A 62,416-nucleotide genomic window follows, 5' to 3' on the forward strand; every position below is an offset into this window, starting at 1 on the left:
GTACACTATATCAGACCACCTACCTAAAACCTAAAGATACATTACTGTTTGTTATGCACTAGTATCCCCTTGACACTGTTACATATCTTATTGTCATGTTTTCTTTGTCAGGCGGTGAGCAAATACAACCCATGCATCAATGACATCAGCTTCTGGCTCCCCAAGGATCAGCAGTATGAGTCAGCAGACTTCTATGATCTTGTACGCTCAGTTGGCGGCAGTCTGGTGGAGCAGGTAGTGTTGCAGTGCTATTTTTTGCCCCATATTTAAGCTCTGTGAGCAGATAATGTTGCAGTGCTGTTTTCCCCCATTCTTTGACACTAATGCTAGTTAAGTTCAGTTGGCAGCAGTCTGGTGGAGCAAGTAATGCTGCAATGCTCTAGTTTTTTGCTGTGTTTGAAGCTGCTTGTTACATGCAAGTGTTAGGTAGCATTAAGGGATCATCATTAGAAGATTATCAGTAATTTTTGATGGTGAGATTAGATGAAAGGGAAAAATTGTTTGGATTGAAAAATCTTATGACCACATAGAGCCTCTGCATCATCTACTGTTTATCTATTTCCTTATTTTTATTGATTTTTTTCTGTCTTTCTATCTACCTATGGCTGGCAGTCTCACACAAGATGACTTAAGGGCCAAGGAACCTCACTCTCGCACACATCATTCACACTTTTTTTCTCAGTGAAGTGTATTTTTGTGTTGTACAGGTCAATTTGGTGGACAGCTTCACCCATCCCAAGAAGCAGCTCACCTCCCACTGCTACCGCATCGTGTACCGACACATGGAGCGAGTGTTGACGCAGGAGGAAGTCAATGACGTGCACAGGAAGATTGAACAAGAGGCGGCCTCCAGTTTACAGGTTTCCATCCGGTGAGAGTCAGCCTGCCATTATGCTGTCCTGCCATCCTGCTGTCCTGTCATCCTGCATGGCTCCTTAGTAAGTGTGCTGCTGTTGTTTTCCTGAATTGTCAAGTTGAATGTAGAGTGTCAGAAACTAAGCCAGTGGCCGTTTATAAGAAGCATTATTGTCCATGATGCAACATTGTATAATTCTCTGTCAATGTGAAAGTAAATAACAAATTGTATTGTAAATATAATTAACTTGTACAGAATGTGATTGTTGTTACTGTTTTTATATACAAGAACAAAACAATATCAGGTGTGTTACTTATCCTTGGTGTTATTAATTTAGATGTGTTATATATTTGTTGCCAGATAGCACTGCAGTCAGCAAACTAGTTCATAAGCTTGCTGGTGCCTCTCTTGTAATATCTGCAATGTAATGCTTAACTGAAAGATCTTGAGCTTGATGCAGGCAGGGCAATATGGGTGGGTAAGTCTCATTCCTTTGCCTCTGTTATCTAGCAATCATTAGGTACCAGGTATAAAGCAGATGTTATATCCTGCATATTGGGCAGATGGGAGGTGATTCAGTTTTAGGTCTGCCGTGGAACTCATCTGTGGCATCAAAGTGAGGAAACAGTGGCTCTAAATGGTCAGTTCCAGCACGTGCAAGGCAGGTAAACAGATACCTGGTATAAGTCAGGTGTTGTGTCCTGCATATTGGACACTGGGGATGTGATTCTCTGCTGTAGGTCTTCTGCCCTGGCACTGATCTGTGGCACCAAAGTGAGGAGAGAATTAGTTCCAGCATTACTTCAATTTTTCACTGCACTTTCACATTCACACTCATTCACACCACTCTCTTAACCCTTTGGCACCCAGCAGAGAAGATAAGGTACTCCTGCTCTCATTTTAAAAACACCTACAAGAAAGAAAACATGTTAAAAGAATGGATTTTTTTTTAATGTCTAAATACAGTAATGTCCAGATGTGACTGTTAAAACAAAAGGAAGTATCTCAGAGACATCCAAGATTAAGGAAAGGTGTGTCAGCATTAGAAGGATTACACACAGGTGGTTGTGTAGTGTCAGAACATTGAAGGCTGACCATTACCCACTCAAACCTTGTATTGGTGGTCATTTTGGTCTCATCAGTAAGGTGTTGGACTTTGCGTCTGTGAGAGTCCTGAGAGAGAGCCAGTCACTGATGAAAGCCTCTTATGGCCAGTTCACCCAGCCATCAGATCAGTTTCTTAGTCCATGTAGCTCCAGGGCAGGACATCACCCTTGGTGGTGTTTGGTTCTTCAGCTGTGAGTGTCCTGTCATATGTCTAAATTCAGAAACACCTCACTCTCTTACCATGACTGTCAATGCCACAGAGATGATCAGCTGAATTTTCAAGGGTGTTTTTCCTGTTAGTAATGTAAAAATCTTGTTAATTTGTCACTGGCATTATAAAGATACATAAAAAACCTGTGCCACTTCAACTAGAGCCTTTTGAAAATAGTGGAGGTGCAGTGGAGAAGTGTTTCAGAATATGGTTCTTAGTAGAGTGACCAGACAGAGTGATCATTTCATAATATCATGACCTTTCACCTTGCAAATTTACTGTACCTTGAAGTGAGTGAAAGGCAACAAGGAACACTTGCTTTACTTAAGTAGTGCTATACATATATTTACACAGTATAGCTCTTTGAAGCAATGACAAGGAAACACTCAAGATGCAGGCATAGAGAGGTCGTGACAGGTGTGGTGTGTGTGGAGAGGTCATGACAGATGTGTGTGTGTGTGTGTGTGTGTGTGTATGTGAGGAGAGGTCATGGCAAGTTTGGTGTGTGAGGAAAGGTCATGAGGTCGCATGTTTTGCTATTGACACCATTCAAGCCCGACATGCGAAGATCTATCATTGAGTGATATCACCGTGACTTGTTTGCCTTGCACTCATCACTACAAACCCCCAAAAATGAAGAGAAAAATGCGTTTCAACCAGAGAAAAGAGCCACATACGCGTCACGAGACACAGTGAATATTCACTCTGGTAATTAATACTGGTCATTGTTGCTGTGACCGTGAGTGAGGAGGAAAGATGCGCTTGAGATGCCAATAAGTCAATTGTCCCTGTCCGTTTTTTATGCTTGATGGAAGGCCATAAGTAAAACGCGCTCCCCGAGCAGCGTGTGCTGTCGCGACGCAAGATCGGCGTTCACTGACTGTAATAGTTGCAGAGTGAGTCCACTGTGTCGAGGGAAAAGGAGTAGATTTGAGAGCCCACATATTTCCCATACTATAATCTATTAATTGTTGCAGAATTACGCCTATAGTGTGTCGAGGAGGAAGAGAGCAGATGACGGAGCCGATGTCATCTCAATAGGTCCTGCTCTCGCCTGTTCTTGCCACCACAGAGCAGGTGTTCTTCCACTCGGACGTGCCAGTGCTCTGCGAGACGCGACGGATACTGCAGGATGAGATCACGCCCTTGACTGCTGGCTCCTGGTCCCTGTCCACTCATGAACACAAGCACTGACATCCTGCATTCCTCGCTCATTTAGTGTCTTGGCGGAAATTGAGATCTGTACTTGTCATTACAATGTGGTGTTTCTAATGTAAGACGGGTAAAGGCAAGGGAAACAAAAATTTACATATAAAAAAATCCCACCGAGGCGCCACTCCCTGAAAAAAAGTGATTATCTAAAATTGGAAGATAAGTGTCTTGAAATCTCCCTCTTGAACGAGTGTGTCATAGGAAGTCTGCAATATCTGGTTGATGTGCTGCTATAAGCTATAGTACTGTTATCTCCCTCCAGAAATTCATACTGGATATGTATTGCTTCCTGACTCCAGACGTGTGTGTGTGTGTGTGTGTGTGTGTGTGTGTGTGTTACAAGTGCCCCAGTGTGAAAGGAATAAAAAGGCAGACGTGTTTGGGAGTCTTAAACTAAAGAGAGATGGTAAGGCGGGGCACAGGACACGTATCGTAATTGTGGATATTGTTTTTAGATTGTGATTTTCAATGGGCCCTTTTTTTCAGTGTCTTTTGTTGTCCTTGCCCAGAATCACTCGTATAATTACATGAAAAGGGTACGCTAAGAATACGTGTGAGGTGCAGTTTTGTACTGACGATGCTAGGACACAGGTGAGGTTTTTTTTGATGTTTTTGATGCAATGAAGGCGTCTGAGGCACTTAAGAGAACATATTTTGTATTGACGGTGCTAGGACACGAATAAAAATTTTGTCTCTTTTTCTAGATGCAGTGAATGAGCATGGAACACCTAGAATACCATATACTGTATTACTGATGGTGCTGGAACAAGAGAGAAATTTTACGAGATCCACTCTGCTGGAAAGGAGGTGCTGTGCCGTCCTGTCCTGTGCTGTTGCTGTGCTGCGCTGTACTGTGCTGTCCCTGGGGTGGAGTAAACGGGCTGCATTGGAAGACTGGCTTTGTGCTACATGGAGTTTGGTTTTGTTTGGGCAAATAAAAGACTTAAATCTCTTTTCCTTGTTTACTTGGTGTATTAAAATGGTCTGTGGTTCACGACGAGACAGGATTGGTAAGTAGGTCATGAAGAGCATAAAAAAAAGTAAGATAATCTAAATAAATAAATGAAATGAATAAAAAAATCCGGAGTAAAAAATAATATTCGAAGTCAAAAGTCGGGAAAACTTACCACGGATTCGGGGAAGTGAGTTGATGAATCACGGCCAAGGATACGGAGAAGCCGAACGAAGTAGAAACGTAGATCAAAACAAACTCAAATATAGGTCAATGGACTCGCCCTGTGTCCTCCCCTGCTGTGAATATGGACTCGCCCACCCTAACAAGCTATTATAACTCAAGGTCAAATGACAGTGAAAGTGAAGGCGAAACAAACTCAAATGTAGGTCAAGGTCACACAATGGACTCGCCCTGTGTCCTCCCCTACTACGAAAATGGATTTGCCCACCCTAACAAGCAATTATAACTCAAGGTCGAATGACAGTGAAAGTGAAGGCGAAACAAACTCAAATGTAGGTCAAGGTCACACAATGGACTCGCCCTGTGTCCTCCCCTGCTATGGAAATGGACTCTCCCACCCTAACAAGCTATTCCCTCACCTCCTTCCTCTTTAACAAGCCCTCTCTTTCCTTCTACCCAGTCTGTTAATGGACTCGACCAGTACCACCTCCAGCATCTTTCCTCCCCCACTCTGATAATGGCTTCGCTTCGTACGATTGTTTCACTGACTACTCGTATCTTGAAACACGCTATTAATGATCCAAAGTGGTTGGATATTAGAAGCGTCCATTGCCGGAGTGTTGGGGAGGACGCCGGTGGTGATACGCGGTGTAGTAGTAAATGCCACGTTGGGTATTAAGACGCTTTATAACAGTGTGCAGTTTTATTCAGCCTCTATTTTTACCTACTGGAGTCCGGAGCTGCTTCATAAGGGTATTTGATTTCTTCTGTTTCATTTGTCAAGACAGTAGCGCGTCCTGCAATATGATCAAATACGAGTAGTGTCACCGTACGAGGTATTCTGCTGCAGAGATGTTAACAATGCGTGAAGGACTTCGGGGCATAGCAGCCTTATTCTTCTTGCTTTCTTGTGCGAGGTCACTGCCAAGGTTCGTGTTCAGCAGTATAATGAAGAAGTCAGATGGTGTCACTGTATGAAATGTGTTCTGCCGAGATATTCAATCTCTGAAGATTTCGGGTCATAACAGCCTCGTTCTATCTTTTCATACGGCTTTTCATCCTCACTTCATATCCGATACAGTCTGCGTTTGCCTGCTACTCTTACTTCCTCGCACAGCAATCAACATTCACCTCATGACAGATGCAATCTGCGTTTGCTTGCTTTTAGGGAGAATTACGTGACATTCACCCACTTCTCTTACAACGTTCATTCATTCAAACACAGGAAATCATAATTAACTAGCAAACAACGCTGATAACTCACGACTTATTGAAATATGCACATTAACTGCCCTTTCTAAACAACATTACTTCACTGTTTCTGATAAGATTCATTTAAACACAGGAACATCATACTTAATTATAAAAACTGATAATCCATGCTTTACGGACACTGACAAGTAAGCTGCACTTTCTATGCAACATTACGCTACTGTTACTGATAGACGTAAGATTCATTCAGGCAAACAAAGGAACATCATACTTGGCTAGAAATCATTGATAACTCATGATTTACGGACACTGATAAGTAAACTACACTTTCTAAGCCACATTACGTCACCACCACTGGTAAACGTTAAAGCCAAAAAGTACGCAGGAAACTAATTACCGTCACAGACAACGACGTAACTGATTTCTTACTGTACATATTTCATAAAGACGACGAGTTAAAAGAATGTCAGGTGTGAAAATGTGCTTAACACTTATTCTCCTGCATACTGACAAGCATCTCACTCACATACTGACAAGCATCTCTCTCACATATTGACAAACATCTCAAATGCACAAAGCTCACTATGTTGAGAAAACCATTCTGTTTGTTAAGCGTCTATAGCGTCTGCAGGGTTTTGTTGGAAGTTTGGATGGTCTGAGTCCGGGTTCGTTTCTAGATGCTTGGATGGTCTGGCTGCAGGCTCGTCTCTAGGCTTGGGAGGTCTGGCCCAGGTTCGTTCCTGCAGGAGAGACAGAGGAATACCGCCGCCAAGTCTTGTTAGATGCTTGTGACTTCCTCCTTGACCTCCTCCTGCTTCTGGTTGCATTAAGTTCAGGAGATTAAGGGAAGCTAGTCTTTGTTTCCATTGCTAAGAAACGCGTGTGGGCTTTGAACCTGGTGACCTGAAAAGTAAAGAATATGGGATTAGAAATTTATTGCATTGAAACTTTATCGTATTTAGTGTTTAATGTTATCGTGTTTAGTGTTTGATTTTAAGTTCTAAAAAAATAGAACAGAGAAGAAGGAACTGTCTCTCTCCACCTCCATTGTTTCCTGCTCTCTCCACCCACTGGCTCTTTCTACTTCCATCCACTATCTTTTTCCTCCATCCACCGTCACCAACCATCATCTGTTGCCTCCGTCTCCTCTACCCACTGTCTGACACCATCCTCCACTTACCTTCCCTCCTCTTCCATCTACTGCCTTCTGTCTCCTCCACCCACTGTCACTTCACCTACACCTATTGTCTCCTATCTCCTCCACCCAAGCCTCCCGTCTCCTCCACCTATCTTCCCTCACCTCCACCTACCGTCTCATGTCTCTTCCACCCATTGTTGTGAATTTTTACGTGGCAAGTAGCTGGAATGTGACGCAATAATTACGACGAATTATATCCAAAATAATAGAGATTAATCCACCCGAGTAAGACTGATATGATAGTGTAATGAGAAGTATAGTATTTTGCTCACCAGAAAAAAAAGAAAAATGAAAATAAAGGTTTCATTCGACAGAGTAAGACTGACATGGTACTGGAAATTCCCTCAACCCATGCGCTATATGATAAGTATAACATTCTACTCAGCAATGGGAAAAAAAAAGTATCAATCACCAGAGTAATCCTAACGTGATACTGGAAAAAAAAAATCCCCAACCGGTGTCCTTCCTATACGTGTAACAATTAAGTACTACATCATTTTATTCACCAGAGAAAAATTAAAAAAAAGTATAATTCGCCAGAGTAAGCCTGACGTGATACTGGAAAAGTCCCCAACAAGTACTATATAATGATACGTACAATATTTCACTCACCAGAAAATAAAAGTTTCATCCGCCCTAGAGAGACTGATTTGATACTGGAAACTTCCCCGGCCGTTATACAGTCCTGGCCAACACTAGGGAAGAGGCATCTAGAGTTCTAGACTGACCCTCCCAGCTTCGTTTCCCTTGAGCCTAAACCATAACTGTTTCGAATCCCTTGTTCCCTCGTTGGGATTACGTCATTATATTACAACTAACAGACAGACAAGAAGAAACCGATACAGACAGACAGACAGACAGACAGACAGGAATACACATACGAACTGACAAATATATACATAGATATACACAAACAACTCAGACATAGACACTGATAGACAGAGACATAAGGACACACACACACCAAAGAAAAAGAGAAGCTGTCAGCAGGAGTCACAGTGAGGGAGGTGCGGGAGGAATGAGTGACGCGCGGGTCCATTACCCCCCCCCAGTACCTCGTGACACCCGTAACGGAGAACCCACCTGAACAAAGAAACTCAATAAGCCACAACTCATTCATTCTGCATGGTGAAAATAACAAACCAGCTGTCACTCCCTGGGTCGCCTCCCACTACACCTTCTGGAGTGTTCGCTGTGCCTCTTCGCTAGGTTGCTGGTCTGTTTATACTACGCCGCTCTGCCACGTCCCTCTCAGCTGAGCGAGACACCGTATCTATGCCACAGAAAGACGACGACACTCTGAGCCTCCAAATGCAGAAATGCTTACCGGCGTCATGAACCAAGGATATTAAAAGATAAACGTGTCATTGCAAATCTTTCATCTCTTCTCCTCAAAGAATGAAAAATACAACTCGGGGCAATAAAAATGAATAGTCTATCTTAAGAAAATATTGTACTTCATGTTAATTTATACCCTGACGAAAAGTTCCGCTCTAAGTCCTAAGTGGTTCCTAGGTACTTCAATACCTTTCTATATATTTATCTATTCTTTGTTGCTTGTTTGTGTCATGTGTTCTAGGGGCCTTTCTGAATCCCCTGCCGAGTGTATAACTATTCATTTTTATTTAGTTTGTCTGCTGGCAATGGGAAAGACAATAATAATCCAACAACAACCTGATATATTTAGTTTTTGCAAATAACGGGTGACAAAATTTATAACATGTATTAATAAGATTTTTTATTTAGTGTATTTTTAAATGTTGCACTGTTAGTGAAAATGGTATACTTCATAATAACGAAGTGTACTGTTCGAATAATAATAACGTTGTTATATTTTGACAATCCGTGAAGCTTTTTTTTTTTTTATTTATTTTTTTATTATTTGGCAATCAAATTTTATCTTTTCTATGGTTCGGTTAGTTTCAGGTATTATTATTATTATTAATTGTGATCATTTACATAATTTTCTTCTCTCTGCGGCAATTGTTTCTAAATAGTCGTTGGCGTTTTCTCTGCAGTGCGACGCAATTTTATCTGAGCCACAAGTCACAACCTTCACCGCACCCGCTAGAAATAATTACAGAGCGACACGCAATACAAGGAAGCGATGCTCATTTGAGTGAAGATAAATACTTGTGTTAATCGCTCAGCTCTTCTGCATAGATCTTAAAGTTATGCGCTCATAAACAAAAGAAAAAGAAAATGAAAAAAAGAAATGCAACCTGGACTTATCTTAGTTTTGGTTTAGCTTGATACCTCACATCAGATATTTTCCATCGCACTCAGCCGAAACCAGTTAGTAAGGATAAGGAAAGATTTATTTACTTATTTATTTTCATGCAGGGAGAACTGAGGAAGGAAAAAAAAAAAAAAAAACAGGCACAATGAAGGTGTCTGTTCCTGAAGAAGTTACATTGCGAAGTGTCTTGCTACTGGTGAAAAAGGCGCAGATTCCCACACAGGGGTCTTACACTTGCATCACTGAGCACCTGCGTCCCGTCTTGGAGGTGAAGACAGGCCGCCTGCGAGACAAGTAGACGAGGATGTTGCTTCTGTGCGAGTCTGTTTCGCTCCCCGGGCGTGGCTGGTGCCTCAAACACAGCGAGTAATGCTTGGTGCCGTCACTCTCTGCAAAGGTCGTCCTCTGCTGGGCCCTCATTACGCTCCCCCTCCTCCTCCTCCTCCCCTCTCCACTCTCTTCCCTCTCCTGTTGCTACTACACTGTTATTATTCAATCTTCTCCTCTGTATCTTTCTTAAATGGGCCTGTGTGTCTGCCTGTCCGTGCCTCTGCGTCTGTAAATGCTTCTCAGTACAGTGGAATCAGTCACGCAGCGGAACAGTACTAGACTGAAAAGATATTATGTCTCCATACCTGTCAGACATCTGCCCTGCACAAGAATGACTGAGCATTACTGTGGCTCAGCAGACAGCAGTGAGGGGCAGTGTCCACCAGATATTCAAAGCTACCGCGGCAATGTAATAAGAGTAAAGGAGGTATGATAGTAAAAACAAAAAAAAAAAAAGGAGCTATGAAAAAAAGTCAGATACCTTCAAATACCTTACGTAAAGCCACTCGTGTCTCCAAACATCATTCTTGGTAGTAGCGATCAACCTCTCCCGCCCACGCTATCATATGGCCTGAGTGGCAGGGCAGCAGCAGGATCTGTATTGTAAAACACTTTGGACTCTCACAGTAGGAATTTTCAAAGGCTATCATTAATCGGGTTCACATGGAGGTTTGTACTAGTGAGGCTGCAGAACACGTGTTAAACTATCACTAGAACCATGAAAACATCACTGAAAATCTCAATAATTTTCACTAGATCCTGTTGAGAGCATTCCAAGGTTTTGGAACTTATCGATAAGTGTCCAGGTCTTTTCGTGAAGGGTGTCGTCAGAAAGCTAATGAGGTACAGCAGCGTAGCCCCTGTCATCTGGTGCGCTTACCCATTACTTGACTCACAAATTCGATGGAAACCAACAACATTAGACTGATATAGTTTTCAACATTGAGTGAGCTGTATCCTGGATTAAAGAGTGGGGTGACAGATGCTTTTCAATTGACGTGAGGGCCGGAGTGGAGGAACACTGAATCATAATGGTTAAGTGGTGGAGGATACAGAGCAAGTACTGAAATAGAGAAACATTATACATCTGGCAACGTGCCCTTCTTGGTTCAGCCTTCTCGAAACACTCGAATCCTTGGGAAACACTTGCACATGACTTAGATGTCTAGTGGGTGACTCAAGAGGAGACAGAACATGATGAGATGACAAAGGGATTATGACATTTGAGACATCAAGCCATCAACTGCATCAGCACATGTGGAGTGGGCTGTACATTTCATCGAGAGAGAGTCATTCTTACTCCAACAGCAGCTTGCAAATAAACGTGCTTAACAATACGTTCGAGTAATGAAGTGTTGCGCCGTGAGAGTATAATCTTTTGCTAAATAAGGGAAGGTTGCAAGTCTCCTAACGCAGTGGTCTGAGGTTCATAACGGTGGTCTTCTTATACTGACAAACGCTGCAGATCTTTAATGTTCCGAGAATATGTTTGTGTTCCCGTGCACGAGTGGCTATTTCAGAAGGCCAGACACTACCAGCCACACCGATACGTCTCCCAGGTCGTGAACACAGATGCTCACCAAGAAGTCAGTTAGCCACTACATATGACAATTGCCATTTCATTAACTAGTTTCCACTCGTGAGAGATTACAGAGGGAGTCTGATAGAATCTTTTATAGAATAAAGTTAGATAAGAGTTGTCCGTGTGTAGCAGAATATGATGGATCCCAGAATATTCCGAAGTTCGCTCACTTGTATACTCACCATTAAGTCTGGTAACCGCTACACGCATACCTGTCACTTTACTGAACTTGTCCCCAATCTGTCATTTAACACTCAAGGAGCCCGTCACGTTTTCCAACACCCGGGCGACACTTCTCCGATCTATAATTTTCTTTTTACGTGTAAAAGATTCCATTAGTTCCCTTATAGTGAAAGAGTCCATCACGCTTTCCAGCACACGGGTATTACTTCTAACTCTAAACTTTCTTCTATAAATTGTTCTACAAGTTCCGTAAATTGAGTCTGCCATGTTTTTCAACACTCGGTTAACACACATCTTGAACATAACTTTCTATAAATGATTTTGTTAGTCTCCGTAAAGTGACATTGTCCATCACGTATAGGGGACGATTCTATTTGTCTCCGCAATGTGATAGTCAATCATGCTTCCTATCACGAGTATACGTGTCTATCTCAAGACTACTTAGATTATTTTCTTTATTTTACATTCACTTTTACTGTTTTCAATCACTTACCATCCTGCTCACGGACACCCGGTACACTAAGGATATTCCGTATTCAGTTTAGCGTCTCCTTCCACCCTTCTCATTTGTACGCCACAGTAGGAGTGCCACAGACTAGAACAACTAGACTGATACAAACAGAGACAGACAGACAGACAGTGACAGAGGCAGGCAAACAGACAGAACACACACACACACACACACACACACACACACACACACACACACACACACACACACGGTTACTAAAAAAACTCCGAAAATAAATACATCGATGTATTTTCAAACACCGACAACATTGAATCACGAGAACACAAGATAATATTTGGTGCACACTCATCATCAGCCTCGCGTCATCTTCATCGTCACTAGCAGCGTGTCATCTCCACCATCATGACCTGTATAGAGAGAGAGAGAGAGAGAGAGAGAGAGAGAGAGAGAGAGAGAGAGAGAGAGAGATTTAACCTGCAAGAGAGAGAGAGGGATATTTAACCTGCAAGAGAGAGAGAGGGATATTTAACCTGCAAGAGAGGGATATTTAACCTGCAAAAGAGAGAGAGGGATATTTAACCTGCAAGAGAGAGAGAGGGATATTTAACCTGCAAAAGAGAGAGAGGGATATTTAACCTGCAAGAGAGAGAGAGGGATATTTAACCTGCAAAAGAGAGAGAGAGGGATATTTAACCTGCAAAAGAGAGGGAGAGGGATATTTAACCTGCAAAAGAGAGGGAGAGGGATATTTAACCTGCAAGAGAGAGAGAGGGATATTTAAACCTGCAAAAGAGAGGGAGAGGGATATTTAACCTGCAAAAGAGAGGGAGAGGGATATTTAACCTGCAAAAGAGAGGGAGAGGGATATTTAACCTGCAAAAGAGAGGGAGAGGGATATTTAACCTGCAAAAGAGAGGGAGAGGGATATTTAACCTGCAAAAGAGAGGGAGAGGGATATTTAACCTGCAAAAGAGAGGGAGAGGGATATTTAACCTGCAAAAGAGAGGGAGAGGGATATTTAACCTGCAAAAGAGAGGGAGAGGGATATTTAACCTGCAAAAGAGAGAGAGGGATATTTAACCTGCAAAAGAGAGAGAGAGGGATATTTAACCTGCAAAAGAGAGAGAGAGGGATATTTAACCTGCAAAAGAGAGGGATATTTAACCTGCAAGAGAGAGAGAGGGATATTTAACCTGCAAAAGAGAGGGAGAGGGATATTTAACCTGCAAAAGAGAGGGAGAGGGATATTTAACCTGCAAAAGAGAGGGAGAGGGATATTTAACCTGCAAAAGAGAGGGAGAGGGATATTTAACCTGCAAAAGAGAGGGAGAGGGATATTTAACCTGCAAAAGAGAGGGAGAGGAATATTTAACCTGCAAGAGAGGGAGAGGGATATTTAACCTGCAAAAGAGAGAGAGAGGGATATTTAACCTGCAAGAGAGAGAGGGATATTTAACCTGCAAGAGAGAGGGATATTTAACCTGCAAGAGAGGGATATTTAACCTGCAAAAGAGAGAGAGGGATATTTAACCTGCAAGAGAGGGATATTTAACCTGCAAGAGAGAGTAATATTCAACCTGCAAGAGAGAGAGAGCGAGTGAGTTAACCTGCAAGAGAGAGAGAGAGAGAGAGAGTGAGTTAACCTGCAAGAGAGCGAGCGAGTTAACCTGCAAGAGAGAGCGAGCGAGTTAACCTGCAAGAGAGAGAGCGAGTTAACCTGCAAGAGAGAGAGAGAGAGAGAGAGAGAGAGAGAGAGAGAGAGAGAGAGAGAGAGAGAGAGAGAGAGAGAGAGAGAGAGTTAACCTGCAAGAGAGTGAATGAGTTAACCTGCAAGAGAGAGAGAGAGAGAGAGAGAGAGAGAGAGAGAGAGTTAACCTGCAAGAGAGTGAATGAAACCTGCAAGAGAGAGAGAGAGAGAGAGAGAGAGAGAGAGAGAGAGAGAGAGAGAGAGAGAGAGAGAGTTAACCTGTAAAAAAAGGATTAAGTGAAGCAGAACCGCTTTTCCGTACCTTTGAAAATGGCTGCCATCATCAGAGCGTCTTGTCTTTATTGTTCTCTATCTTCTATTTACTGCGTCTCTTGGCTGTTCTGATCCAACACCTTTGCTACGTCTTCATTTCTTATTTCTTCTCTATTCACTCTGTTTCTATCCAAGTTTCCCTCGTCTTCCTCAGTTCCTTCCCTTTCTCTACCATCAGTCCACATCTTTCCTCCCACACGTTCTCTTTTTCAAGTTTCCCTCGTCTTCCTCAGTTCCTTCCCTTTCTCTACCATCAGTCCACGTCTTTCCTCCCACACATTCTCTTTTTCATCTCCCTTCAGTCTCTAGAACTCGTGTACGCGCACCACCTCGGTTGATACGTCTGGAGTATCACTATTTCAACTCCCACGTACCACTGTAAAATACAAGGAAGTATTGAGTGTGTAGCAGATAAGACCTAAACACCACACTACATAAAGAACAAGAGCATTGTGTAATCATTTATAGAATCATCCAGCACTTACCCAGATGAATGCAGCACTCCACCAGCCCCAGCACTGCTTCCCCAACACAACAATTAGTTACAACTAGTGGCCGCCAGCAAGGTACACTCTAGGGCTGTACTCTGGAAAAAGTCAGAATGATGAGTGTACCTGGAAGGGAAGCAAGGTTAGCAGCCTATTCTCCTATCGCCTAACGCCCTAAGAGACTGTAGCTTTACTTAACTTGCTAGAGAGGTGCTCCAATCTGTCCCTCGATGGCGATGAGCTGCACAGGGGTACTCACCTGCAGAAGAAAAGGAGAGAAACATTAATGACTTGCCTCAAATTATAAACAAATGTGATCAGTCAATTAAGCTCAGCACAATACTAGTGTCTATTTGACAGTAGGCATTACTCACCAAACAGACGAAAGCAGCTTAACCAGCCGTGGAAGTTCACACGGCTGCTATTCTGTGATTTTGCGTTCGAGCTCCGGTCAGGTTCAACTCTTATCACTGTTGTTAAACGTTACTGCCCTTGTCAGGAAGGATAAATCAGCCAGCAGGGTCTTCTTGCTGACGCAGCCATGGCTTAGGCTGACTCAGGCCTCCTGTGGGTGAGAGGGGCCCTGGACTACCCATCATGCACATGACGGGTAGTTATGGGGTTCACATTTTTCCGGTCTGAGGCTAGACACTGATCAAGTTATCGTACGCTAAGTTCCCAAGCGATGAATCACTAGTTGCCCCGCCCCTCAGCCAGCACCATCCACAGCAAGACACTGATTTATAGTTACCGCACGCTAACAAGCAGTCGGTCACAAGCGAACGCCGCACCGCTCACAAACCACACATCGCATAGGGCTAGACACTAGTCACGTTAAGTTAACAAGCAATTAGTCAGTAGTTGACGCGTCACTCACAATACACCCACCACCTTACACCTAAACACTAAGTTAACACACTAATAAACAATCAGTTACAAGTGAACGCCGCTCACAACAAACCACCTGCGGTGTAACAAGTTAACAAGCGATTAGTCACCAATTGACGCGTCGCCGCACACTGTCCCGCACCACACGCAACCTCCGGACGGATACGAACTAAACCTACAAACTGGCAAGGGCTCATATATATAGACTCAGTCTGTCTTCGAAACCATTGATGCTCCTTGAATAAACACATTCAAGTCTTATGCGCTCGTGTAAAGACATTGTGGCAATATAATTGTCAAAATTGTGTTCACTGACATACATTTGAGTGTTTAAAATCAAGAAGAGAATAATAGAAAGTGATGAAAAGGTAATAAATGAAAGTTACGTAATATCCTTCATCCTTTTCGGACAAGTTGCCGGCTTACCCCACCTGATCCTCCCAGTGACCCCCTAAGCCCCCACTCTTGCTTCCTTGCCCCTGCCTGACCCCCAACCCTCACTCCTCCCTTGCTCCTCCTTCCCTATCTGCTTCCCTCAAAACGCTCCTCCATCCCAGCCTCATCGTCTTTATTCACTAACAGGGCGAGTAATACATGTGCATCCATCCTTCTCCTGGCCCTCTCATCCCATCCAGTCGAAATGTTGCGGATAGTTACCCTTGTGTAGCCTTCAGTTCATTGTGAGTCTCACCTACCCTCACTGAGCAGCAAACCGCCATTACATCGTTATAAGTACTGACGCAGTTGTCATCTTTGTGTTTTTACGGTTACTTCTTGCGTGTAATATTAACTTGCCCTCCACAAAAAAGTCTCCGGAGTCTGATAACGCCTGAAATGACAATGTGGGTAAAGCACAACGTGAGAAGCTGTAAAGCAGTGCACGAAACAAGGAAACTTCCAATCAGGTCCTGCCCAACAAGGCTGTTACTGTACGTTACTCTTGCTGCTACTGTTGCTGCTGTTGGTGGTGGTGGTGGTGCTGGTGCTGGTGCTACTACTACTACTACTACTACTACTACTACTACTACTACTACTACTACATATATCATGAGGGAAAGGACTGATTGATTGATTGACTACTACTATTACCACCATTAGTGCAACAACATATTATGCTGCTGCTGCTGCTGCTGCTACTACTACTACTACTACTACTGCTACTACTGCTTTTACTACTACTACTACAGTTTGGATTCCAGACGACTCAGAAACAGATGCATGCCGGATTATTAGTGAATGCAATTGAGTCTCGCCAGTCTGTTTGTGTTTCTTTGACGGCAGGATACGATCGGGTGAAAGAACTTGTGGAAATTCAAACTTAAGCTATTAGTAGATGGAAGCACCACGAAAGATCTTGCTAACCTCAAAATTTTATGATACAACAGTCAGGAGAATGACACATGACAGGGACTGGTTGTGTCTGTAGCGACCTGAACACGGCAATGCAATAGTTGGCAGCTCATCTCGTAAAAAAAAGAAAAAAATGAAAAAAAGAAAAATAAGGATAATATTCCAATTAACTTAAACTTCCTACTTTCAATTTTTCATCATGCCGTTTTTCTTGTACGTAATTGCTTCTTCTTGCGAGTGAAGCATTACTGGTGATATCTAAGTAACAACAAACTCATTGAAAAATAGTCTCCCTCTAGTTCGACTTTGCAAGAGATTAGGATAGAATGATGATGATGATGATGGCAATGATGATGATGATGATAACGCAACATTCATAACATAACGCTGTAGAAACGAGGAAACGTGCCTACAAAAAAGAGAAAAAGGAAAAAAGAAAACGGTCTCTCTTTGTGAGTGAATATGAGGAAACGACTCTGAGAAATTAGTGAAAGCCAGCATACAAATAACCAGCAACTAATACAAGATCTATAATTTCGCACCTGACGACTCCAATCCACCAAGCAGAGATGACCAAATTCTATTACATGCAATTAATCCTTTTCCAACTTGACAATTCTTACCATAACCACTTATAACTTTTTCATACTTCAACCTCTATGTCAGATTCTGAAATGGACCTGAAGCCGAGAAAAACACAAAACCAACTTGTTCTTTCTTTTTTGTGACCGTGCAAACCATTTCTTTTCACGACTTTCAACGTTAACGGAGGTGGAATTTAACAGTAGAAAGTGAACAGACTGGCTCACTTAAGGGAAACGGTATGGCGCCTATTGAAAGCCTGTGTGAGATGAGAGACAGTGCTGGAGAAGTCGTGAGAGAGGTTGCCGTGTGTTGCGTGATAGGGAATCTCTCTTTCTGTGTGTGTCTCCATAAGTGAGTGGAGGAGGTGGAGTTGAAAGTTGACAGATCGGGAGAGAAGGAGGCTGATACCGTTGACTGAATGGATGTTAAGTGTAGGGCCATCTTGTTAATCTTGTGGAAATGTTCTTAGTTGAAATGTACTGTTGCTGCTGCTGCTGTTGTTGTTGTTGTTGTTGTTGTTGTTGTTGTTAATGATGATGATGATATTGTCTTTACCATTGTTATTATTATTGTTATTATTATTATTATTATTATTACCACTCATTATCATCATCATGTGTGTGTGTGTGTGTGTGTGTGTGTGTGTGTGTGTGTGTGTGTGTGTGTGTGTGTGTGTGTGTGTGTAAGAAAAATAACCTTCCTGTCACCCATCGCTTCGCTATAACGCAAGGCATCACTCAGAACACACACACACACACACACACACACCTCAGTAATGCATCCCTGTCAGATCTTACAGTCCCATGCGGCCAGTCAGCCAACCACTACCTCCACACGTCATGCCACCATCCATTTTTCAGTCAGCCTGCGCAAATGGACCGCTGCTGTTTGGCAATAAGAAAGGCAGGTGGTGGAGACAGACCTTCAGACTCAACCCGCCCTCGGTACTGCTCTCTCTATACCTGACCCCTTCTGCTGCTGTTGCTGGTTGTCAGGTGCGTGGATGTGAGTCTGTGTGTGTGTCTGTGTGTGTGTGTGTGTGTGTTAACCTATTTGTATCTTCATAGGATTGTTTCTAATGTCCACTCTCAAGATGCCAAATGACGTGTGATGTTCTTGTTTAAATCTGTTTTGTTTTAGTTCTTATATAATTATCGTTTCCACACACTGCTTTTCTGGTAATCCATTTATGTATGTATTTGGAAAACTGCATTTCTACACATCCTTATCTCATTCTAACGTGTGTGTGTGCGTGTGTGCGTGTGTGTGTGTGTTTGTGTGTGTGTCAGGGCTTGGTGTCATGTGTATCTTTTTGTCATTATAGGTTGTTTTATCTTCTCCCATTCCTTACATCTCCACCTCAAGTCTGCATCATCATTTCTATCTGTCTCTGTCTTTTCTAATTAGTACCTTTCATTGTCTCTTTCGTGTATTTCCTCAAACACAACGTAGGGAGCGGCAAGTCGTTGTGACACGGCAGTGGAGTGAAGGGATTCCTGGATTAAGTTAACATTCAGCTTGGCTCGTATTTATAAAGATCTTAGGCGTCCATGGGAACTATTTAAAAAATGCCTTATTTGCCTTTTCACAGACATTTTCTCTCTCTGACTATCTGACTATCAAAAGAATCATGAAAACACCCTGGAAACCCACAAGAACTTCCACCAAATCCTGTTAAAAGTTGTCAAGATACGATGCCAAAACGTTTGAGAATATGGCCCATCCTGAAACAATGTGGGAGACATAAATCAGTTTGAAAGGATGAGAGAAGGAATTTTGCAACAGCATTGGATTCGCTATATTACAAGATAGCCTGAAATAAGATGTGGTAGCAATGAAACCGAATGAAAGGGGCATGGAGAAATTATTGGATTAACTTAAGCTTCCGCTGTCTTATAGGGAAGGATTTTTATAATACGAGTAGCTCATACTCACTATATTACAAAAACCTTCCTCCAACATGAAGTGATGATCAAAATGAAAGTGGAATGGAAGAATTTTTTTTAATTAACTGTTGATAAATATCTACTGTCTCTTAGGGAAGGATTTTTACACTAAACCTGCTGTTCACTATGAGAATGAAGAATTTTTGGACTAACAGCAGGTAAGCGTGTAATATCTTTTCAAATATTTCGGCGAGCAAAAAGCGAGAGATACAAGTCGATATGACGATATGATGGATTGAAGGAAGGATACTCTGCGTTCTAAATCACTGCTACAGCGATGTATCACGGATGAGACTTTCAGATTGTTTTTCCATAACACATTGTATAAATATGTCCGGAAGATACAAGAAGGATGAGTATTGTAAGGAATACCGTCAGCCCCTCAAAGATATCCCTACGTTCAAGTAAAAAGGGCAATACTTAAAAGTTTTTCCTGTCCTCTCGTAAATGTCCAGACACTTCTTCGTTCTCTTCCCGTCATGCTTATGCCTCTCTCTTTGCCTCAATGTTGCATCTCTTACAATTTTCTATCACTACTTTCACGCTAACTGCTCTTCTGATCTTGCTAACTGCATGCCTTCCCTCTTTCCTCCGTCTCGCTGCACAAGTCTTCCTGCTTCCTTTCCCCCTACCTATGACCTAAACTCCTTCAAAAGGGAGATTTAAAGACACCTCTTGAGTTTTAGATAATCTTTTTGAATTGAATACTTTTAGGGGACTGGCACCTTCAGTGGGCTTCTTTTTCTGTCTTTTTGTAGCCCTTGGCCAGTGTCGTTTAGGAGGTAGTCACTTGGCACTGGGGCGGATGGCACTCAGGTCATATAGGCCTCAGATCAGATAATCAAAATAGATCGGCCAGAGTACAAATATGCCTCAGGACGTTTGGTACTCGAGAAAACCCATCCAAACTACAATCCACTGCACATTGACCTAGACAAAGAGAGAGAAAGCCAGTGAGTGTGTGTGTGTTTGTGTGTGTGTGTGTGTGTGTGTGTGTGCAAACAATTCTCTAAACTCATTGTTCATAAGAAAATGTTCCGAGAGTTGGCTTCTACACAAGTGCCGTCACCTTGCTTGCAGAACGCAAGACACACGCGATGCGCGTCTCACGTTGTGTTGATAAGCAGGATTACCGTCCCAGTTTTGTTGTTACAGTTCATGACAGCTTGTAACAGCTTGCATGTAAAGAGGATAAGGAGATGTTTCCTTGACCATCCACGGTAGGGTGTTGAAACTTGAGGGCAGCGAGCGGTGCCAGGAGGCTCGTCCTGAAGATTTCACAGAGGCACAGCGGCGACTGCAAGGCTTCCAGTCGACAAGCACAGGAACCCTTCATCATGTAAATATGAGCATTCTCTCTCTCTCTCTCTCTCTCTCTCTCTCTCTCTCTCTCTCTCTCTCACTGTTATTTAGTGTTCAAGCAGCGTGCATCAGTGAGCGTTGTTGCACCGTGGTGGTAACACCGTTCCTTCCTGCAGGCCATCGGGATATGCGCAGCGAAACTTTCGACCCACGGGTCTCGGCGAGCGTGCTCGGCTGGTGTGGCTGTGGGTGGCGGGGCGCTCCGTGCACAACATTTCCGTCCTCACGGGCACCAGTGTCACCACAGTCTACAGGTGGATCCGGCGGTGGCAGCGAGAGGGTCACGTCAACAGCAGACCGAGAAGTGGGCGACCGCGGCTGGGGACGAGCAGGGGCGGTGCCTCAGCGCAGATGCAACGGATCTTTTCCAGGCAGTCCTCGTGGCTTATGCCGGCCAGCACGCACAACACGCCGCCTCACCATGACTCTTGTGACTTCCACGTGCACCAAGCAGCAGCGTTGTCTGTCAAGCCCCTCACTGGACAGAGGACAAGATGGCGGGCGGAAAGCAGGACTGAAGAAATCCCAAACTTCGTCTTCCTTGAGCCCACACATGCAGCACGCCCACAGCCTCCACTACTCCCTCACCAGCGCTGCTGACATGTTCGGGCGACGCCTCCAGCTTAACACGACCGTGGTGCTGAACGAGACTCTTCCTGCAGTAAAATATAACTATGACAAAAGTTTCGTGTGTTTTCTTCCTAAACTCCTTTACTCCTATCGTGTTATCAGATTATTCCTTGAGCTTCACGTGCAATCGTACTCCTGTTATTAAATGTGCCTGTTCTTTTGTGTAACGTGCAAGTCAGTCACTATTTGGTTGACTTATGTTTCCAGTGAAAAATAAGTAATATGATTTGGTAACATCAGGATGAGGTGAGTTGTCTTGCAGTAGCATTTCTGACTTCCGGTCATGACACGCAACACTCCTGCACCATAACACAGTGACGGCCTTGAACATCATTGCCTTGACTGGTTACGAGGCTGGATCCTTTAGACTTATCGAATATTTTTCCAAATAAAGGGTTCTTATAGTTAGGTTTAATATAATATTGGATTGTTAAGTAACATGCCATGACCATGCAGGCGAGGCGTGCACATCCGAGGTTCATGGCGTCGCTAATGTTGATGGTGGCGTGCGTGGCGCTGCTGGCGAGCCTGAGCATCGAGGAGGCGCCGCGGCCGCGGGGTGAGTCCTCCAAACACTGCTGCACCTCATTATACACCAAAGCGTGACACAAACACCGCCACAGACACACTGAGCTAAACAGTGTCTCTATCTCTTTCCCCTCTCTGGGCCCTCGCCGCCGCCGTCCAGGGCGTGGGGAGACGCTGGAGGCAGCGGGAGCTGCAGCGGCGGCAGTGCTGGCCAGGGCGTGGCAGCCACACTGCTGCGTCATCATGTTAACGGACGGCGCCGCCTCCACGCACGCTGTGGCCAAGGTGTGTCTACACTTGTTCTCTTTAAACCTGCTGGATTTTCAGCAAAACTTGGAATGACTGTAGCAGGAAGAGCAGTGGTGCCCCGGTGCCCTCCTGCGCCTTCTGCTGCGGCAATGAGTCAGTCTCGCGGCTCACACACTCTGTTTCTCATATTCCCTTCAGACGCTGCGGCAGATGGCGGCACCCTGGGGAGCCGCCGTGCTGGAGGTGCCGCCAGGGGCTGACGGACCCAAGGACTCCCTACCACTGCTGCGCCGCGCCCTACGCCAGGCACACGAGGTGAGGCACGGTGAGAGATTGACAGGAGGCCACGTGGAGGAAGGTGAGAGGTGGGAGATGATAGGGACAGTGACAGGGGTGTGATGTCCACAGGTGACAATGACAGTGACAGGGGTGTGGTGTCAACAAGTGATAGTGATAGGGATGTTGTGTCCACAGGTGACAGTGATAGGGGTGTGGTGTCCACAGGTGAAAGTGACAGGGGTGTGGTGCCCACAAGTGACAGTGACAGGGATGTGGTGTTCACAGGTGACAGTGACAGAGGTGTGGTGTCCACAGGTGACACTGACAGGGGTGTGGTTTCCACAGGTGACACTGACAGGAGTCTGGTGTTCACAGGTGACAGTAAGAGGAGTGCGGCGTCCACAGAAGACAGTGTAAGAGGTGTGTCGTCCACAGGTGACAGTGACAGTGACAGGGGTGTTGTATCCACAGGTGACAGTGACAGTGACAGGGGTGTGGTGTCCACAGGTGCAGCGGGTGTCGTGGTGTGTGGTGGTGGTAGTGGTGAGTGACGACCCTTCCTTCCTCGCTGCCTGGACGAAGCTGGCCAGGAGTGGCGGTCTGCTGGCATGGCCCACGCAGCTCGTGGCGCTCACCGGCCTGCCCAAGGATCGCCTCCGTCACCTGCACTCAAGCTTCTCCCACGTCAACGCTGTGCTCATCATCAGCGACGGTGGCGTCTCGCCGAGGTGACGTGGGGTGCGGGGAGGATTTTTGATTGACTGTTTATACACATCTTACGGCGCTGCAACATCCATTGGCACATGAAGATGTACCCGTACTTTCCTGACACAGCAGCGATAGAGACAGGGACTGGCACTTCAGTGGTCCTTTTTTGAGAGAGAGAGAAAAAAAAAAAATTAAATAGGTAAACAATAAATTAAACAGGTGACTGGCTTGGGGCTGTGACACAAACTTGAAGTTCCTGAATCACATTTTGTAGCGTGGTCATGCCACACGAGGAAGCTGGTACTGTATTATCAAAGATTTTTCTTGGTGTACAGACGCAGAAGGCAAACCACGAGTGCTGGGCAGCCTTGACACATGTCATTTTCTCAAACAGAACCGGCTTAACAACAAAGAGAGCAACTGTATACAGGTGACTGTTGCAGGTGCGAGGTGATGGTGTACCTGCCGTACAGCGAGCACGAGTTGCTGGTGGCCAGGTGGCGTCCTGGACGCCTTACTCTGGCCTCCTCTCTGCCGCTCTTCCCGGACAAGTTCCACAGGTGAGTCTGGACTATTTCTTGGTTTTCCTCATCCTCCCAGGACACGCCCAGGAGGAGGCGCCGGTAAAAAAAAAGCCCCGCTACTTTGGGGGAGGGGCACCACTATAGGGGAGCGCCGATATAGGGGCTTGTGATTAATGTGAGGGAGGGACACCATTAGAGGAAGGCATCACGACGGAGCGTTAACACCACGGAGAGACGCTGCCACACTGAGGTACCACACTGAGGGAACGCCTCCACGGAGGCACCGCCAGAGAGAGAGAGAGAGAGAGAGAGAGAGAGAGAGAGAGAGAGAGAGAGAGAGAGAGAGAGAGAGGTCACTTTCCCTCCCTGTCCCTGCACAGGTTCCTGGAGCGACCTTTCCTTCGCCTCACCGCCGAGGAGTTCCCGCCCCACGTGGTGATGCAGTACAGGGCGGCTCCTGGGGGTGGCACCAAACTGGTGTTCTCGGGCGCCATGATGAGCGTTCTTGAAGTCCTCGCCCAGTCCCTCAACTTCAGGTGCGCGTGGCTCCCTCAGAACACCGGTGTGGCAGGGGATTTGTGTGCCATTCATTGCCTATTCTACTCTTATATCAATGTAATGCTTCGATGACAAAGCTTATCAGTGGATACTAAGCATCACAAAACCCCAGCGCAGAGGTACACTTTGCCAGACCAGCCCACACGCCACTACTCACCATAAGTCTGCCTGCTTGCCAGCAACACCCACTACGCACCCTACACTTGGGCAGTAATGATAAACTTCATTATAACTTTTAAAGACCATGGTAGCGGAACAGAGCATTCATGTATCGACATATTGTGAACTTTACCAACCAAGCCAAAGTTCTACTTACATTGGGTCCTTGTCTGGCAGTTACGGCCTGGTGCGTCCTCCTGACGGATCCTTCGGCACCAGGCTGGCCAACGGTACGGCCACGGGGATGGTGGGCATGGTGGGCCGTAAGGTGAGGTTAAGCACAGCGCAGTGATTAGTACTACTGTTTCTTAAACATCGTGACCGTGATCATCTTAAACACCTCCTGCACCTTTCTGCCTGACAGGAGGTAGACCTTGGCCTGGGTCCCTTCGGCATCACGCCAGCGCGTTCCATCATCGTGGACTACACTGCGCCGGTGGTGAACGACTACCTCAGGATCTTGGCTGGCCGCGGCCGCCCTGAGGTGGATCCCTGGGGCTTTCTACTGCCCCTAGCGCCCCTCGTGTGGGTGGGCCTGGTGGTGGCGCTGGTGGTGGTGATGGCCATTGTTCTGCTCCTCGCTCGTTGCGTCTCCCTCTATCCCCCAGCCCTCGCTCCCTACGTCAGGGTCCTGCTGCAGGAGAGTGAGTGCACCGCCACTAGGGTTAGATACTGAAAACGTGGGAATTGTAGTTGAACTATTGCTCTCCCTCTCTCTCTCTGTCTCTCTCTCTGGCAGACTCATGACTGCCGGTGCTGTGGGGCTGGGGGCGGCTGGTGCTGGCCGGCTGAACTACTGCTCTCTCTCTCTCTGGCAGACTCATGGCTGCCGGAGCTGTGAGGCTGGGGGCAGCTGGTACTGGGCGGCTGAACTATTGCTCTCTCTCTAGCAGACTCGTGGCTGTCGGCGCTGTGGGCCTGGGAGCGGCTGGTGCTGGTCTGCTGAACTATTGCTCTCTCTCTCTCTCTAGACTCGTGGCTGTTGGTGCTGTGGGGCTGGGGGCGGCTGAACTATTGCTCTCTCTCTCTGGCAGACTCGTGGCTTCCGTCGCTGTGGGGCTGGGGGCGGCTGGTGCTGGGCGGCTGAACTACTATTGCTCTCTCTCTCTGGCAGACTCATGGCTCCCGGCGCTGTGGGGCTGGGAGCGGCTGGTGCTGGGGGGATGGATGCTGGCCATGCTCGTGGTGACGCAGAGCTACACGGGGAACCTCATGTCCCTGCTGGCGGTGCGCTACATACCGCAGCCCTTCCAGACGCTGCGCGCGCTGCTCGATGACTCTGCCACTACCATGATCTGGGAGTACGATACTGCATATGTCAACTACTTTCGTGTGAGTTTTTTTTTTTTTTATTCAAAGTTGCCTTTCGTGCTGCCACTCTGCATGACCAGAAACAAAACACATGGATTTATACTCTCAATCTGTGTCTTACATAACAAGCCATTAAAGATGAGAGAGAGAGAGAGAGAGAGAGAGAGAGAGAGAGAGAGAGAGAGAGAGAGAGAGAGAGAGAGAGAGAGAGAGAGAGAGAGAGAGAGAGAGAGAGAATATATATATATATATATATATATATATATATATATATATATATATATATATATATATATATATATATATATATATATATATATATATATATATATATATATATATATATATATATATATATATATATATATATTCGTTTATAAGATGTCCACTTGGTCTGTAAAGAAGAGCCAAAAGGTTAACTATTCAAGGATGGTTATTACATTTTCTTTAGTGGAACTACTAGCATAATCGTAAACTTTGGTATACCACTGTGCTCCTCCATCTGCTCTTCAGACAGCGGAGATCGGCATCCTGAAGGAGGTGCGGGAGATGGACGCGGCTGGCCAGGTCCAGTACGTGCTGGCGACGGAGTATCCGAGCATGCTGCGAGGAGAGGTGCGGCTCGGGAGTCACGCGTTCATCGGCGAGGACCTCACCATCAAGGTTCTGATGGCGCAGCAGTTCTCCGAGACAGGCAAGGCATTGCTTAACCCTTTCACTGCCATATGCAACAATTCACGGCACTATAAAAGCAGTGTATGGAATCTTCATCTTCACATATGACACCAAAGCATATTTTTGCCAATTATGTAGGGTTCTCAGATATCCTCTGCCAAAACAACATCCTTGTCCGACACCATGTTAAGATTTTATTTGGGAAAAACGATGGGACACGGCCGCTGAACTCATTAGTAGGCAGGTGCACCAGGAGGAAATCAGACGAAATGTGTTACTCCTGCCAAGAAACCTGAAGTCGGCGTCACGGAAGCTCATCTGACCCCCTTCCCCTGGCAGGCAGTTGTGACTTCTACACCTCGAGGGAATCCTTCATGCCGTTCCTGTACTGCATGATTGGCCCCAAACACAGCCCCCTCGTGCAAAGCGTCAGCAAGCGGTGAGTGAGTCACTGGGGGATAGACTAATCTAAGAGGCCTGCAGTGCATTAGTGTTATCAGTCAGGGTTGGCAGCAAGTGAAATCAAAGCTCTTGATACATTATCAAATTCTACATTTTCGACTGAAGTTATTATCCAAATCTTGTATAGTACTGGTCAGAATTTGAGTTATCTGATGCACTCACTCCCACTGGCTTGAGTTTTCTCTAAATGCTACGCCCTCTGACCTGCTGGCAGTGCTCCTACGAGAGATTCTTAGCAGATCAGAAGACTTGACATTGAGGTAAAACTAAAGACATAAAGGAAGAGAGTGTGACATATTTCTCGACTTCCGGCCATGATTGTACACCACGGCCTCTAGGGACATTCCCTGGTCAGGTTTTGATGAAGTCACAGTGTCGTGTTCTGAGGAAGCTGGCGTGAACTCTAACATCTAAAAAGAGATTTCAGTACCTTAACAATCGTACATTCGGGACCAGTTAGTAGTTGTCAGATCATGTACGCAAGACGTTTACTTTATCCGGCTTGTGAAGGGTGTCGCTACAAGCCCTACGCCAACGCTCATGACTGAGTGCAGCACATGTTTTTGCTTACGGTTCGAGTAAAGTGTTCTGTTTTTTCCGTCTGTATGAGTGTCGGTGGTTGGTGTTCCCAGCATCACGTGGATCACGGAGGCGGGCCTGTACGACCACTGGATGGACAGCCTCAGCCTAAACTCCACAGTGTGTGAGCGCCCTCCGACCAAGATCACCGTGAGGACCCCGCTTTCACTCGGCAATGTGTGGGTGAGTGCAGAAGCATGGGGACGTGTAAGAGTAGGGGAAGTTATAAGAAGTAAAGAAATCAGTAAGATATATAAATTTATCCTTAAATTTTGGATAAACCTTTTGAATACACTCTTTAGGGACTAACATCTTCAGTGGGCCTTTTTCTTTTATTGCCTTTTTGTTGCCCTAGGGGAGTGTCTTCTCTTATAGAAAAAGAAAAAAAAAAGATACCTGCACACACTGTCTTGTTGCAGGGCATGTTTGCAATTCTGGTGGTGGGCAACACTGTGAGTCTGCTGCTGTTCCTGGTGGAGGTGCTGGCAGGCCACCACCTCCACTACCTCCTGACGGCGACCTCCTCCTGGACGTGACCTCGCTCTGCGAGGATGCAGCATTTTGCTCTTATAAGGAAGGAGGATTGCATAATGTACGACACGAGAGCTCTGCAAACAGTTGTAATGATAGAGCATGTATCAAACTCTTCATATATTTCTTAAAAGTTTAGAAATGTATCTCTAACCTGACTTTTCACGAGGACACGTTTTTATGAAGGTATCTTTCTATGTTCCTGAAGTCAGTCGCGAGGGCATCACTCAATGGCATGTAAAAGATTACAGGCATTTGATAATGAGGTAGATGTCTTGCTTCCGTACATAAGTAGCTGAAACATGTATCACATCAACACGGCTATCTATACTCAACTTATGATACCACCATGCAAATATACCATGCAAAAAAAAAAAGAAAAGAAATAGAGAATGAGAGACGGGGAGGAGCGAAGGGTAGAAACAGAGCACCAGCCAAATAAAAAAAAATAATAATAGATTAACAAATAAATAAACAAAATTGCAGCCAATCAATGCAGGGATGGGGAGTCAGTGCGCGTGCTTGGGTGGCGGTGACCTGACTCTTGCTTGATTAAAAGCCGCTCATCTCCCAGACTTCGTCACTGCTTGTGCTGCCTCATCCCTGCGCCGCACCTGTACCAAGGCCGTGACAAAGGTACGGTTCAGTTAAGAGCCTCGTGACACACACACACACACACACACACACACACACACATACACACACACACACACACCTTCAATATCGTTTATGAATTATCCTATTTGTGGTAATTAATGTAACAACAATTCGTAAGTATACAGTAAGTAATACATTAAGGGTGTTCACAAATGTGAATCACAGGCCGTAGACAATGTTCATCATATTGTTTTCCACCCAATTTACTGCTACGCTCAAAGTCTTCTCAGTTGTAGATACAATACGGACATATGAACATGAGGGAAGCTGCAGCAAGACAGCAGACCTACGTATATGTGATAGTTACTCTTTTTTTTTATGTGAGAGGCACTGGCCGAGGGTAACAAAGAAGGGTTAAAAAAAACACTCCCGTTGAAGATGCCAGTCAATAAATATAACCCTGTATAAAACACACACATTTGTGTTCACGTATCCTCCCAATCCATAGATTTATCTAACCTTTCAACCTCCCTATTGCATTGCCTTTACACAAACAGTCTGACAGCTGGGACTGCCCCACTCATCTTCCACTTTATTTGTTAATAATCGTACTGACTGGACAAAATTTTCGGTGTGAAAAAGGGAAGACAATCTTTGACTGCTAACTCTAGAAAGTCTTACTCACCAAAAATTGAGCTATAAGTTTTAAAAAGCTTTACTAGATATTCCGTGACACTTTGTGTTGTGAGCGCAGTCTTTTAAAATCCTCATCTAAGTTATCCTTTAATATGATGTGATCATCAAAATGAAAATCAAATGTATTTCCACCTTCCTATGACCTGAATTACTTCAAGAGGGAGGTTCCATGACACTTATCCTTCAATTTTTGACTACCACTTTGGCTCCTTTTTTCTGGGAATGGCATCTCAGTGGGCTTTTTTTTTTTTTTTTGTTGCCCTTGGCCAGTGTCCCTCCTACATAAAAAAAAAAAAAGAAAATGCTTACTGTCTCTTAGGGAAAGATTTTTACACTGCTGCTGTTCACTATGAGAATGAAGAATTTTTGGACTTACAGCAGGTAAGTGCAATATCTTTTCAAATATTTCGGCGAGCAAAAAGCGAGAGATACAAGTCGATATGACGATATGATGGATTGAAGGAAGGATACTCTGCGTTCTAAATCACTGCTACAGCGATGTATCACGGATGAGACTTTCAGATTGTTTTTCCATAACACATTGTATAAATATGTCCGGAAGATACAAGAAGGATGAGTATTGTCAGGAATACCGTCAGCCCCTCAAAGATACTCCTACGTTCAAGTAAAAAGGGCAATACTTAAAAGTTTTTCCTGTCCTCTCGTAAATGTCCAGACACTTCTTCGTTCTCTTCCCGTCATGCTTATGCCTCTCTCTTTGCCTCAAGGTTGCATCTCTTACAATTTTCTATCACTACTTTCACGCTAACTGCTCTTCTGATCTTGCTAACTGCATGCCTTCCCTCTTTCCTCCGTCTCGCTGCATAAGTCTTCCTTCTTCCTTTCCCCCTATGACCTAAACTCCTTCAAAGGAAGATTTAAAGACACCTCTTGAGTTTTAGATAATCTTTTTGAATTGAATACTTTTATGGGACTGGCACCTTCAGTGGGCTTCTTTTTCTGTCTTTTTGTAGCCCTTGGCCAGTGTCGTTTAGAAGGTAGTCACTTGGCACTGGGGCGGATGGCACTCAGGTCATATAGGCCTCAGGTCAGATAATCGAAATAGATCGGCCAGAGTACAAAATGCCTCAGGACGTTTGGTAATCGAGAAAACCCATCCAAACTACCATCCACTGCACATTGACCTAGACAAAGAGAGAGAAAGGCAGTGAGTGTGTGTGTGTGTGTGTGTGTGTGTGTGTGTGTGTGTGTGTGTGTGTGTGTGTGTGTGTGTGTGTGTGTGTGTGTGTGCAAACGATTCTCTAAACTCATTGTTCATAAGAAAATGTTCCGAGAGTTGGCTTCTACACAAGTGCCGTCACCTTGCTTGCAGAACGCAAGACACACGCGATGCGCGTCTCACGTTGTGTTGATAAGCAGGATTACCGTCCCAGTTTTGTTGTTACAGTTCATGACAGCTTGTAACAGCTTGCATGTAAAGAGGATAAGGAGATGTTTCCTTAACCATCCACGGTAGGGTGTTGAAACTTGAGGGCAGCGAGCGGTGCCAGGAGGCTCGTCCTGAAGATTTCACAGAGGCACAGCGGCGACTGCAAGGCTTCCAGTCGACAAGCACAGGAACCCTTCATCATGTAAATATGAGCATTCTCTCTCTCTCTCTCTCTCTCTCTCTCTCTCTCTCTCTCTCTCTCTCTCTCTCTCTCTCTCTCTCTCTCACTGTTATTTAGTGTTCAAGCAGCGTGCATCAGTGAGCGTTGTTGCACCGTGGTGGTAACACCGTTCCTTCCTGCAGGCCATCGGGATATGCGCAGCGAAACTTTCGACCCACGGGTCTCGGCGAGCGTGCCCGGCTGGTGTGGCTGTGGGTGGCGGGTGGTTCCGTGCACAACATATCCGTCCTCACGGGCACCAGTGTCACCACAGTCTACAGGTGGATCCGGAGGTGGCAGCGAGAGGGTCACGTCAACAGCAGACCGAGGAGTGGGCGGCGGCGGTTGGGAACGAGCAGGGGCGGTGCCTCAGCGCAGATGCGACAGATCGTTTCCAGGCAGTCCTCGTGGCTCACGCCGGCCAGCACGCACAACACGATGCCTCACCGTGACCCTTGTGACTTCCACGTGCACCAAGCAGCAGCGTGGTCTGTCAAGCCCCTCACTGGACAGAGGACAAGCTGGCAGGCGGAAAGCAGAACGGAAGAAATGCCAAGCTTCGCTTTTCTTGAGCCCACACATGCAGCACACCCACAGCCTCCATTACTCCCTCACCAGCACCAGCTGCAGACATGTTCGAGCGACGCCTCCAGCTTAACACGACCGTGGCGCTGAACGAGACTCTTCCTGCAGTAAAATATAACTATGACAAAAGTTTCGTGTGTTTTCTTCCTAAACTCCTTTACTCCTGTCGTGTTATCAGATTATTCCTTGAGCTTCACGTGCAATCGTACTCCTGTTATTAAATGTGCCTGTTCTTTTGTGTAACGTGCAAGTCAGTCACTACTTGGTTGACTTATGTTTTCAGTGAAAAACAAATAATATGATTTGGTAACATCAGGGTGAGGTGAGTTGTCTTGCAGTAGCATTTCTGACTTCCGGTCATGACACGCAACACTCCTGCACCATAACACAGTGACGGCCTTGAACATCATTGCCTTGACTGGTTACGAGGCTGGATCCTTTAGACTTATCGAATATTTTCCCAAATAAAGGGTTCTTATAGTTAGGTTTAATATAATATTGGATTATTAAGTAACATGCCATGACCATGCAGGCGAGGCGTGCACATCCGAGGTTCATGGCGTCGCTAATGTTGATGGTGGCGTGCGTGGCGCTGCTGGCGAGCCTGAGCATCGAGGAGGCGCCGCAGCCGCGGGGTGAGTCCTCCACACACTGCTGCACCTCACCATACACCAAAGCGTGACACAAGCACCGCCACAGACACACTGAGCTAAACAGTGTCTCTATCTCTTTCCCCTCTCTGGGCCCTCGCCGCCGCCGTCCAGGGCGTGGGGAGACGCTGGAGGCAGCGGGAGCTGCAGCGGCGGCAGTGCTGGCCAGGGCGTGGCAGCCACACTGCTGCGTCATCATGTTAACGGACGGCGCCGCCTCCACGCACGCTGTGGCCAAGGTGTGTCTACACTTGTTCTCTTTAAACCTGTTGGATTTTCAGCAAAACTTGGAATGACTGCAGCAGGAAGAGCAGTGGTGCCCCGGTGCCCTCCTGCGCCTTCTGCTGCGGCAATGAGTCAGTCTCTGGGCTCACACACTCTGTCTCTCATGTTCCCTTCAGGCGCTGCGGCAGATGGCGGCGCCCTGGGGAGCCGCTGTGCTGGAGGTGCCGCCAGGGGCTGACGGACCCAAGGACTCCCTACCACTGCTGCGCCGCGCCCTGCGCCAGGCACACGAGGTGAGGCACGGTGAGAGATTGACAGGAGGCCACGTGGAGGAAGGTGAGAGGTGGGAGATGATAGGGACAGTGACAGGGGTGTGATGTCCACAGGTGACAATGACAGTGACAGTGGTGTGGTGTCAACAAGTGACAGTGATAAGGGGGTTGTGTCTACAGGTGACAGTAACAAGGGTGTGGTGTCCACAGGGGCTGACGGACCCAAGGACTCCCTACCACTGCTGCGCCGCGCCCTGCGCAAGGCACACAAGGTGAGGCACGGTGAGGGAATGAGAGGAGGCCGCGTTGAGGGAGGTGAGAGGCGGGAGGGGACAGTGGCAGTGACAAAGGTGTGGTGTCCACACGTGACAGTGACCAGGAACTGGTGTCCATAGGTGACAGTGACAGGGGTGTGGTGTCCACAGGTGATAGTGACAGTGACAGGGGTGTGGTGTCCACAGGTGACAGTGACAGTGACGGGTGTGGTGTCCACAGGTGCAGCGGGTGTCGTGGTGTGTGGTGGTGGTAGTGGTGAGTGACGACCCTTCCTTCCTCGCTGCCTGGACGGAGCTGGCCAGGAGTGGCGGCCTACTGGCGTGGCCCACGCAGCTAGTGGCGCTCACCGGCCTGCCCAAGGATCGCCTCCGTCACCTGCACTCAAGCTTCTCCCACGTCAACGCTGTGCTCATCGTCAGCGACGGCGACGACTCGCCGAGGTGACGTGGGGTGCGGGGAGGATTTTTGATTGACTGTTTATACACATCTTACGGCGCTGCAACATCCATTGGCACATGAAGATGTACCCGTTCTTTCCCGACACAGCAGCGATAGTGACAGGGACTGGCACTTCAATGGTCCTTTTTTGAGAGAAAAAATAAAGAAAAAAAAAGAAATAGGTAAACAATAAATTAAACGGGTGACTGGCTTGGGGCTGTGACACAAACTTGACGTTCCTGAATCACATTTTGTAGCGTGGTCATGCCACACGAGGATACTGGTATTGTATTATCAAAGATTTTTCTTGGTGTACAGACGCAGAAGGCTAACCACGAGTGCTGGGCAGCCTTGACACGTCATGTTCTCAAACACAATCAGCTTAACAACAAAGAGAACAACTGTATACAGGTGACTGTCTTTTTTTTTTTTTATGTAGGAAGGACACCAGCCAGGGGCAAGGAAATCTAATAAAAAGGCCCACTGAGATGCCGGTCTCCAAACAGGGTCCAAAGCGGTAGTCAAAAATTGAAGGATAAATGTCTTGAAACCTCCCTCTTGAAGGAGTTCAAGTCATAAGACGGTGGAAATAAAGAAGCAGGCAGGGAGTTCCAGAGTTTACAAGAGAAAGGGATGAATGATTGAAAATACTGGTTAACTCCTGCATTAGGGAGGTGGATAGAATAAGGGTGAGGGAAGGAAGAAAGTCTTGTGCAGCTAGGCCTTGGGAGGAGGGAAAGCATGCATTTAACAAGATCAGAGGAGCACTTAGCATGAAAATAGCGGTAGAAGATAGCAGAAGATGCAACTTTGCGGTGATGAGAAAGAGGCTGAAGACAGTCAATTAGAGGAGAGGAGTTGATGAGACGAAAAGCTTTTGATTCCACCCTGTCTAAAAGAGCGATATGAGTGGAACCCCCCCTAGACGTGTGAAGCATACTCTATACATGGACGGATAAGGTCCCTGTACAGAGTTAGCAGCTGGAATGGTGAGAAAAACTGGCGGAGACGTCTCAGAACACCTAACTTCATAGAAGCTGTTTTTAGCTAGAGATGAGATGAGAAGTTTCTAGTTTAGATTATAAGGACAGATCAAGGATGTTCAGTGTAGGAGAGGGGGACAGTTAAGTGTCGTTGAAGAAGAGGGGATAGTTGTCAGGAGTTCTGTGGCTTCCCTACGTGAAATATTTACGTCCTGATGGATTGGATGTATATGAAAAGACGTGGAAAAGTGCAGGTTGGTGTCATCAGCGTAGGAGCGGATAGGACAAGAAGTTTAGTTTAGAAGGTCATTGATGAATAATAAGAAGAGAGTGGGTGACAGGACAGAACCCTGAGGAACACCACTGTTAATAGATTTAGGAGAAGAATAGTGACCGTCTACCACAGCAACAATAGAACGGTCAGGAAGGAAACTTGAGATCAAGTTACAAAGAAGAATAGAAGCCGTAGGAGGGTAGTTTGGAGATCAAAGCTTTGTGTCAGACTCTATCAAAAGCTTTCGATATGTCAAAGGCAACAACAAAAGTTTCACCAAAACCTCTAAAAGAGGATGACCAAGACTCAGTAAGGAAAGCCAGAAGATCACCAGTAGAGCAGCCTTGACGGAACCCATACTGGCGATCAAATAGAAGTGATATATATTTAAGAGCATCCTTGTTGCAGGTGCGAGGTGGTGGTGCACTTCCCTTACAGCGAGCACGTGGTGCAGGTGGCCAGGTGGCGTTCTGGCCGCCTCACCCTCGCCTCCTCTCTGCCTCTCTTCCCGGACAAGTTCCACAGGTGAGTCTGGACTATTTCTTGGTTTTCCTCATCCTCCCAGGACACGCCCAGGGGGAGGCGCCGGTAATAAAGCCCCACTACTTTGGGGGAGGGGCACCACTATAGGGGAGCGCCGATATAGGGGCTTGTGATGTGAGGGAGGGACACCATCAGAGGAAGGCATCACGACGGAGGGGTAACACCACGGAGAGGCGCTGTCGCACTGAGGTACCACACTAAGGGAACGCCTCTACGGAGACACCGCCAGAGAGAGAGAGAGAGAGAGAGAGAGAGAGAGAGAGAGAGAGAGAGAGAGAGAGAGAGAGAGAGAGAGAGAGGTCACTTTCCCTCTCTGTCCCTGCACAGGTTCGTGGAGCGACCTTTCCTTCGCCTCACCGCCCAGGAGTTCCCGCCCCACGTGGTGATGCAGTACAGGGCGGCTCCTGGGGGTGGCACCAAACTGGTGTTCTCGGGCGCCATGATGAGCGTTCTTGAAGTCCTCGCCCAGTCCCTCAACTTCAGGTGCGCGTGGCTCCCTCAGAACACCGGTGTGGCAGGGGATTTGTGTGCCATTCATTGTCTATTCTACTGTTATATCAATGTAATGCTTCGATGACAAAGCTTATCAGTGGATACTAAGCATCACAAAACCCCAGCGCAGAGGTACACTTTGCCAGACCAGCCCACACGCCACTACTCACCATAAGTCTGCCTGTTTGTCAGCAACACCCACTACGCACCCTACACTTGGGCAGTAATGATAAACTTCATTAAAACTTTTAAAGACCATGGTAGCGGAACAGAGCATTCATGTATCGACATATTGTGAACTTTACCAACCAAGCTAATGTTTTACTTACATTGAATCCTTCCCTGCCAGTTACGATGTGGTACCTCCTCCTGACGGCTCCTTCGGCAACAGGCTACCCAACGGTACGGTCACGGGGATGGTGGGCATGGTGGTCCGCCAGGTGAAGCTCCGCACAGCGCAGTGATTAGTACTTCTGTTCCTTAAACACCGTGACCGTGATCATCCTAAACACCTCCTGCACCTCTCTGCCCGACAGGAGGTAGACCTTGGCCTGGGTCCCTTCGGCTTCTCCGCGGTGCGAACCTTGATCATTGACTACACAGTGCCGGTGGTGAACGACTACCTCAGGATCCTGGCTGGTCGCGGCCGCCCTGAGGTGGACCCCTGGGGCTTCCTGCTGCCCCTAGCCCCCCTTGTGTGGGTGGGCCTGGTGGTGGCGCTGGTGGTGGTGATGGCCATTGTTCTGCTCCTCGCCCGTTGCGTCTCCCTCTATCCCCCGGCCCTCGCCCCATACGTCAGGGTCCTGCTGCAGGAGAGTGAGTGCACCCTCACTAGGCTTAGATACTGAAAACGTGGGAACTGCAGTTGAACTATTATTGCTCACACATACACACACACACACACACACACACACACACACACACACTCTCTCCCTCTCTCTCTCTCTCTCTCTCTCTTCTCTCTCTCTCTCTCTCTCTCTGGCAGACTCGTGGCTTCCGTCGCTGTGGGGTTGGGGGCGGCTGGTGCTGGGCGGCTGAACTATTGCTCTCTCTCTCTGGCAGACTCGTGGCTTCCGTCGCTGTGGGGCTGGGGGCGGCTGGTGCTGGGCGGCTGAACTATTGCTCTCTCTCTCTGGCAGACTCATGGCTCCCGGCGCTGTGGGGCTGGGAGCGCCTGGTGCTGGGGGGATGGATGCTGGCCATGCTCGTGGTGACGCAGAGCTACACAGGGAACCTCATGTCCCTGCTGGCGGTGCGTTACATCCCGCAGCCCTTCCAGACGCTGCGCGCGCTGCTCGACGATTCCGCCACCACCATGATCTGGGAGTACAATACTGCATATGTCAACTACTTTCGTGTGAGTTTTTTTTTTTTTTACATTCAAAGTCGCCTTCATGTTGCCACTCTGCATGACCAGAAAACACAAAAAAATAAAAGACGTTTCTTCACTCTTAATTTGTGTCTTATATAAGAGAAGAAAATACAAGCCAGTAACGGTTTGAGAGACTCACGATTGTGTTGTAATTGTCTCATACTACGTAACTATGAATCTACTGTAAGAAAGCAAAAATGTCATAGGTAGATTTTTTTTATATGCGCCAAGAGCAACAATATATATTGTTGTGTAGCCAGAGGACTCAGGCCTAACCAGATCTGCCTGTTACTGACGCTATCTGGCGCCAGTCACTCCTTGTCAGGATTCTGGGCTGATATCGCTGCTCGAAACTTACCCAGTCACGTAGGTTCAATGTCTATGGGCCTTGTGGGTCTATCCAGCTTGCACTCGACTAGCAGGGCAGGCAAAGGTGGGTGGAACGGAAGTCCTTGGTATATAAGGAGACAAGGCACACTGTATGAGCTCACAGTCACAGTTCCTAGCGAGATGTACAAACAGTACCACACACTCGGGAGGCGGAGACAAAGGAAGATGAAGGTAGTGGGCACAGCAGGTTTTCTCTCTACTCTAGTCTGGCGACAACTAACTCTACGTATGTACATATATATATATATATATATATATATATATATATATATATATATATATATATATATATATATATATATATATATATATATATATATATATATATATATATATATATATATATATATATATATATATATATATATATATATATATATATATATATATATATATATATATATATATATATATATATATATATATATATATATATATATATATATATATATATATATATATAAAGGTCCACTTAGGTGTTAGTCTGTAAAGAAGAGCCAAAAGGTTAACTATACAAGGATGGCTATTGCATTTTCATTAGTGGAACTACTACTATACTCGTAAAACTTTGGTATACCACTGTGCTCCTCCATCTGCTCTTCAGACAACGGAGACCGGCATCCTGAGGGAGGTGCGGAAGATGGACGCTGCGGGCCAGGTCCAGTACGTGCTGGCAACGGAGTACTCGAACATGCTGCGAGGAGAGGTGCGGCGCGGGAGTCACGTGTTCATCGGCGAGGACCTCACCAGCAAGATTCTAATGGCGCAGCAGTTCTCCGAGACAGGCAAGGCGTGGCTTAACCCTTTCACTGCCATATGCAACAATTCACGGCACTAAAAAAGCAGTGTATGGAATTTTCATGTGTCTACAAGAAACAAAAGGAATTAAAAAGAGTAGATTCTGCAATTTCTAGGCAATACAATGCTCGGAGATGGCTGTAGAACAAGGAAAGATGTCTCAGAGCGGTTAGTGATTTAGGAAAGATGTGTCATATGGAAGTGGTGCGTTTTTTCTTAAATGATGTGACATTAGTCGTGGTCGCGTGAGGAATTGCCTCTTGTAATCAGGATGTGTTGTTTAGTGCTATATATTGGTGTACAGATAGATTAACATTTACTTCCTTCCTGTAGGTGACATACTCAGACGAGGTTACCAAAGACAGAACTACTGGCTGGATGGGTGGTTACTCTTAGGCCATAGTTAAACGTCACATCGACGTCACGAAAGAATGACGACACCTAGTCTCGCTACCTGTGCCTTTAAATCTTAGTTAAGTTTACCCTAAACTTCCTCTTATAACTGCCTTCATTATTCACATATGACACCAAAGCATATTTTTGCCAATTATGTAGGGTTCTCAGACATCCTCTGCCAAAACAGCATCCTTGTCCAACACAATATTAAGATTTTATTTGGGAAAAACGATGGGACACGGCCGCTGAACTCATTAGTAGGCAGGTGCACCAGGAGGAAATCAGACGAAATGTGTTACTCCTGCCAAGAAACCTGAAGTCGGCGTCACGGAAGCTCATCTGACCCCCTTCCCCTGGCAGGCAGTTGTGACTTCTACACCTCGAGGGAATCCTTCATGCCGTTCCTGTACTGCATGATTGGCCCCAAACACAGCCCCCTCGTGCAAAGCGTCAGCAAGCGGTGAGTGAGTCACTGGGGGATAGACTAATCTAAGAGGCCTGCAGTGCATTAGTGTTATCAGTCAGGGTTGGCAGTAAGTGAAATCAAAGCTCTTGATACATTATTAAATTCTACATTTTCGACTAAAGTTATTATTCAGATCTTGTTTAGTACTGGTCAGAATTTGAGTTATCTGATGCACTCACTCCCACTGGCTTGAGTTTTCTCTAAATGCTACGCCCTCTGACCTGCTGGCAGTGCTCCTATGAGAGATTCTTAGCAGATCAGAAGACCTGACATTGAGGTAAAACTAAAGACACAAAGGAAGAGAGTGTGACATATTTCTCGACTTCTGGCCATGATTGTACACCACGGCCACTAGGGACATTCCCTGGTCAGGTTTTGATGAAGTCACAGTGTCGTGTTCTGAGGAAGCTGGCGTGACCTCTAACATCTAAAAAGAGATTTCAGTACCTTAACAATCGTACATTCAGGACCAGTTAGTAGTTTTCAGATCATGTACGCAAGACGTTTACTTTATCCGGCTTGTGAAGGGTGACGCTACCAGCCCTACGCCAGCGCTCATGACTGAGTGCAGCACATGTTTTTGCTTACGGTTCGAGTAAATTGTTCTGTTTTTTCCGTCTGTATGAGTGTCGGTGGTTGGTGTTCCCAGCATCACGTGGATCACGGAGGCGGGCCTGTACGACCATTGGATGGGCGGCTTCAGCTCAAACTCCACAGTGTGTGAGCGCCCGCCGACCAAGATCACCGTGAGGACCCCGCTTTCACTCGGCAATGTGTGGGTGAGTGCAGAAGCATGGGGACGTGTAAGAGTAGGGGAAGTTATAAGAAGTAAAGAAATCAGTAAGATATATAAATTTATCCTTAAATTTTGGATAACCCTTTTGAATACACTCTTTAGGGACTAACATCTTCAGTGGGCCTTTTTCTTTTATTGCCTTTTTGTTGCCTTAGGCGAGTGTCTTCTCTTACAGAAAAAAAAAACAAAAAAATATACCTGCACACACTGTCTTGTTGCAGGGCATGTTTGCAATTCTGGTGGTGGGCAACGCTGTGAGTCTGCTGCTGTTCCTGGTGGAGGTGCTGGCAGGCCACCACCTCCACTTCCTCCTGACGGCGACCTCCTCCTGGACGTGACCTCGCTCTGCGCCTCGACACAACCTTTGCTTTCATAGGATGCAGCATTTTGCTCTTATAAGGAAGGAGGAATGCATAATGTACGACACGAGAGCTCTGCAAACAGTTGTAATGATAGAGCATGTATCAAACTCTTCGTATATTTCTTAAAAGTTTAGAAATGTATCTCTAACCTGACTTTTCACGAGGACACGTTTTTATGAAGGTATCTTTCTATGTTCCTGAAGTCAGTCGCGAGGGTATCACTCAATGGCATATAAGACAGGCGTTTGATAGTGAGGTAGATGTCTTGCTTCCGTACATAAGTAGCTGGGACATGTACCACATGAACACGGCTATCTATACTCAACTTATGATACCACCACGCAAATAGGTAAAAAATAAATAAATAAAATAAAATAAAAATAAATAAATAAGATAAATAGATAGATAAATAAATAAATAAATAATAAGTAAGTAAAAATAAATAAATGAAAATAAATAAATAAATAAATAAATAAATAGAGAACAAGAGACGTGGAGGAGCGAAGGGTGGAACCAGAACACCCTGGATTCCCTGCCACCAACCGAATTCCCCCCAAAAAACTGTAGCCAATCAATGCAGAGATGGGGAGTCAGTGCGCGTGCTTGGGTGGCAGTGACCTGACTCTTGCTTGATTAAAAGCCGCTCATCTCCCAGACTTCGACACTGCTTGTGCTGCCTCTTCCCTGCGCCGCACCTGTACCAAGGCCACGACAAAGGTATGGTTCAGTTAAGAGCCTCGTGACACACACACACACACACACACACGCACACACATTTTTTTTTTGCGTGTCATCCTTGCGCAGGGGTCATGCTAATCTTCTCTGTATCATTCCAATTTTAGTATATGTATGTGTATATGTATGTACACACACACACACACACACACACACTGCCCCGTGGCTCAGTGGCAAAGGAGACGAGTCTGTGTTGGACGCTATGGCTGGCGTAAGTTCGAACCTCACTAGGGATTCGAAAGCAGCAGTTACTGTCTTTCCTGACCAGGGGGATGGTGTGTGTGTGTGGTGTGTGAGGTCACAATCTTACCCAGTGATCGGTAATAATGAGCTCTAAACTCACACTGAGAGGATAACAGTTGGTGGTTACAGGTCCGCTTAAATATCGATAGCGAATTATCTTATTTGTGGTAGTTAATGTAACAACGGGAAACCATCATTGAGACAGTTCGTAAGTATACAGTAAGTAATACATTAAGAAAAGCTTTACTAGATATTCGTTGACACGTTGTGCCGTGAGTGTAGTTTTTCAAAGCTCTCATCTAAACTTATACAAGACTATTATCAAGCTGAGAAGAAGCTGTAGCAGTCAGAAGGTTAATTCTTATGGTAACAGATTCCACAACCATTACAGCAATACTACATTCATATTGGCTGCTTTGATCGCTGCCACCACCACATCGCACTAAGACAAGAAACACGCCACACCAAAGCTGCTACTCACCTTTATCAATGACCACGTTCACGAGGCCGGCTGCTGGTGTCCTTTCCAGCAGACATGTCGTCAAGCTAATGTAAACCTGGTATGACATCAGTATGATCAGGAGTAGGATAATTAGTGGTATAGAACAATGACATTTTCGTTTTGCACTTCACTTACGGGAAGGTGAAAGGCGTAAGTTAGGTTGAAAATCAAATCCAGGTGAAAGCATGCAAAGGTAGGGAAGGTTGGAGGTAGGTAGGAAAGATAACTCTGAAGTGTACAAATCTGATAAGGTGTGTGCAGCGCCGTTCCCCTCAGGCCGCCATGTGTGGGTTCCGCTCGTTCAGGCCGACGGAGGGCCACGAGCGGGCGGGGTTCGTGTGGCTGTGGGCCTCGGGGATGCCGGTGCGCGACATTGCCGTCCGCAGCGGCACCAGCGTCACCACCGTCTACAGGTGGATCCGGCGCTGGCAGCGGGAGGGTCACGTCAACTCCAAGACAAGGAACTGTCGCCTGGTGCTCCCCACCACTCCGCCGCCACACAAGCAGCTGTCTCCTCCAGGGGAGCCGGTGGCCACCTCTTTCGCCTCTTCCTGTGCCTCTGTTCCCTCTCCTGCTCCTCGCCCGGGAGTCGCCCTCCCCGGCATTCAGACTGGTACACCCAACTTCCCTCACCCGCAACACGCCCGCACCGTCACCACTCCCTGGAATCAGCACTACATGAATAACTGCTTCAAAACCAGTCACCCAGGATTCCAAAATACAAGACGGTATTGTACTAATAAATGACAAGTCGAACATGAAGTCACTTTAGAATGCTTTTTTGAAAAGAGCAACAGCCAGTCGACCATCAACATGAGACACAAGGCTCCTGAGCTTCCCGCGGTGAACATTTACCGCCCCGACCTTCTGTTGGTCGTCACATTCTTCCTTTACACACGATGAACAAAATGAACAAAGCCATGCGTCTCAAATATGATAATACTTTGATATTCATCTGTATTGACAAAACTGAGGAAGGACACCTGATGATGATTTGCAGAGAGAGAAAAAGAAAAGGAAATTAAAACTGAAAATGATATTTACTATCAAAAGAAAAAATCAAGGCTTTTAAATAAATGTTCGCGTATAAAATCTTGTGTTGGAAATTAAAGAACACTTTAATTACTTTTGAAATATGGAAATAAATATTCAAAATGTGAAAATAAATATTTGAACTAAACAGTGTGAACAACATGCTTCCATCCGGTCCAGACTCACGAGCAACCTTCTGTTAAATCTTTATTATAATAATCTAGCAATCGATCTATTCTTTTTATTCTTATCCTTTGATGCTTCTCAAACTGCCAGATTCTTTAGAAAAATCACTTAATCAAGAGAGAGAGAGAGAGAGAGAGAGAGAGAGAGAGAGAGAGAGAGAGAGAGAGAGAGAGAGAGAGAGAGAGAGAGAGAGAGAGGATACAGAAGAAAATTTATAATATCTTCACAGCAGCTCGTGTCCCCAGGATGTCAGCGTGGGTTGAGAAGAGTCTTGCCGTGTGCTGCGTGGCGCTGCTGGCGAGGCTGAGCATCGGGGAGGCACCGAGGCCTCGGGGTGAGTCCTCCACACACTGCTGCACTTCACCATGCACCAACCGTGACACAAGCACTGCCACAGACACATTGAATTAAACAGTATCTCCCTCCCCGTCCTGACCCCTCGCCGCCGCCGACCAGGGCGTGGGGAGACGCTGGAGGCGGCGGGAGCGGCGGCGGCGGCAGTGCTGGCCAGGGCGTGGCAGCCACACTGCTGCGTCATCATGGTGACGGACGGCGCCGCCTCCACGCATGCAGTGACCAAGGTGTGTTCACACTTGTTCGCTCTAACTCTGCTGTTTTTTTTTTTTTTTTTGCCAAACTTGGAATGACTGCAGCAGGAAGAGCAGCGGCGTCCCGGGTCCCTCCTGCGCCTTCTGCTGCGGCAATCAGTCAGCCTCGCGGCTCACACACTGCCTCTCATGTTCCCCTCAGGCGCTGCGGCAGATGGCGGCGCCCTGGGGAGCTGCCGTGCTGGAGGTGCGGCCTGGGGCTGATGGACCCAACGACTCCCTGCCACTGCTGCGCCGCGCCTTGCGCCAGGCACGCGAGGTGAGGCACGGTGAAGGATTAATAGGAGGCCGTGGCGTGAAGCGACAGGCGGGAAGTGACAAGAGAGTACCGTGGTGTGAGGTGACAAGCGGGAGGTGACAGGGTGTTCGCAGGTGACATTGACAGGGGTGTGTTGTCCACAGGTGACAGTGACAGTGACTGGGGTGTGGTGTCCACAGGTGACAGTGACAGTGACAGGGGTTTGGTGTCCACAGGTGACAGTGACGGTGACAGGGGTGCGGTGTCCACAGGTGACAGTGACAGTGACAGGGGTGTGGTGTCCACAGGTGCAGCGGGTGTCGTGGTGTGTGGTGGTGGTGGTGGTGAGTGACGACCCTTCCTTCCTCGCTGCCTGGACGGAGCTGGCCAGGAGTGGCGGCCTGCTGGTGTGGCCCACGCAGCTCGTGGCGCTCACCGGCCTGCCCAAGGATCGCCTCCGCCACCTGCACCCAAGCTTCTCCCACGTCAACGCCGTGCTCATCGTCAGCGACGGCGGCGCCTCGCCGAGGTGACGTTGGGTACGGGGAGGATTTATGATGACTACATAACTGATTCTTTACACTCACGGCGCCACATCAGTTCTCGAAGAGCGCTGGGCTTTCGTGTCATACTTTCAAGTCATCTTGGGGCCACAAGAGGGAATCTTTTACTTACAAAGAGTGCTGAAGCAATATCTCGTTTTTAAGAAACCAATTAATGGCAGCGGCTTACCTTACGCTAAGAGTTTCCTGCTTAATAAATATCTCCATCATGCAGGTGACTGTTGCAGGTGTGAGGTGGTGGTGCACCTGCCGTACAGCGAACAGGTGGTTCAGGTGGCGAGGTGGCGTCCCGCGCGCCTCATCCTCGCCTCCTCCCTGCCGCTCTTCCCAGACAAGTTCCACAGGTGAGTCTGGACCATTTCTTGGCTTTCGTCAACCTCTCACGACACGGCTACGGGGAGGCGCCGGTACAGGGGCCCTACTACAATAGGGGTGAGAGCAAGTAGAAGAAAGTCTTGTGTGTCGAGGCCGAGGGAGTGGGAAGGCGTGCGGTTAACAGTTTTAGAAGAGAAGTCATCCTGAAATTAATGGCAGGAGAGAGTAAGAGATGCAACACCATTGCGGTAAGTGTGAGAATCAAGACAATCTATAAGAGACAAGGATTCGATGGCATGAACAGTTTTCGGTTCCATCTTTTCCTGAATCTGACTTGGGCCTCTCTCTGGACACGTGCTGTTGTCAGTATCGCCACATTTGATATTGTCTCTTTCCCTCCCTGCCCCTGGACAGGTTCCTGGAGAGGCCAAGTCTTCGTCTCACTGGCGAGGAGTTCCCGCCCCACGTGGTGCTGCAACGCAGGGCACACCCGGCTGGTGGCACCAGGTTGGTCTTCTCGGGCGCCATGATGAGTGTCCTCGGAGTCCTCGCCCACTCCCTCAACTTCAGGTGCCGGAAGTTGCGGCGCGGTGCCTTCCTCAGGGAAGCACCAGTGTCGCAGGGAATTTGTACGCCATTCTTTAGAGGCGCATTTGTCAATATAACGCTTAAGCTTGCCCATAAATACAATGTTTAGTCATGCAAGCGACAATGCTCAACAAGACAACACAAGACACATGTATCACTTAAACACACCCACATATATATTTCTACAACGGTTCTGTCACCCATTAATAAAATTTCGCGCTTGCTGGGAGCAAAATGAAATAAATTCTTGTAACTAACCAGCTGACCAACCAACAAACAAACACATGAGCAAATGTAGCTCATCATAATAAAAAAAAAGTTGATATGTAAAAATGTAACTCTCATGCCAGACTTTCCTCCAGCCGCGCCTGACGAAGTTGTCTTGCCCTGCAGTTACAACCTGGTGCGTCCTCCTGATGGTTCCTTTGGCACCAGGCTGCCCAATGGCTCAGGCACCGGCATGGTGGGCATGGTGAGCCGCCAGGTGAGGCTCGCACCAAGAAACTGATCTTCGGCACTTCTGTAGACACTTTCACTCTCACATACATCTTCCGCACCTCTCTGCCCGACAGGAGGTAGATCTTGGTCTGGGTCCCTTCGGCGTTACTGCGGCGCGCTCCTTGATCATTGACTACACGACGCCGGTAGTGAACGACTACCTCAGGATCCTGGCTGGCCGCGGCCGCCCTGAAGTGGACCCCTGGGGCTTCCTGCTGCCCCTAGCGCCCCTCGTGTGGGTGGGGCTAGTGGTGGCGCTGGTGGTGGTGATGGCCATTGTTCTGCTCCTCGCCCGTTGCCTCTCTCTCCATTCCCCGGCCCTCGCCCCCTACGTCAGGGTCCTGCTGCAGGAGAGTGAGTGCACTGTCACTAGTTAACACAGATCAGATACTAGGTGTGTGGGAACTGCAGCTGATCTATTGCTCTTTCTAGACTCGTGGCTGTTGGAGCTGTGGGGCTGGGGGCGGCTGGTGCTGACCGGCTGAACTATTGCTCTCTCTCTCTCTCTCTCTCTCTGGCAGACTCATGGTTGCCGGCGCTGTGGGGCTGGGAGCGGCTGGTGCTGGGGGGATGGATGCTGGCCATGCTCGTGGTGACGCAGAGCTACACGGGGAACCTCATGTCCCTGCTGGCGGTGCGCTACATACCGCAGCCCTTCCAGACGCTGCGCGCGCTGCTCGACGACTCCGCCACCACCATGATCTGGGAGTACGGCACTGCCTCCGTCAACAAGTTCCGCGTGAGTGTTTGTCATTCGAATTCCGCCATTTGGCGCCTCATCGCAGACTCGCCAGAACTGTGTGGTGATACTTTAGCATCATCATCCAGCATGTTTAGTTCTGTAGGGTGCTCGTGTTTAGTGTCTCGGAAAGGCATCGCTTCCGCCTCTGCCTGCACCTTGAGGTACATCGGGCCCTGTGCTGAACTCACGGAGCAAAGGTTGTGTCATCGTACTCCGGCAACCTCCCGTCAACACTGTCCGAACGTGTGCATGCGGTACCCTTTGGGAATACTTGTCTCTTTTGATAATACATACACGCATCAATGACGAACACTGCTGAATATCGTTTATTTCGAGTTTCATATGATAAAATAATAAATGCTGCCTGTATATGTAGCTAAAGTGTCCTGCATGCATGGCCTCGGACGTGTAGGTTGCCAAATACGATGATGCAACCCTCAGTCCCTGCGACAGAAAATGGTTGAATTAATCCCGAGTCCATTGTGTTAAGATTTTTATTTCTCATTTATTTTCGTTGACAAAGCTCAGTATTTCCTTTCATACAGCTTCATCTTCCCCTCTCTCCTTTCTTTGTCTCACCTTCAGTTCCCGCCACCACTACAGACACGTGTACAATTTTATCTTCTCCTCTCTCTCCTTTCTTTGCCTCATCTTCAGACAGCAGAGTTCGGCATCCTGCGGGAAGTGGGGGAGTCCGAGGCGGCGGGCAGGATCATGTTCGTGCTGGCGACGGAGTACCTGAACATCCTGCGTGGGCTGGTGCGGTCTGGGACTCATGCCTTTATTGGCGAGGACCTCACCGCCAGGGTTCTCATGGCGCAGGAGTTCTCTAGGACAGGCAAGGTGGAACTGAATGACTTGCACTTGCTTTTAGTTCGCTGTGGACTAACTTGTCTACAATGTGATCAGGAATTCGGTCTTTGATTTTCGTTTTCTCTTTCGCGGGAGGCAATAGTGACTTTTGCACCTCGAGGGAGTTTTTTTTTTATGCCTTCCTGTTGTTGTTTATTTTTGGTTCACTGTGAGTCTTTGCATCTACCTTGTGATCAGCATTTCGTCTTTTATCTTTCATCATCCTCCTCGCGGCAGGGATTTCTTCATGCCCTTTCTGTTCTTTCTTCTTTTTTTTTCTAGTTCACTAAGTTTTTTTTTTTTTTTTAATCTCCCTTGTGATAAAAAATTCGTTCTCTGACCTTCATCCTTCCTCTTCTGGCAGGCAGGTGTGACTTCTACGCCTCTAGGGAGGTCTTCATGCCTTTCCTGTTCTGCATGATCGGCCCCAAGCACAGCCCCCTCGTGTACAGCGTCAGCAAGCGGTGAGTGACACGCCGCGCACAGAACATTACGTGGTGGTGGCCAGCACGCCTCAAGGAATATCGCAGGGTGGAGTTTGGATACATGTGAGACAATAATACAACACTACAACAATACCGTTAATAGAACATGAATTTATGTATTTTTATTTACTTTGTTTTATTTTATTTACTGATCTATGTTTTATTGATTTCTTCATCTTTTTTCTTTGGGAGTTGTATCATAGTATCCACACACACAAAAAAAAACGATAAAATAAAGCATACATAGATACATGAAATAAAACAAAATTAATAAAAGATATTTAGATAAATAAATAGATAAAAACCAAAGATGACAGTCACGTGTCCACGAGAGACACACCATCACTTGACAAACTGTGTCACGTTCATGATGCTTCGTGATTGTGATCAGCGCGGCCCTCCCGTCAGTCACCGTTGTTGCACATACTCACATATCACGGGTTAAATTTATGGTTATGGAGGAGCCAAAATATAAGGAAGGCTATTACAGAATTTAAGATTCGTAGCAAAGCACCTCATAATGGCTCTCACTCAATTGTTACTATAGGAATACACGATATACTCCCAGTCTACCCAGTTTCTTTCTTTGTACGCAGCTTGAAAATAATGATTTATAACAGTTGGCAAGCCTGCATCAAAGCGCCCAGGATTCAGACCAATCCTGTAATACTCCAGTGCAAACACAACATAACCTGAACATGAAAACATCAATGAATTGCTTGCCAGAAGGTGAGAACTTATCAGTAACAAAGGTTCGTGTTGCCAGTATCACGTGGATCACCGAGGCGGGCCTGTACAACCACTGGATGGACAGCCTCAGCTCAAACTGGACGGTGTGTGAGCGAGCGCCATCCAGGATCACTGTCAGAACACGCCTGGGCCTCGGCAACGTGTGGGTGTGTACCGAGGATGTTAATGTTCTCACTAATATATCCTCCTAATATAGACTTCTACCATCTGCTCCTCACCAATTCCAACAGTCTTCTAGTACCTCTTCTTCTCATCTTTGTCTGTTGGGTCTCCTGAAGGTAAGATCCCAAAATCCTGCCCTCACTAATACACCCTCCGAACATAATCTTTAGTATCTGCTCTTCTCATCTAAGTCTATCCCTGTCTTCACCAATAAATCTTTCCAGAACAGTCTTCTAGCATCTATTCTTGTCGTGTAAGTGTGTCTGTAGGTCTCCTGTTCAAGGCAAAACCAAACACTCTGTCCAAACTAATGTACGAGCACCTTCCTAACACAGTCTTCTAGTATCTATCCTTCTAATCTAAGTGTGTCTGTTGGTCTCCTAAAGACAGGACCCAATCTCTGTCCTCACCAATATGTCCTTCTCACACACACGCACACCTGCACACAATATCTGATTGCAGGGCATGTTTGCGATCCTGGTAGTGGGCAACGCGTTGAGTCTGTTGCTGTTCCTGGTGGAGGTACTGACAGGCCACCACCTCCACTCCCTCCTGACGGTGACCTCCTCCTGGACATGACCTTGCTCAGCGCCTCGACACAGTACTTGCTTCCATCTCGATGCAACGTTCTTCTTTACAAGGGACGAGGAATGCGCAATATCTGATTCAGGAACAAGCTTTATACTTCTGAAACTTGGCAAATAACTATATTATTGGAATGCATGTTAATATCAGAGCTTTCATGCATTTTTCAAAAGATTGGAAACATGTCTGCAGACTTTCTTCTTGCAAATACATGTTTTTATAATGACATCTTTCCCTTTCTTATGGTCAGTACCTACTGGTGTCTTGCCAGTGTGACTTCCCAGTGTCCTCCCAGTGACTAACTGACTGACTGACCGACTGACTGACTGACTGAGAATTCCTCGTTCAGCTCCACAATAATTGCTAACGAGTGAATTATCATGCAAAACAAATGTGTAGAATAAATGAGTAAATGATAGATAAATAAATAAATGAATAAATAAATAAATAAATAAATAAATAAATAAATATATATATATATATATATATATATATATATATATATATATATATATATATATATATATATATATATATATATATATATATATATATATATATATATATATATATATATATATATATATATATATATATATATATATATATCAGGAAATCAATAAAAAAATAAACTTATAATGGCCATTAAATGAACGAATATATCGATAAATACATAAATAAATAAATAAATAAATAGACAAAAATAATGAAAAAAAGAAAGAAAGAAAAAATAAACAAAGGAATAAAGAAAATAAAGAAAAAAAGTACGATTGAAGACACCAGTGTGAAGCAAACCCACGCTCAGTAACGCGTCCACGCCCACCGCCATGTCTTATGTGTCTGCTCTGTAAACTGACAATGGAGACGTTGTAGGAACAGGAGGAGGAGGAGCAGGAGCAAGAGGAGGAAGAGGAGGAGGAGGAGGAGGAGGAGGAGGAGGACTTCAGAATACTTGGGGAGACACTCGATATTGTCAGGAAAAAAAAAAAAATCTACACCAAAGTTATTGCTATTGTCATTATTATTATTATTATTATTATTATTATTATTATTATTATTATAATTATTATCATTATTATTATTGTTATTATTATTATTATTATTATTATTATTATTATTATTATTATAATTATTATTATTACATATTTATATTTTCTTTTTCCTCCTCTCCTCTTCTTCTTCTTCTTCTTCTTCTTCTTCTTCTTCTTCTTCTTCTTCTTCTTCTTCTTCTTCGTCTTCATTGTCTTCTTTTTCCTATTATTATTGTTATTTCTTTATTTTTTTATTTAAGTATTTCTTTATTTATTTTAAAAGTTATGCTACACAGACACGTGAAGCTTATATTTGGTAATTATAAACGACGAGATAAACAAATGAGAATTAAGTGCATTCCTGTGTATCATTTACCCATATCATTAACATTTTCTGTTCTCGAGACGCTCCGTAATGATTTCCCTTCGATTCAGACTAATGTAAGGTAACGGCAACAAAAAGACAACGTTATTTCATATGTTGTCATCAATGGACATCGCTTACCCTCTCCCTTGGCGTCAGAAAACATTGACGATTGAAGGCTTTTGTCTCGATGAAAACTAAATGTTAGGAAATAATGGAAGAAAAGCCCAACAAGATATTGCCACTTGCTTGAATGGAGAAGAAAATACAAAAAGAAAAAAAAAGATGGATAAGGTAATAGCAATGCCCATACTTGGAGCTTGATGATTATTGCCTTTCTTGTGTGTATTATTTCATCAGCCAAGGAAATTCAGAAGGGATGTGACTTTCTGGGTCTGCTTCGAGGAAAAAAAAAAAAAAAAGTGAATATTTTCCTATAACAGCAACACTCTTCTTCATAAGCAACTCATTTCAGTATGCCTTACTATTTGACATATATATTTCTATTTATTCTATCTAATTTCTCGGTTTTCTTTGCATTATAAATCAACGCGCTCATATACCGCTCACTGAAGACGGTGCTATTACATCTGACGGATATAACTCTATTCTATTCTATTTAATTTCCCAAGCTTTCTTTGCCTTATGAATCAACACGTACACTGCCTCCTGTGAACATGCTATTACATCTGACATTCGTAATAACGTTCTTTGTCTGTCCCCACAAAGCTAAGCAGATGGTAAGAATGTATCACACACAACTTACACACAAAAAAGCGTCGCACATTCCTTCTGAACCCAACCAATCACTTGCCAATGCTTATTTTCCCAACCAATGGAGCTTTCCCCGTGTTCCCTGTAGGCGGGGAGGTGCGTGGCGCCTGCGTGGGTCTCTGTGGCTTTCATTTCGTTTTAAGTCCGCACACTTCCCCAGCCTCGCCACTGCCTGCTGCTGCCTCGCCCTCGCGCCTCACCTGTGCCAAGGCCGCGTGACAGGTACAGTTCACCTCTCACTCTGACACACACACACACACACACACACACATTTTTTTTCTCCACTGTGCGTCATTTCTAAGGTATATTGTCTTGTCTAATGTTTTCTTTGCTTGAGTGTTGCCAAAAGTAGACGTGGGTGGAAGCAGAGACTTGTTTCCATCCAGTTTCCATCCTGTTTTGAGACACTTCTTTTCATTATTTTTTTTTTTATATATTCACTTGGACTCTTTGGGAACTAGTACCTTCATTTAGCTTTTCTTTCTTCTTCTTCTTCTTCTTCTTCTTCTATTTTTTTTTCCTCCTTAGTCAGATTCCCTCTTACACGCATGTACTTTCACATCAGTAGTAAAGAGATGAACAGAAACCATTCTTATACACCAGTGATCCACTGCCGCCTGCCCATCTCCCGTTCCTTCACGCATTTTCACATTCACTTAATTAACACTGTCCTCAATACACAAGATTCATTGGGGGTTAGTGCGTGACACCCCTAAGCGTGCACCCAGTCATCTGTGTGCTGAGTCACAAAGACACGCAAGCAAGGATGTCGTAAGGAGGACAATGTAGACTGAGGCATTCGTGGTGATGGATGGCACGGAAATGAATAGATAAAATGAATATATAAATGAAATTAGAAAATGTCAGCTAGCTCAGTATACCGTACGTGAGGTGATCCCAGCATTGTGTGTCCACTGTCTCATTTCCCAAGCCTCTAGTCCTCACCTCTCTTCACTGGTCGTCCGTGAAACTAGTTCATTGCTGATAGACAACTTATGGTTTTTATTTTGTAGTAAAGTACTTAATCTCTGTTTACTTTCCTCTTCTCGTTATTTATTTATTTATTTATTTATTTATTTATTCTTTCATTCATTTTATTTGGTTATTATTTATATTTCTATTTGTGTGTCATTGCCAGGCTTGATAGAGTGTGTGTGTGTGTGTGTGTGTGTGTGTGCAGCGCCGTCCCCCTCAGGCCGCCATGTGTGGGTGCCGCTCGTTCAGGCCGACGGAGGGCCACGAGCGGGCGGGGTTCGTGTGGCTGTGGGCCTCGGGGATGCCGGTGCGCGACATTGCCGTCCGCAGCGGCACCAGCGTCACCACCGTCTACAGGTGGATCCGGCGCTGGCAGCGGGAGGGTCACGTCAACTCCAGACCGAGGAACTCTCGTCTGCTCCTTGCCGCCACTCTACAGCCACACAAACAACTGTCTCTGCCAGGACACACCTTGCCTCCCCTCGCCGCCTCTTCCCCTGCTACTTGCTTCCCGCTCCCCATCCCGCTGCTGGCTCAAGACGCCGTCTTCCCCGGGGCCCTGGTGCGGCCCTGCCTCTTCCCTCAATTCTCTCACCTCACATCCCTCCGTGCTCTTCACATCGGGCAGGTGCCACCCAACCCCAGTGATTCCAAGACCTCGTGTAGGTAGAATATGCAGGCCTGTAGTTACCATATACATACTTACACCGGATCAGCACTAGGTCAGGTCAGGTGCTGAACTGTAGTCTGTTTCTTGGTCAACTCCCGAGGATGGAATAAGTATATGGTAACTATAGGGTAGCATAGCCTACATATAACATATAAATGAACATTTCAAAGGGTAGCCTGCAAGAAGAGAACGAAACGTGGCTTCAGACACCACTACATTGTATTTAGTAAGTCATGATGTAGTGAGAAAGATGCGGAGTTAATGATGACTCGAACGAGAACTAATCAGCAGTACTGGATGGCTGACGGAGTGTCAGTCAAAAGCGTAGGCTCTGTACTTATGCATAGATATGGTGGACAAGAGAATGGCAAGGGATGCTTAGTGCTATGCTTAGTGCACAGAAAGAAGAATACTAGACTGTATATATGTGAGAAAAGTAAACAGGAAGAGTTTGACTGTTCTGATTGACAATATTCGACAACGGACTCATCAGTATCAGCTTCCCTAAGACACCAAGACGCCGGTATGATGAAACGCTTTGCTCTTTCACCACAACATTTTTCAAAGGCCAAAGATGATTAGTCGGGTTTTCAAGAGTGCGTCTCCTGTTAATGATATAGAAGTCTTGTTAATCTGTATCTAGAATCGTTAAAACTTCCTTAAAAACTCTTGTAATTTCAACAGGAGGAGGTGCGGCGCAGAAGTGTTTCAGAATATGGTCCTGTATTACAGTAAATAATGACATTTTCTACAGTGTACGGCTATTGCGTCAAGGAGATTACGGTGTCTTCTTTTCTATCACATGCTGGGGGATGCATTATGAATTATAGTTATGGTTGTACCAATGTAAAAACTTCTCCCTTTATTGCGTATCATTGTACCGTGTGAATAGCTAAGTTGTTCTGTCTGTTTCCCTTCAGCAATTCATAAATTGCTATTAACTGTTTGATGTGTAAGGTGGATACCCAATACATCGCTCTTTCACCAGGAAGAACACGTGAGTGTCTCATTTAATTACCTTTTCATAACACTAAGTGTTCAATTTTGTAACATCGTGCCCGGGTCCCACCACAGCCTGGCCTGGCGATGGGAGCGTTGTCAACTACACACACACACACACATACACACACACACTGTTGTAGGAGGAAACTGTTTCTGAATTACTCTGATCAAGAAAAAAAATGTTTGGCATTGAAGTAAGTATGCGTTCTTATGTAATTTAAAGATACTTAAATTTAATACATTTCTGGGGTACGCATCATTGTATCATTCCTGTTATTTATCTACTTATCTTTTTTTATGGGGGGAGGAGATAATGGAAAGTATGTGATTTTTCCAAATGATTTTTCAGCATTTATGCTTCAAGTGCTTTGGGTACCAGTGCCTCGAGCACCAAACGTTCTGAGGCCTATTTGCACTCAAGCTAATCTATCTTGAGGGTCATCTGACCTGAGATCTGTGTGACTTGAATACCATCATTCCCCTCCACCCCCCAACACCACCAAATGACTAACTCCCAGCATTTATAACACGTGCTAGTGTCAGTCACAGAAGGCTCGTTACTAATCACGAGGTAATAGCTAATGAATGCTTCAAGCAACAAGAGTACAGTCAAAGCACCAAATGTTTACAAGTAATGAAAACTTGAATATACTTTCAGTCTTTCCATTAATGCGTCTAACATCGGTGTCTCTTTAAAGAAACAAACTGTAGTGTTACATAATGTTGGTACTAAAACATCCCTGATAGCGTGTCTCAACATGATGGAATATTTCACTTGCTCATCACCAGTAGCACCAAGGCCGGGGGGTGTAAGGAGGAGGGAAGAGTTGAAGGTGTGAGTGAAATATATATTCTCAAGGACAACAAAATGCTTCACAGGATTCTATTGTGGTTTGCTCTAACTTGGTACAGTTATTTACTCCATGATCCTCTTGGAAGTTATTGATTCTCTTGGAAAGATTCCCGAACAGCCACTTCTAGTCCGCTGGCCTTTGATGACAAAACTTGCTGAGATACCTAGTCAACCATTCCTTTCCAACCTCAAGACTTACGCGCTTTATTTATTTGTTTAGACATTCATTTCATTATCTGTCTTTAAGTCGCCTCTATAATTCTTCATCAAACCAAGCTTTGTGTGGAACGGTGAGAAAAATATCTTAGATTATATGAGATAGCTACGTGTTATTGAAATAGGGTCTTCTTTAGCCAGACATTCTTTAACTGGTAGCAATATGGCATTACCACCACTTGTCCAAGGTGGAGAGAGTTACAATACCCATGACACCTTTACAACTATGGATATGTTGGTTAGTCCCCAGGATGTCAGCGTGGGTGGGGAACAGCCTCACTGTGTGCTGCGTGGCGCTGCTGGCGAGCCTGAGCATCGGGGAGGCGCCGCGGCCTCGGGGTGAGTCCTCCACGAACTGTTGCATCTCACTATGCACCAAACCGTGACACAAGCACCGCCACAGACACACTGAGCTAAACAGTATCTCCCTCCCCGTCCTGCCCCTCGCTACCGTCGTCCAGGGCGTGGGGAGACGCTGGAGGCGGCAGGAGCGGCGGCGGCGGCAGTGCTGGCCAGGGCTTGGCAGCCACACTGCTGCGTCATCCTGCTGACTGACGGCACCGCCTCTACACACGCCGTGGTCAAGGTGTGTGTCCACACTTTTCGTGTGTTGCAGAGTGTGTTGCTTGTTACGGAATGTGATGTGTTGCTTGGTGGAAGTTGTGCTCTTTATAGTATGGTATATTGTTTGTTATATGTTGTTTGCTGAATGATGTAATGATGTGTTGGTAATGTTCTTTGTAATATTAGTCACTCTGTTGTGTGTGTGTCCACTGATGGCTTCGTATTGTCTTTGATTTATTGATCAAGTAGTAAGGATGTGTTGTTATTTCTCATTTCTTTGGACCATTGATTTATTTTATTAGCTATTGGGTACTAAAGCCCAGGCGTTCTTGTCAGGGGGTGCAGCAGCTGCCGGCGCCTTGGGGAACGACTGTACTAGAGACTCGGCCTGCACGTGGGATTCCCAACGGAAGCGTGGCGCTGCTGGGTGGGGCGCTGCGCCACGCACTCATGGTAAGAATCATTAACAGTCTCTAGGTTTACCGGAGCAGGTTGATTTGCAAGTCAATAAGGCCTGGGTGTTGGGTGGCTCACAGGTGAGGCGCGCCTCGTGGTGTGTGGTGGTGGTGGTGGTGAGCGACAACCCTTCCTTCCTGACTAAGTGGGCAGAACTGGCCATCGAGAGTGGCCTCCTGGCGTGGCCCACACGACTGGTGGCCCTCACCGGCCTGCCGACAACACGTCTGCACCGCATACACTTGGCCTACTCCCACGCTAACGCCGTGCTTGTAGTGAGCGACGGCAACACTCCGCCACGGTGAGTGACAGGTCAGGTGCGGCCAAACAGCAGCCTGGTGCCTCGTGCCCTAACAAGTACTTGCTGGAAAGACAGAAGCGGCTCATTTCTCTCTGTCAAGATGTAGGTGTCCACTATCTCTATGGAAAGCTAATCCTCCAGGGACACAAGACACTGCTCTTGTGACACAGGCAAAGTTAATCAATGTATACATTCATTGATCTGCTTGCATGTTTAAATTAAGAGATTTCAACATCAGGTTTAATTTGTTTCTTTCGGTGCACCAAAATCTCAATTTAACTCTGCTAAAAACGTGCATGAAACACTCCCATCATTAATCCCTCAGGTGCGGTGTGTGGGTGCACCAGCCCTTCAGCCCATCCAACGCCCGGGCAGCGCGGGTCGCCTCTTGGTCACCTCTCCGTGGCCTCAGTCTTGCCTCCCAACAGACTCTCTTCCCTGACAAGTTCCACAAGTAAGCTTGACCTCCTGAGTCAATAATGATCCTTCCCCATCAGCGCGACAGTCAGACAGGATGTGATTGGCTGTCATCCCTGCGTGTGCCGGCAGGCTGGCGTGGGGCCCGACATTGGTGGTGGCTGCCGAGGAGTACCCGCCACATGTGCTGATCAACGAGGCTGGGCCGGGACGAGACTACATCCTGACGGGACCCATGGAGAAACTACTCAGCATCCTTTCAGCTCAGCTCAACTTCACGTATGTTCCACGTGTTCTTTGTTTACTTGGTTGTTCAAATCTGGGACATCATTTGTGGCCAGTTTGCTTGCTGTGAGCTCATTTGATGTATGCGCGTTTGTTAATACAACCAAATGGTTTCTCGTCATCCCTTTTATTACCTCCGTCTCTTACCCGCAGGTACACGATAAAGCGGCCACCGGACGGGTCGTGGGGCGTGTTGCTGGAGGACGGCTCCTGGACCGGCATGGTGGGCATGGTGAACAGGAAGGTGAGCAGTTCACAAGTACACTATACTGGTATACATTCTCTCAGTTAGCGACGGCTCGTGGACGCAGCACAATAAGTGCAGAGCAGTGCAGGCAGCCTGCGGTCACAGGAAGGTGAGCAGTATATAAGGTACACTATACTGTTATACACTCCCCTCTAGTTAGAGATGGTGCGTGGACGCAGCACAGCAGGCTGAGGTCACAGTTTACAAGTACACTATACAAGTATACACTCCCCCAGTCAGCGATGGCACGTGGACGAAGCACAGCAGGCTGAGGTCACAGTTTACAAGTACACTATACTGGTATACACTCTCCCAGTCAATGATGGCCCGTGGACGCAGCACAGCAGGCTGATTTTACAAGTACACTATACTGGGATACCCCAGTCAGCGATGGCTTGTGGACACAGCATAGCTGAAGTGACTCTTGCACACTTTCTCGCGGCAGGAGGCGGACATGGGACTTGGCCCGTTCGCCGTCACCACTATTCGCGCCACGGCGGTGGACTACACCCGCACCATCCTGGTAGACTACGGGAGGATTCTGGCGGGCAGCGGCAAGCCGGAGGTGGATCCCTGGGGCTTCCTGCTACCCTTCACGCCCGGCGTGTGGCTGGCGTTCCTGGCGGCCATGGCAGCAGCGCTGGCGGCCACCGCGGTCCTGGCGTCCTGCACAGCGCCGCAGCTCATGGCGCCGCCCAGCTGGCTGAACGGCAGGGCGCTGATGTTCACGCGGGTGGCGTTGCAGCAGGGTGAGTGACTGCCGCCTGCTTCACCTCAGGCACAATGGCAACACAGAAACACAGCGGTCCTGTCCCGCGTCGCGCCTGCAGGCTCACAGGTGCTACTCCCCGGCAGACGTGAGTGCGCGGGGCATGCGGTGGTGGGAGAGACTGGTGCTCGGGGCGTGGATGGTGCTGACGCTGGTGCTGATGCGCAGCTATGCCGGCACCCTCATGTCGCTGCTGGCAGTGCGGCAGATCCCTCAGCCCTTCCAGGACCTCAGGCGTCTGCTGGACGAGCCCGACGTCACCATGGTGTGGGAGGCGGGCTCCATGTACGTCCAGTTCCTCATGGTGAGTCCGCCACCGCTGCTCTTGGTGCTGTGCCAAGCATTTATACCATATGTACTATCTTGGTGACCTGACTTACGAACACTGACGTAATTAAACCACTAGGCCATCGCTCAGTTAGTATTACCATTACAGCATTGGTTACAATGCTCTCATTCAAAGAAAAAAGAGACGCACATAGTAAGGTACTTAGCTTCACTTTGCACTGTTAATGTCATTAAGGTAGCCTGAGGCAGCCAGCACTTGTCTTCCCCGAGAACGTCTGGTGACCGCGGCGCCACCCATCATGTTGCAGGCAGTCACGTCAGGCATCTTCCGGGAGGTGCGGGAGGCGGAGGGCTTGGGTCGCCTCGTGTTTGTCAAGACCACGGACTATAACCGCGTGCTGGACCAGATGGTGCGGCGCGGCACTCACGCCTTTGTAGGGGAATACTTGTCCAGCCGCGTACTCATGGCAAACGACTTTTCAGCGTCAGGTGACAAATGCTCTCTCTCTCCCTCTCTCTCTCTCTCTCTGATAATGTGTGTGTGTGTGTGTGTGCGTGTGCGTGTGTGCGTGTGCGTGTGTGTGTGTGTGTGTGTGTGTGTGTGTGTGTGATAATAATAAATAATAATAATATTCGGCTTATTGATCTTGTAGTCTTACAGCTGAAAATCCACATGTTATATATCAACTTACTACATCTTCAGTATACTTTAACCCTAAGGAAGTATCTTACAACTTGATACTGCCAGATGGCGCCGGCCAATTTAATAAACTAGGGCTGGGATGGTCAGGCCAGCCCGTGTGTACTTTTCTTTTCAGAGTTTGTTTCTCCTACCGAAGCAGTGGGTCACAGCTTACCTAGCAGGTACCTAATCACTGCTAGGTAAACAGGGGCTACACTGCAATGAAGTCTCCCCAAAGACTAATGACCTGACCCAGGATTAGAACCCGGGCCCTCCCGATTGTGAGTTAACCACTGCGCCAGGTGTGTGAGTGAGTGAGCACGGTTTCTTGCAGGTCAGTGTGACTTCTACGCCTCTCGGGCCAAATTCCTGCCCTTCATGTTTGCCATGGTGGGCCGCCGCTACAGCCCTCTCGTGCCGGCGCTCTCCGCCAGGTGCGTCGCCACTGGAGAAGGCGTGTTATGCACAATATATGTGATGTGTGAAGAAGTGTCATTTCCCTATCAGTTCGTTATCTTGATATTTTTTAATTATTTTCATCATTATAGTCACATATCTCGCGTCTTGACGTGCATAATCCCTAAGAGCCAAAAGGGACTGAAGTGGTGAAAGGTTACACATAAACAGGATCGGGGCGGTGACAGAGGCTGGCCTGTACGACTCCTGGCTGGACGCTGCCATTCCCAATGACACCTCGTGTGTGGCCGCTCCCACCAAAGTCACCGTCACATCATCTCTGGGACTGGTCAACCTCTGGGTGAGCCCTCATACGGAAACAGATGATACCACACTGTTGTGCATTTATATATGTGGAAGTCATGAGAACTGGAAAGCCAACAACACATCACAACCAGCGATGTCTTAATACTCTTTGGAATGTTTCAGGGAATGTTCACCCTGTTGGGCAGCGGTGCAGCTGTCGCCGGGTTGACCTTTGTCGGAGAGGTCCTCGCTTATCGCCTGTAGCTCTCTCACAGCCAGGCTATGCGCAGACCGATACCGGTGACCTTGAGGTTCACAGGTCATCATCAAGAGGTGTTCCAAATACTGCCTGATGGTCAAGACTACGCGCAGACCAACCTGTCCATGCTGGGAAAACTTTGGATAACATACAAACATTGAACGTTGTTCATAGCAATAAAATTAATCTGTTATAAAATTTCATGAAATAACCTAAGAGGAGAAAACACCTGAAATGGGCTCTCCATAAGGACGGAAGAGCAGCAGCAGCAGCAGCAGGAACAGCACGAGCAGTAATGCAAGCAACGACTGCCAACAATGGTTGTCGTCTACCTGGTTTCAGTTGTGTTTCTATTAAATGATCTAGCAGTTGTGTGTTTGTCTTCCTTCTACAGTATTGATGGCTGCGTGTTCTATCTCAGCATAAGGCTGTGTGGCCTCTTGCATGCAGGATTCTCCTTCATTAATTTTTCTTCTTTGCCAAACAAAGTGGTCAGTTATTTTATTTCATCTTTAAAAGCTACGTATGAGAACTTTTTAACATTTTAACAGATAAGTCTCATTATTTGATATACGATTACATATTTTATTTTTGATAGGATCTCATGTAGCGGTAAAATTTAAAGTAAACAATCCGTTATTTAAAATGTACGGAGAGAGCCACAGGCAAATCTGTCCCAGCATCACAAGAGGAATGCTCCTTCACACTCGACCAGTGAGTGTAGCCCGCTATAGAGTTAACTGTCAGGGATGTTAAATAGTCTTGATGAGGGGCGTGTGATTTGTGATGCTTCCTGATGCACTCGCAGTGAAAGATGATTAGGATATTTGGCAACTCGACCAGAGCAGGCCAGCTTCCCGCACCACCGCCACGCGCGGTCATCAAACAACGAAATGATATTATAATCTACCTTGAAATATTCAAGCTGGAATGAAGCATGAGGAAAAACACGGATAATTTCGATGGTGCTTGTGGCGGAATGGAACAAGGAGGCATTATGGGGCGGCCCAGCCAGTTCTAACTCAACTCTCGTGCGCTGTTTCCAATGGCCTTTTCTTTTCTTAAAAAGCATCCCAGTAAATGCGCAAAACACTAACTGTATTACAAAATAATAAAGTAAAATTGAACTTGATAAAATAAAAAAAAGTAATATGCAGACACGAAACAACGAACTGCTAACCAACAACACCACCAATTAGAGAATTACAGTGGGCTAGTTATGCAATCTTTTGTCACTCAAGCCTCGTGTGTCCTTCGATCACAATGACTATGGAATTATACGTATATCTATGTACGAATGATTTCCCCTTATGGTTGCCGAGTTCCAGTTTTGGTGTCTCAGGATGCCAGCAGCTATAGTGTTCCCAGCCTGCCGCTGTTCCACACCAATTATGAATCTGATGATGGAGACTTTTTAATTATATATATATATATATATATATATATATATATATATATATATATATATATATATATATATATATATATATATATATATATATATATATATATATATATATATATATATACACACGCAAATTGTCCTGTTCAATTTCTTTCTGTTCCTGCACGAAATAAGACATACTATAATGGTAAATTCTTAATCTTATCACAGTTTTGTAAACACAGCAATATTTGCCGCTGACAAATATATAACATGAAGATGATTTTTCATATAAAAAAGCTATTCCATGTAAGCGAAGCTGATGCTTAACGAGCTACACAACATCAAGACTGTACAACATACGCGCAATGGCTGGTGTGGTGAGGGCGTCACGCGTCGCGTGCTGGTGTGTACTGTATACTCAGCGCGGGGATGCGCACCCTTCAGGTGGTGTTGTCAGGGGTGTGGCGGTGGGGGGCGTGATGGATGGTCATAGGTGGTGTTGCCGCGTTATGGCAAGACGAGTGATAGTTGTTGTTTGATCAGTTGTACGTAAAATTTTATCACCTGGTCTCAGTGGAATAAAAGCTGCAATGTCAACACTTGAAATAGCGAGTGAGGAAATTCATTCACTCATTTTCTTGATTGATAACATTGCAAACCGTTTGAGTTTTATTGCACATTCTTCATCATTGATGTATGTTCACTATGATGTGAATCAATGTGAAGACGTCCGCAGTTTCCATTGAGGGATTCACAAGTTTGGTGCAAGACACGTCCGTCTTTACCGTCCCTCAGCGCACGCTGTCATTCTGTGCCCCGTGGTGAGGCTGATGCATCGCGACAACACTTCTCAGTCTTTCCAAGATGACGATAACTGGATAATTTTATCCTAACTAAAATTAGATAAGATATATTAAGGTAGGCGAGGCTATAGGCGCTGCCAGCTCACTGACTTTGCTACCACTCTTACCGCTGTTACAGACAAGGCAACTGATGCCACTACCAAGCCTCCAGCAGGACGCTTGCACCACCTGTTTGCCGCGCCGTGATACACAGAGGAGAGTTAAGCAGAGCTGCCACTTCCGTAAACTGCAAACTCCTCAAAGCCAGAAAAGTGATTTCGTTTCCAGATTTTAAGATTTGCTATTTGCTAGACCTCCTCCTCCTTCAATAAACTCAGAACATGACCTACACTTTTTTTCTCTCCTTGTAAAAAAAAAAAAAAATGATATAAAAAAATGAATAATTCTATTCATATCGGCAATTGATTTTTTTTTCCATTTTCATATACGTACATATA

General features: G+C 46.2%; 5 protein-coding genes, 3 long non-coding RNA genes and 1 other non-coding gene across 19 annotated transcripts in view; 6 read left to right on the plus strand and 3 right to left on the minus strand.

Annotated features, from left to right (window-relative positions):
* LOC135105988 (phenylalanine--tRNA ligase, mitochondrial-like) overlaps positions 1–4,301 on the plus strand; it is a 9,236-nt gene extending 4,935 nt beyond the window's left edge. For 4 of the 6 annotated variants that reach the window (XM_064014732.1, XM_064014734.1, XM_064014735.1 and 1 more), the window contains exons 7-8: positions 112–234; positions 708–1,154. In XM_064014732.1, coding sequence (XP_063870802.1) covers positions 112–234; positions 708–875 — 291 coding nt within the window. In that variant the 3' untranslated portion in view covers positions 876–1,154. Of the gene's footprint in view, positions 1–111; positions 235–707; positions 1,155–3,151 lie in introns of those variants that run through there. The other 2 variants (XR_010271083.1, XR_010271082.1) reach the window with 2 other exon arrangements.
* Positions 4,302–5,205: 904 nt separating this feature from the next.
* LOC135105990 (uncharacterized) lies at positions 5,206–7,646 on the minus strand. Its single transcript, XR_010271084.1, has 2 exons — positions 7,544–7,646; positions 5,206–6,636 (listed from the first exon to the last, which is right to left on the minus strand). It is a non-coding gene; the product is annotated as an uncharacterized LOC135105990 (long non-coding RNA).
* A 1,633-nt stretch (positions 7,647–9,279) lies between these two features.
* On the minus strand, positions 9,280–15,290 carry LOC135105991 (uncharacterized). The gene is made up of 5 exons (XR_010271085.1): positions 14,620–15,290; positions 14,243–14,504; positions 13,747–14,133; positions 9,992–12,144; positions 9,280–9,559 (listed from the first exon to the last, which is right to left on the minus strand). It is a non-coding gene; the product is annotated as an uncharacterized LOC135105991 (long non-coding RNA).
* A 2,561-nt stretch (positions 15,291–17,851) lies between these two features.
* On the plus strand, positions 17,852–21,042 carry LOC135105457 (uncharacterized). Its single transcript, XR_010270855.1, has 3 exons — positions 17,852–18,063; positions 20,239–20,353; positions 20,493–21,042. It is a non-coding gene; the product is annotated as an uncharacterized LOC135105457 (long non-coding RNA).
* A 422-nt stretch (positions 21,043–21,464) lies between these two features.
* LOC135105458 (glutamate receptor ionotropic, delta-1-like) lies at positions 21,465–27,920 on the plus strand. 2 transcript variants are annotated; one of them, XM_064013581.1, is made up of 11 exons: positions 21,465–21,565; positions 21,695–22,790; positions 23,214–23,330; positions 23,675–23,830; positions 24,189–24,279; positions 24,376–24,655; positions 25,126–25,343; positions 25,836–26,016; positions 26,337–26,436; positions 27,092–27,221; positions 27,458–27,920. In XM_064013581.1, the coding sequence occupies exons 3-11, from the start codon at positions 23,224–23,226 to the stop codon at positions 27,572–27,574; spliced, it is 1,380 nt and encodes a 459-aa protein (XP_063869651.1). In that variant the 5' UTR covers positions 21,465–21,565; positions 21,695–22,790; positions 23,214–23,223; the 3' UTR covers positions 27,575–27,920. The 2 variants fall into 2 exon arrangements, with proteins under 2 accessions (XP_063869651.1, XP_063869649.1); XM_064013579.1 differs by lacking the exons at positions 27,092–27,221; positions 27,458–27,920 and having other exon boundaries at positions 21,695–21,819; positions 21,982–22,790; positions 25,836–26,430.
* Positions 27,921–31,603: 3,683 nt separating this feature from the next.
* Positions 31,604–39,921, plus strand: LOC135105459 (probable glutamate receptor). The gene is made up of 13 exons (XM_064013582.1): positions 31,604–31,692; positions 31,822–31,946; positions 32,109–32,225; positions 32,700–32,920; positions 34,584–34,700; positions 35,046–35,201; positions 35,560–35,650; positions 35,747–36,026; positions 36,350–36,567; positions 37,577–37,757; positions 38,527–38,626; positions 39,282–39,411; positions 39,650–39,921. The coding sequence occupies exons 1-13, from the start codon at positions 31,614–31,616 to the stop codon at positions 39,764–39,766; spliced, it is 1,932 nt and encodes a 643-aa protein (XP_063869652.1). The 5' UTR covers positions 31,604–31,613; the 3' UTR covers positions 39,767–39,921.
* Positions 39,922–40,549: 628 nt separating this feature from the next.
* Positions 40,550–40,661, minus strand: LOC135106102 (U6 spliceosomal RNA). Its single transcript, XR_010271124.1, has one exon. It is a non-coding gene; the product is annotated as a U6 spliceosomal RNA (small nuclear RNA).
* A 3,715-nt stretch (positions 40,662–44,376) lies between these two features.
* LOC135105460 (glutamate receptor ionotropic, kainate 5-like) lies at positions 44,377–49,272 on the plus strand. 2 transcript variants are annotated; one of them, XM_064013584.1, is made up of 7 exons: positions 44,377–45,284; positions 45,373–45,652; positions 45,820–46,037; positions 46,698–46,878; positions 47,257–47,356; positions 48,144–48,273; positions 48,752–49,272. In XM_064013584.1, exons 1-7 carry the CDS (start codon positions 45,144–45,146, stop codon positions 48,866–48,868), a joined length of 1,167 nt encoding a protein of 388 aa, XP_063869654.1. In that variant the 5' UTR covers positions 44,377–45,143; the 3' UTR covers positions 48,869–49,272. The 2 variants fall into 2 exon arrangements, with proteins under 2 accessions (XP_063869654.1, XP_063869653.1); XM_064013583.1 differs by lacking the exons at positions 47,257–47,356; positions 48,144–48,273; positions 48,752–49,272 and having other exon boundaries at positions 44,377–44,782; positions 45,194–45,284; positions 45,820–46,752.
* A 1,589-nt stretch (positions 49,273–50,861) lies between these two features.
* LOC135105992 (probable glutamate receptor) lies at positions 50,862–60,082 on the plus strand. 4 transcript variants are annotated; one of them, XM_064014736.1, is made up of 14 exons: positions 50,864–51,265; positions 55,003–55,098; positions 55,221–55,345; positions 55,660–55,776; positions 55,860–56,080; positions 56,406–56,534; positions 56,630–56,776; positions 56,936–57,026; positions 57,475–57,778; positions 57,885–58,102; positions 58,395–58,575; positions 59,103–59,202; positions 59,396–59,525; positions 59,654–60,082. In XM_064014736.1, exons 1-14 carry the CDS (start codon positions 50,947–50,949, stop codon positions 59,732–59,734), a joined length of 2,259 nt encoding a protein of 752 aa, XP_063870806.1. In that variant the 5' UTR covers positions 50,864–50,946; the 3' UTR covers positions 59,735–60,082. The 4 variants fall into 4 exon arrangements, 3 of the variants coding, with proteins under 3 accessions (XP_063870806.1, XP_063870808.1, XP_063870807.1); XM_064014738.1 differs by having other exon boundaries at positions 55,010–55,098; XR_010271086.1 differs by lacking the exon at positions 59,654–60,082 and having other exon boundaries at positions 50,862–51,265; positions 58,877–59,202; positions 59,396–59,441.
* Positions 60,083–62,416: the final 2,334 nt, after the last annotated feature.

This window comes from Scylla paramamosain, chromosome 12 (genome assembly GCF_035594125.1).
Source record: "Scylla paramamosain isolate STU-SP2022 chromosome 12, ASM3559412v1, whole genome shotgun sequence".
In the NCBI taxonomy this organism is placed as follows: domain Eukaryota; kingdom Metazoa; phylum Arthropoda; class Malacostraca; order Decapoda; family Portunidae; genus Scylla; species Scylla paramamosain.

What these genes read in the sequence shown, in the direction of transcription:
- LOC135105458 (XM_064013581.1), top strand. Translation starts at nt 23,224, where the DNA reads ATGGTGTACCTGCCGTACAGCGAGCACGAGTTGCTGGTGGCCAGGTGG. An exon ending in TTCCCGGACAAGTTCCACAG is followed by an intron (nt 23,331 to 23,674) that starts GTGAGTCTGGAC and finishes GTCCCTGCACAG; the next exon opens with GTTCCTGGAGCGACCTTTCC. An exon ending in CATATGTCAACTACTTTCGT is followed by an intron (nt 25,344 to 25,835) that starts GTGAGTTTTTTT and finishes TCTGCTCTTCAG; the next exon opens with ACAGCGGAGATCGGCATCCT.
- LOC135105459 (XM_064013582.1), top strand. Translation starts at nt 31,614, where the DNA reads ATGGCGTCGCTAATGTTGATGGTGGCGTGCGTGGCGCTGCTGGCGAGC. An exon ending in GACGGCGACGACTCGCCGAG is followed by an intron (nt 32,921 to 34,583) that starts GTGACGTGGGGT and finishes TCCTTGTTGCAG; the next exon opens with GTGCGAGGTGGTGGTGCACT. An exon ending in TGGGCATGGTGGTCCGCCAG is followed by an intron (nt 35,651 to 35,746) that starts GTGAAGCTCCGC and finishes TCTGCCCGACAG; the next exon opens with GAGGTAGACCTTGGCCTGGG.
- LOC135105460 (XM_064013584.1), top strand. Translation starts at nt 45,144, where the DNA reads ATGCCAGACTTTCCTCCAGCCGCGCCTGACGAAGTTGTCTTGCCCTGC. An exon ending in CAGGGTCCTGCTGCAGGAGA is followed by an intron (nt 45,653 to 45,819) that starts GTGAGTGCACTG and finishes TCTCTCTGGCAG; the next exon opens with ACTCATGGTTGCCGGCGCTG. An exon ending in GCAGGAGTTCTCTAGGACAG is followed by an intron (nt 46,879 to 47,256) that starts GCAAGGTGGAAC and finishes CTCTTCTGGCAG; the next exon opens with GCAGGTGTGACTTCTACGCC.
- LOC135105992 (XM_064014736.1), top strand. Translation starts at nt 50,947, where the DNA reads ATGCTATTACATCTGACATTCGTAATAACGTTCTTTGTCTGTCCCCAC. An exon ending in TCAGCTCAGCTCAACTTCAC is followed by an intron (nt 56,777 to 56,935) that starts GTATGTTCCACG and finishes TCTTACCCGCAG; the next exon opens with GTACACGATAAAGCGGCCAC. An exon ending in TGTACGTCCAGTTCCTCATG is followed by an intron (nt 58,103 to 58,394) that starts GTGAGTCCGCCA and finishes ATCATGTTGCAG; the next exon opens with GCAGTCACGTCAGGCATCTT.